This window comes from Lissotriton vulgaris, chromosome 8 (assembly GCF_964263255.1).
Source record: "Lissotriton vulgaris chromosome 8, aLisVul1.2, whole genome shotgun sequence".
NCBI lineage: Eukaryota > Metazoa > Chordata > Amphibia > Caudata > Salamandridae > Lissotriton > Lissotriton vulgaris.
In genome coordinates this window covers 398,145,924-398,218,012 of record NC_141696.1, presented here as the reverse complement: position 1 = coordinate 398,218,012, position 72,089 = coordinate 398,145,924, and positions in this window count along the sequence as shown.

Below are 72,089 nucleotides of genomic sequence, written 5' to 3'. Positions count from 1 at the left end.
AGGGCGCTTTTCACACTAAAATATAGAGTAAAATGATGATATATTCAAAATGCTATGAATGCTTCTTAGATTGATATTATGCAAAGGTTTGCACTGCTTCAGTCCCAAAATACAATTCATTTTTGTAGTGATGAGCATTGTCAGACATAGACTATGAATTCCGAGCATGAGTATTAAAATGTTGCCTTTCTTACAGTTGCTGTGCTGTATCAAAAGAAAATTGTACAGCAGAAACTGTCATCCGGCAGACAGTCACCAAGGACCGTACCCCATCACCTGCACAAAAGTGGCATTGGTACTTTTTCAGTTTCCTCATCAAATATTTAACAACATAAAATCCTTTTCGACAAGTAAGCACTGTAAGAAAAGTAGAGATATTGCTGTACCAATAGGATTATTCTCAAAATCCCAGCCCCCAGATATACCTTCATAAAAAATAGTTGTCCAGAGATTTTTATATTTGATTTGTGTTTTTCGATCATTAGAAAAGTAATTTAGCTTGGGTAGACATTGTTGATCGGGGCCGAATTTTTCTGTATGACATTTTTAAAAGTGGCAAATGTTTTGCAGTGATGATGTAATATTTTAGCACATTTGCCCCTAGTGTAGCTGAACTGTACATGTATGACTTTGGATGTAAATATATCCTGTCGGCTCTCAACCCTTTTGCATCCTATGTAACCTTTTGGCAGAGGTACATCGATGATGTACTTGTCATCTGGACAGGTACAGTGAACACCCTACTGGAATTTTTTGAGTGGATCAATACATGTGACCCCAACCTGCGGTTTACCCACTCCTACAACAAAGATGAGATTATTTTTCTCGATGTTGTCATCAGCAGGGTTGGGAACCACCTGATGACCAAAACTCATCACAAGCCTACAGCTAAAAATAATTTATTGCATTTCACAAGCTTCCATCCCCGCCCATTACGGGAGAACCTTCCCTTTGGCCAGTACTTGCTCATAGGACTCAATTGCAGCAAGTTGACAGACTACAAAACACATGCATAGGACCTAAACAACAAACTGCAGAAACGAGGATATCCCATCCGAATCCTTAGAAAAAGTTGCAAAAGAGTCAGGAACCAGCAGAGAGACGCCCTACTGGAAACTAACCCCAAAACAGGGTCGGAAAATGTACCAGTCACATGTGTAACTACGTATAATATAGCATCCAGTGCAGGCCCGGACTGGCCATAGCGGGCACTGGGCAATCCCCCGGTGTGCCGCAAGGATGGGGGCCGGTTTTGAGCCCCTGGGGGCCGGTTTTGTCACAGGGCCGTTGTTGCAGCATAGCTGCAAAATCAGCCCAGCAACAAAATCGGCAGAAAACCGGCCCTAGCAAAGCGCTCGGTGGCACCTCCAACCCCCCCGAGCGGGGAGGGGGGCCGGCCGAGCACTTTGCCAGGGCCGGTTTTGGTTCCCAGTCCGGCTCTGATCCAGTGCTGTGAGTCGATCCATCAGAAAACATTGGAAGATATTGGAAAGCAACAAACATGAATGAGAAAAACCTTTGTGCTCTTACAAACGTGCCAGGAGTTTAAAGGACTCCCTAGTTCACACACACCCTCAATACCACATGAGAGAGGAGGACCAAACTATTCTCAATGCCTGGGTGCTCCCCCCAGTTATAGGTCACTTATCCTGTGGTGGTTGTAGTGAGTGCCATCTGACTACCGCTACCAAATTTCTGGCATTAGAACCTGGTAAACAATAGCTACATCGTACCCACACGAACTGTAATTCGACCAGCGTAATATACCTGATAAACTGCCCGTGCCGACTCAGGTATGTGGGCATGACCTCACGGAAGATAAAACAGCGAATTTGCGAACACCGCAGCAACATCAGGTGTCGGAAAAACACAACCAAACTGACTGATCATTTTTGAAACTGAACTACACCCGCTCATGATCTCAGGTGGGCAATCATTGAGCAAACACAACATAGCCCTGGGGCACAACATGCACTCTTTGAGAAGGAGCAACAATGGATATATCATTTGTCCACACATCAAACCGGGTTGAATGATAAGATACTTTGGGGCTCAGTGATGTGACACTAAATTATATAAAAAACACTGACTTTCATTTCATAGTGCATTGAATAGACCTTTAGGCATGTGTTTATACTATGACCCACCCCAACCATTTGGCATTTTGGGCAGTGAACTATGTCTCATTAGATGTCCAAACCGACATTCATTCTGTTTTGTTAAAAAACAGGACTCTCACCAGCATTTTGTTTACTGGCCCGACTTAGAGTATACACTTAGCGGACTGTTTATTTGTTTGTAAGCCACACACTAAGTCACAGGGACAGGTATTGAACTTACTAATATGCACTTTATGCTACCCCTTCGGTGCCTGTTTGACTGCGGGGTCTTAATAACTTTACCCATTTTAATTTTCAAATTTTGGGATTCCCTTTAAAAATCTACCACATTAGTTTTAGAAAACTACGTACTAGCTGCCCCGGATACTATCCAAACGCCGGGTCTCTTAAAATGTGGTTAAGTACCATTCACAACCTATGTGCCTTTTGCATTACAGTGCTTTCTTTTTCCGTTCCACAAACATTACTAAAGTTAACTCGGATTAACACATACTAGTGTTTTTGGGTAGCTTGCACGTTATGTCTTACGCTCTTTGCGTAGTAACCACGTGACTCCAGAACGGCTTTTTAAGCGCTATCTGCGTCTACACGGCAACATTCGAGCCGCGGACAACCGTAATGCAGGTCAAAGAGAGTGATTGCTCCGTAAAACAAGTAAGTGTTTGTATGCCTGGGAGTGTTAAACTGAGCCGTCACATCAAATGACGGTGTCCCACCAGAAAAACTGTCATTTTAATTGAATTTTTCTTGTTTAAGATGCTACATGGCAAACAAAACTCCGCCGCGGAACCCATGATGTGAAGCCATTTCAGTCTTCATGTAAGCCTATGTTTTTACGAATTCTTCCATGCTGCAGTACACACTTCTTTCCAAAAGTGTGTAAAGTTAAGGCAACGTTACTTAACTAAATCTTTTTAATCACGGGGCCAGCACAAATGAGCACAGACTACGTGAGTGGAGCGCAAGTTGTGCCTCTGCTCTCGCTAACTTTTAGCCCACACGTGTAGAACCTGAATACACTTACCGAATACACAGTGTCGGCTTGTAATGAACCTCTGGCATGACCAGGAAACAGAGGTTGTCCACTAGTGTGTGAAAAATAAGAGCACTGGTGGGGGCATTGGTTGATCCATGACACAGGATCACTGAAGGAAATTTACCTCAATAACAATAAGAGAATATGTATAACGATGGATGCTTTCATACTTTGTCTCTTGTCTGTTTTGTTCTTTCGGAATAGGGCCCTTGGAAATCCCAGGAGCTCTCCTTTGGTAAAACCGTGAGTTTTACTGCACACACACACACTCCTCAGGTTAGGGTACGCCTAAGCATGCGTATACCGCCAGGGAGGTCTTGGTCCTGATGAAAGCTTAGCTAAATTAGCATTTACAAGCAGAAACATGTCGACCACATATTCGCTTTAAACCTAGGATATAGTTGGCTCTAAATGCCAGCACTTGTCAGCCTCACTTGATTTTAATGATTGTAGGTTGCCCTGTTATTAAAATTATTTCTGGGTAAAGATTGTCATCTTTTAAAATTTGCACCACACTTTGCACTGACACACTGTCCAAGAAAATCCCACTCCGCTGTAGTTCAGGCGTTGTAGTACACCAGGGAGGCACTTGTCTCCCTGTTGGGAACCCAATGATGAAGCATGTCACCAACTAGGTTGGTGAGTGAGGGTTCTTTTAGAAAACAAAGGTTTTTTTCCCCGCACACTTGCCCCACACTTGGTTATTGTGTTAATTCTTTTACATTATTCGTCACTCTTTTGCTGATTGCGAGTATTTATCAGGGGAAGAAGAGTGATTTCCTCTCCCTTTCTCTCTAGTTGTTTGTTACATACTGTTAGACCTGTCTGGCTTTTTGACGTAGTCCCTCCTATTTATTATTTATTTTGTCCCCTTTTTGCCCCTCATACCCTTGATCATTTTTGTCCACTGACTTTTTCTAGGTGTTGACCCAGGGGATAGGTGTTCTTTTCCCCCCTCATAATTTTTCACCTCAGGCCCAGAGGCCTGTTCTGACAGGAAAAGTTGGAACCACACAAAATGGTGGCCACCAACTGCCCTAACTGTCACACTCAGAACTTGGCCATAGCCTAGCATAGGGCATTCTAGAACCTTCTGGTCCATTCTGGACCACTGAAGGGCAGCCTATATAAGGCGGAATGCTGGACAGCCATTTTGTCTGTCAGTGAGGAGCAGCTAGAGTGAAGGTTGAGGTCTGGCAGGGGCAGGATCCTGAAGGGTGGTTTCCTCTACAAGAGTAGCCCTCTGTCTGGGTTTCTTTCCCCCCCATTTCCTGTTGTCCTAACCAAGTTAGCCCATCCTGCTGATCCTGGGCAGATAGGTGAAGGGGTTAATTCTAGTAGTCTTGGAAACTGAGGAGAGCCTTACCCTGGGAGCTGAATTAAGAGTTCCCCTGTGCCCCTAGTCTGTCCAGTAAAGAGGGAAAGGGGATTAGTGCTGAGGAAGTGCACTGTGGCTTTTTCCTGAAGGAGCCCCCCGTTTTTACCCCCCTCTTCGTTATAGTGAAGAAAGGAAATAACTCCCCTGAACAACTTCAAGATTTCCTTACCATTGACTGGCTCTGTGGCGTGTGTCAAGCCTCCCCGCCTGTGGGGTGGAAGGTGCGAGGTGAAGAACTTGTTCCCTTCCTTGAACTGGGAGCGGGGCCTCTGGAACACCGTTTGCGCTCTATGCCAGCAACCCCCCGGGATCCACTGAGCCTGAGAAGCCTGGCGAGGCTTCCCTTCAAGAGCGGGACCCCGGGGGTGCCTACCGCGCTTAATCGCGTTGTCTGTAGCAACCCAGCTGAAAGGAGAGTGAGGGCGCCTACGCGCATGCCCCGTCGGAAGCTGATGTCCCCGGAAGGAGGGGCAAAGAGGTGAGCAGGCCCAAGAGTAGTGTTCGTCCCTGGAGCGGGAGCAGTGGGAGGCGGCAACAGCAGGAGCGCTAACACGCATGCCCGCCGGAGGAGTGTCTTCAGAGCTCAGCGCTGAGGAGAGGCGCCGGAGGTTCCTTCATCTGGCCAAGTGATCGGCTCGTTTTCCTCCTGCTCGAACGCCGCGCTGAGGAGCAGCCCGAGCTGAGAGGGAGAGATACAAGGCCCGGTAGAGGTCTGGGGGCATTGTGATAACTGCCTTTGTTGTTCCTGCGCTAGTGCAGCGCGGAGGAGTCGGCCCGAGTTGGGGAGCCCTGAGGGGTCTTCAGAGGCGTGAGAGCCTCTTCAGCCTTACTTCCTTAGCCCCCCCGCTCTTGTTGCTTCTTCACCTCTGGCGCAGGACTATTTCATGAACAACACCAACAAGTAAGGAGGTAGTTACGTGGGGGAGTGACTTCCACAAGATTAACCAGTCCATGAGGAATCTTTGACAGGGTTCTATGGGAAGCTGATTTAAGTGGTTCTTAACCGATTGCTTTTAAACAGGAGTAGAAGAAGAACTGTAATGTTATCCATGTAAAGGAAAGTATTATTCTGATCTGATTTAAGTGTTGATCTTGCCAAACTTTAAAGTAATGCTGTGATGAGAGATTATATAAAGTAAGCAGTGTGTAGTAAATGCCTAACCGAGCTAAAAAAGTGTAAGAGTTACCTGCTAGTTTTGGTTAGGCGATTTGTCTATATTATAAATGCTGGTTGTTAATATGATTTAGAACTTAAAAGTATTCTTGCCAAATTCCAAACCAACTGAAGTGTAAATTAATAGTGAACTCTGAAAGTAAAAATACAACGACATTATTTTTATAAACCAGTACATATTTTTCCACATTTTGGTGTAGCGTTATCTTTTTGTGTGCTATTGCGTGGTTTTACTGTTGGGTGGTCTGCAACCTTTACACTGTGCCTCTGAAATGAATGTCTTGCCCTAGGCCAGGCTACCCCAGGTTCTAACAGATTGGTGCCTAGCGGTGGGATACTGACTTGGTTGCAGCTACTCAATAGTAATTCAACGTAATACACTAAACCTACACCAGGAGTTTTCTCCTTGCGGCCCTCCTAATTTGTCTTTTTGATTTTTCCAAATTTGTTCCTGGTGGTGGGTGGAGGTGGCTTTAGGTTGCCCTTGCAACTCTGCAATTTCTGGTGTGTTATCTAGGTTTGCCTGACTCAAAATGGAGTTCGCTGTGGAAAACCTAGAGGTCTATTCTGTGTCACAGTTGAAAATGTTCTGCCAGCAAATGGGGGTATTTTTCAAACATGGTGCCAGGAAGGGGGAGCTCCAGACCAGTCTTAGGGCTTGGGTGGAGGCACACCAAGAAAAGAAGGAGGAGGAAGAGGGGGTAGATCAGGACACGGTGGGGGAGATAGATGAGTTATTCCACACTGAAGGGGAAAACTTAATCCCAGGACCAGTGTCCTACTCCAGAAGGGGTAGTAGCACCTCTGGGGGAAGCTTAACTGAAGCCGAGCTCACGGATAGGAGGGAGAAAAGACAGTTGAGATGGGAGTTGGCTAAGTTGGAGCAGGAGAAAGAGGAGAGGAGGATGGCCCACGAGTTCAGACTGAAGGAACTGGAGCTCCAAAGCCTGCAACGGGGGGTCCTCTCCTGAATGGAATGGTGGCAGCGAACCAAAGGAGACAGCCAGGGAGACCAAACCCTATTTACCAAAAGACCTGATAGCGAGCTTCAGTCAGGGGGACGATATAGCTAAGTGGCTGGCTGCTTATGAGGTTTCTCTGAGGGTTCATGGGGTGCAGGAGAAGCACTGGGGGGGTAGTTTGTACAAGTACATGCCTCCTGCTGGTCGGGACACCTTGCTGGCCCTGGATCCAGAGGAACAAACTAACTACCCCACCATGAAGCTGGCGTTGTTAAGGAAGTTCGGGCTTACCCCAGAAAGGTACCGACAGAAGTTCAGGGGGAGCCACAAATTAAGCACCCAGAACTGGGTGGACTTCCTTGACTACGCCAGAAAGGCCTTAGAGGGTTGGGTCAAGGGCAGTGAGGTGAAAGATTATGAGGGGCTGTACGATCTATTTTTGAGAGAACACCTCCTCGAGAAATGTTTTCCCGAGCTGCGCCAACACCTGGTGGACAGCAAGCTGACCAATCCCCGGAAGCTTGCAGAGGAGGCGGACATCTGGGCAAGTACCCGGGTGTCCTCCAAGGGGACTGGAGGGGATTCTCAAAAAGCCGGACAGGGCGCCCCCCAGAAGAAGGAGGGGGGGAGAAAAAGAAAGAGTTCTCTAAAGGTCCCCAAAATAACTTCCAAGGGAAGGGAGCAGGTTTCACCCCTAGGGCAAACCCGCCCAGAAACCCTAATCCTGGCCAAAGCCAGCAGCCAAGGGTTCTCCACTGTTTTGAATGTGGGGGTGTTGGACATTATAAGGGGGATGTCAGATGCCCAAAGAGACCACCCCCTCCCACCGGAGGAAAGTCACCGGGAGTAGCTAGTGTAGCGCTCGGGGAGGAGTTGCCCTTACATAAGGGGGGTGAGTGGGCGGGTGTCACCTTAGTGTCCCTGGGAGAGCGGGAGATGGTTCCAAAGATCCAGGTGCCCCCAAATACTACAAAGTATGGGCAATGGGTTACCATCAATGGCCAGAGAGGGGAGGCTCTGAGAGATACAGGAGCCAGTATGACTATGGTGAGAAGTCAGCTGGTGTCTCCAGAGCAGGTTGTTCCTAATGTACTCCACCCCGCCGCGATGGCTGACGGCAGAATGGGCCACTATCCAGTGGCTGAGGTTCCCTTTGAGTGGGAGGGGGTTGCAGGTTCACTTCGAGTTGACGTAAGCCCTGCCGTGCCAGTCGATTGTCTGTTGGGGAATGACATGGAACACAACACTTGGAGAGAGGTGGAATACCGGACGCATTCTGCGATGCTGGGTACTCCTGACTGGGCCTGTGCAAGCACACGGTCTGCGACTGCCCGGAGAGGGAGTTCGCCTGGGTTGGAGCCTGGAACAATGGCCCAACCCACTGCTAAGAAGGGACAGACCCGGAGACAGAGAAAGCCTGCTCCGGCTTCCACACCCCATGTGACAGATCGGCCACCTGCGGTGGTGGACCAGGAGTCCGTGGAGGGGGAAGTAGACTCTCTGGAGGATTTACCCATCCCTGCGGAGTGGCATGTGGAGGGAGGTCCTACCAGAGAGGAATTCTGTAAGGGGCAGAGGGAGTGCCCCACCCTTGAGGGACTGAGGCGACAGGCTGAAGCCCAAGCAGCAGGTGATGTTACGGGACACTACCACATTTACTGGGAGGATGGACTCCTCTACAGTGAACCCAAGGTACCCTTGCCTGGTTCATCAAGGGCCTTGGTAGTCCCGCAACAGTACCGAGCCTTTCTTTTGGAATTGGCTCATGCCATACCCCTGGCAGGACACTTAGGCCAGGACAAGACCTTTGCACGGCTTGTCCTCCACTTTTACTGGCCTCAGATGAAAGTGGCGTCCAACACTTACTGTCGGACATGTGTAACCTGCCAGGCCAGTGGGAAAACAGGGGTGAAGCTAAAGGCTCCCCTGGAACCACTTCCAGTCGTTAGCACACCCTTTGAAAGGGTAGGCATCGACATTGTAGGGCCTTTGGATCCACCAACAACAGCTGGTCACAGGTTTATCCTGGTTTTGGTGGATCATGCCACACGGTACCCAGAGGCAATACCTCTGAGGACAGTCACTGCACCTGTAGTGGCAAGAGCCCTAATGGGAATCTTTACACAAGTGGGATTTCCCAAGGAAGTTGTGTCTGACAGGGGGACCAACTTCATGTCAGCTTACATGCGGGCAATGTGGAAGGAGTGTGGAGTGACCTACCGGTTCACCACTCCCTATCACCCCCAGTCGAATGAACTGGTTGAGAGGTTTAATAAGACCTTGAAGGGCATGATCAGAAGTCTGCCCGAAAGCCTGCGGAGGAAATGGGACGTCTTCCTACCCTGTTTGCTCTTTTCTTACAGGGAAGTGCCACAGAAGGGAGTGGGCTTCAGCCCCTTTGAGCTTCTGTATGGGCACCCTGTACGCTGTCCTCTCAGCCTGGTGAAGGAAGGTTGAGAGAAATCTCCCAGGAAACCCCCCCCAGGATGTGGTGAGCTACATGCTGGCCTTCAGGAGCCAAATGGCGAAGTTGTGGAAGCAAGCTTCTGACAACTTGGAGGCCAGCCAGGCAGTCATGAAGGAGTGGTATGACCACAATGCTCACCAGGTGGAATTGGAGCCTGGCCAGAAAGTGTGGGTGATGGAGCCTGGAGAGCTTAGCGCCCTCCAGGATCGCTGGACAGGCCCCTTTGAGGTGTTGGAGAAGAAGGGTAAGGCCACATACCTGGTGGACCTTAAGACCCCTCGACAGCCCCTACGGGTGCTGCATGCCAACCGTCTCAAGCCCCACTATGAGAGGCCCGAAGTCATGTTGATGATGGTGACTGACGGGGAGGAGGAAGCGGAAAGCGAACCTCTCCCAGATCTATTTGCGTCTCAAGAGAAGGATGGGTCAGTGGAGGGAGTGATTCTCTCTTCTACTCTAACTCCTGAGCAGCGGGAGGACTGCCGCCAGATCCTGGAGCAGTACTCTTCGTTGTTCTCCCTTGTCCCGGGAAGGACTCACCTGTGTACCCATGACGTGGACACAGGGGACAGCCCACCAGTGAAGTCAAAGACCTACCGGCTGTCCGACAAGGTGAAGGCTAGCATCCATGGAGAGGTTGCCAAGATGCTAGAGCTGGGAGTTATTGAACCTTCCAACAGCCCTTGGTCCAGTCCGGTGGTGCTCGTGCCAAAAGCCGCACCACCAGGCACCACACCTGAACTGAGGTTCTGTGTGGATTACCGAGGACGGAACTCAGTAACCAAGACTGATGCTCATCCGATCCCTAGTTATGAAACAGAAAAGGTTTTGGATCCTACATCTGCCCAGCCCGGATCTCAACAACAGAGTAAACAGAACAAGGTGGCTAGACAGGAAGAATTCTTATCATGAATAACAGCAACGCAGTCAATATGTACTACGTAACCGCGGGATTTATGTACCAAAACAAATTTATTTTCTTTTTATCTAGTTTATCAGAATTTCAAAAACACAAGGACAAACCAAAGACTGTCACGACAGTGAATTCATGGGTACAATATCTACAAATATACAAATTTACAACTATACAATACTTACAAAGTGAATGAAGCAAAACAAATAAGAACAATGTGGGAATGACACACCAATAAACAATGAAGTAATTCAGTATTCAAAAATCAATTGCATTTATATACAGTGAAAACATTCGTGCAACAAGCAGGGGTACAACCAGTCCATGGGACTATGAAACCAAGCGACAGGCGGGGGCAGATGGAGTGGGACGCCTGCCTGCCTGACAGAACCCGTGGTTCAATGTTTATATTGGGTTGCACAGCTAGGATTCCAAGTAGTGGACAAATTCTTTTCCTAGATGCACCCTTTTGAGTAACCACAGGGTGGAGGTGTCGACGCGTTTCGAACCAGAGTGTTAAAGGTTCTCTTCAGGACGGGGACTGGGAACAGTGAGTCTGCACGAGGCAAGGAGTATGCCGTGGTGTCGGTAATTCGCAAAGAGATGATTGTTTCTGTGGTTAGCCAAGTGTTAATCTCGTAGAGATGTTGTCCGCCGCGCGGTACACACTTTTAAAGAGGGAACGGCTCACATTTTAGCTGTGTTGTCTTTAGAAAGCTTAGTAAGCGGCTTTGGCGGATTAGGGCGTCTGGTCACAGAGGCCAATCTGGAGCCGGCGGGCGGTTTCACACTTAGCCGGGACTTGTGTTGGAGGATTCAATCGCTCACTTCCAAGGGGACACACAGTCTATCGGTCCGGTAGACTGTGTGTCCCCTTGGAAACCGCCCGCCGGCTCCAGATTGGCCTCTGTGACCAGACGCCCTAATCCGCCAAAGCCGCTTACTAAGCTTTCTAAAGACAACACAGCTAAAATGTGAGCCGTTCCCTCTTTAAAAGTGTGTACCGCGCGGCGGACAACATCTCTACAAGATTAACACTTGGCTAACCACAGAAACAATCATCTCTTTGCGAATTACCGACACCACGGCATACTCCTTGCCTCGTACAGACTCACTGTTCCCAGTCCCCGTCCTGAAGAGAACCTTTAACACTCTGGTTCGAAACGCGTCGACACCTCCACCCTGTGGTTACTCAAAAGGGTGCATCTAGGAAAAGAATTTGTCCACTACTTGGAATCCTAGCTGTGCAACCCAATATAAACATTGAACCACGGGTTCTGTCAGGCAGGCAGGCGTCCCACTCCATCTGCCCCTGCCTGTCGCTTGGTTTCATAGTCCCATGGACTGGTTGTACCCCTGCTTGTTGCACGAATGTTTTCACTGTATATAAATGCAATTGATTTTTGATTACTGAATTACTTCATTGTTTATTGGTGTGTCATTCCCACATTGTTCTTATTTGTTTTGCTTCATTCACTTTGTAAGTATTGTATAGTTGTAAATTTGTATATTTGTAGATATTGTACCCATGAATTCACTGTTGTGACAGTCTTTGGTTTGTCCTTGTGTTTTTGAAATTCTGATAAACTAGATAAAAAGAAAATAAATTTGTTTTGGTACATAAATCCCGCGGTTACGTAGTACATATTGACTGCGTTGCTGTTATTCATGATAAGAATTCTTCCTGTCTAGCCATCCGATCCCTAGGGCGGATGAATTGATTGACCGGCTAGGAGCTGCCCAATATCTGAGTACCTTTGACCTCACTTCAGGGTACTGGCAGATCTCCTTGACAGATGGAGCAAGGGAAAGGTCAGCCTTCTCCACGCCTGAGGGACACTTCCAGTTCTGTGTGATGCCCTTTGGGCTCAAGAACGCCCCTGCCACAATTCAGCGGCTGGTGAACCAGGTCCTCTCTGGATTGGAGAGTTTCTCTGCTGCTTACTTGGATGACATTGCTGTCTTCAGTAGCAGTTGGGAGGACCATTTGCAGCATTTGCAAGCAGTTCTCCAGGCCCTGAAACAAGCTGGATTGACAATCAAGGCCAGCAAATGTCAGATTGGGCAGGGGTCAGTTGTGTACCTTGGACACTTGGTGGGTAGAGGGACTGTGCAGCCCCTGCAGGCGAAGATTGAGGCCATCATGGCCTGGGAACCCCCCAAGACACAGACTGAGGTCCGAGCTTTCCTGGGCCTCACAGGCTACTACCGTTGCTTTGTGAAGGGGTATGGCACTATTGTAGCGCCCCTCACAGAGCTCACCTCCAAGAAACAACCTCGACGGGTAGTTTGGACGGGAGCTTGTCAGCAAGCTTTCGAGAAATTGAAGCAGGCGATGTGTGCGGCACCGGTCCTGAAGGCCCCAGACTTCTCCAAGGAGTTCATTGTCCAAACAGATGCATCAGAACATGGCATTGGGGCAGTGTTATCGCAACTAAATGAAGAGGGCCTGGATCAGCCTGTAGTCTTCTTATCCAGGAGACTGCTTCCCCGGGAACAGAAGTGGAGTGCCATTGAGAGGGAAGCTTTTGCGGTGGTGTGGGCTCTGAAGAAGCTGCGGCCATACCTCTTTGGCTCGCACTTCCTGGTTCAGACTGACCACCGACCCCTTCGTTGGCTGATGCAAATGAAGGGGGAAAATCCCAAGCTGTTGAGGTGGTCCATCTCCCTACAGGGAATGGACTTCCGGGTGGAACATCGGCCTGGAGTGGACCACGCCAATGCAGACGGTCTCTCCAGGTATTTCCGCCTTAGTGATGAGGACTCCCAAGGGGTTGAGTAGTTCTCCCCACTTTCAGCTGGGGGGGACGCGTGTTAGACCTGTCTGGCTTTTTGACGTAGTCCCTCCTATTTATTATTTATTTTGTCCCCTTTTTGCCCCTCATACCCTTGATAATTTTTGTCCACTGACTTTTTCAAGGTGTTGACCCAGGGGATAGGTGTTCTTTTCCCCCCTCATCATTTTTCACCTCAGGCCCAGAGGCCTGTTCTGACAGGAAAAGTTGGAACCACACAAAATGGTGGCCACCAACTGCCCCAACTGTCACACTCAGAACTTGGCCATAGCCTAGCATAGGGCATTCTAGAACCTTCTGGTCCATTCTGGACCACTGAAGGGCAGCCTATATAAGGCGGAATGCTGGACAGCCATTTTGTCTGTCAGTGAGGAGCAGCTAGAGTGAAGGTTGAGGTCTGGCAGGGGCAGGATCCTGAAGGGTGGTTTCCTCTACAAGAGTAGCCCTCTGTCTGGGTTTCTTTCCCTCCCATTTCCTGTTGTCCTAACCAAGTTAGCCCATCCTGCTGATCCTGGGCAGATAGGTGAAGGGGTTAATTCTAGTAGTCTTGGAAACTGAGGAGAGCCTTACCCTGGGAGCTGAATTAAGAGTTCCCCTGTGCCCCTAGTCTGTCCAGTAAAGAGGGAAAGGGGATTAGTGCTGAGGAAGTGCACTGTGGCTTTTTCCTGAAGGAGCCCCCCGTTTTTACCCCCCTCTTCGTTATAGTGAAGAAAGGAAATAACTCCCCTGAACAACTTCAAGATTTCCTTACCATTGACTGGCTCTGTGGCGTGTGTCAAGCCTCCCCGCCTGTGGGGTGGAAGGTGCGAGGTGAAGAACTTGTTCCCTTCCTTGAACTGGGAGCGGGGCCTCTGGAACACCGTTTGCGCTCTGTGCCAGCAACCCCCCGGGATCCACTGAGCCTGAGAAGCCTGGCGAGGCTTCCCTTCGAGAGCGGGACCCCGGGGGCGCCTACCGCGCTTAATCGCGTTGTCTGTAGCAACCCAGCTGAAAGGAGAGTGAGGGCGCCTACGCGCATGCCCCGTCGGAAGCTGATGTCCCCGGAAGGAGGGGCAAAGAGGTGAGCAGGCCCAAGAGTAGTGTTCGTCCCTGGAGCGGGAGCAGTGGGAGGCGGCAACAGCAGGAGCGCTACCGCGCATGCCCGCCGGAGGAATGTCTTCAGAGCTCAGCGCTGAGGAGAGGCGCCGGAGGTTCCTTCATCTGGCCGAGTGATCGGCTCGTTTTCCTCCTGCTCGAGCGCCGCGCTGAGGAGCCGGCCCGAGCTGAGAGGGAGAGATACAAGGCCCGGTAGAGGTCTGGAGGCATTGTGATAACTGCCTTTGTTGTTCCTGCGCTAGTGCAGCGCGGAGGAGTCGGCCCGAGTTGGGGAGCCCTGAGGGGTCTTCAGAGGCGTGAGAGCCTCTTCAGCCTTACTTCCTTAGCCCCCCCGCTCTTGTTGCTTCTTCACCTCTGGCGCAGGACTATTTCATGAACAACACCAACAAGTAAGGAGGTAGTTACGTGAGGGAGTGACTTCCACAAGATTAACCAGTCCATGAGGAATCTTTGACAGGGTTCTATGGGAAGCTGATTTAAGTGGTTCTTAACCGATTGCTTTTAAACAGGAGTAGAAGAAGAACTGTAATGTTATCCATGTAAAGGAAAGTATTATTCTGATCTGATTTAAGTGTTGATCATGCCAAACTTTAAAGTAATGCTGTGATGAGAGATGATATAAAGTAAGCAGCGTGTAGTAAATGCCTAACTGAGCTAAAAAAGTGTAAGAGTTACCTGCTAGTTTTGGTTAGGCGATTTGTCTATATTATAAATGCTGGTTGTTAATATGATTTAGAACTTAAAAGTATTCTTGCCAAATTCCAAACCAACTGAAGTGTAAATTAATAGTGAACTCTGAAAGTAAAAATACAACGACATTATTTTTATAAACCAGTACATATTTTTCCACATTTTGGTGTAGCGTTATCTTTTTGTGTGCTATTGCGTGGTTTTACTGTTGGGTGGTCTGCAACCTTTACACTGTGCCTCTGAAATGAATGTCTTGCCCTAGGCCAGGCTACCCCAGGTTCTAACACATACTTACGTAATATTTCAGGAACCATGAGACCTATATACTTCATTTTGGTGTCAAAACAGGTTTTTGTGGTCAAGTAGTCTTAATGAGGCAAGAAATAACTCCTCAGAGCAATACTACCACCATTTTCCAAAACTGCAACTATAATAGAGGAAGAAGACACATCTATAGAAATGAAACAAATAATAATTGGTTTTTAATCCTTTTATTTATACACCAAACCATTTTTATGATCTGAATACCAAAAAAAAACAAATACAGTTTTTCCTGTTTTAGACACATTTTCATAGTTCACTTTATTTATTTATTTTGGCAATCGGATGGTACATTTGCAGACAGTTGAACATTTGAGAAGAGCAAAACGACAGGGACATCTTTTTGTAGCACAGGTTTTGAAAGTGCATGTACGTATAAGTTCTGTAGGTAGAGGCTTTAGAAATTTCGTAGGTTTTAGCACTCCATTAATATCTTCCCAACGAAGTTCACATTGATCTTTCTCTACATATGCATGATCCAAAAAATTTACCTATCTTCTGATCATGTAGAATGTTCTTTTAATGTGTCCATGCACAGAATATGACACTGGTGGAAGGCCACTTAGCAGGACTGATCGCTGGAACTCACTGTACTGATAATCGAAAAAATGTGTGACAGCCAGAAGTCACATATTTCACACACACACAAGGTATTTTTCTACGTCTTTAAAGTCACATTCTTCTTCTGTTTCAGCAAACAATTTTAGAAACTACACAGGTTCAGCAGTTAAAGCTCTAAGCTTTGTTCCAAAGTTGCTGATAGTGTGTTAGAAATGGGGGTCTCTGGTTGGCAGGTTTGTACCCCATCCAAGTAGGAAAGCTTCTTTCTAGTCAGGTTAAGGAGAAATAAACTTCTAAAAGAACCCCTGCCCACCCCCTTGGTTGCTTGGCATGAGCAGGCATGAGCAGTCAGGCTTACATCAGAGGCAATGTGTAAAGCAATTGCACACAAATACAGTAAACACACTACAAAAGAACACAACAGCAGTTTTAGAAAAATAGCCAATATTTATCTGTGTAAAATAAAGACAAAACAATTAAAATTCAACATACCATAATCAAAATACAAATATTGAAAAAATAGACTTAAAATACAGTTCCTTAAAGTAGATAGCTCTGTCGGGGGCGTGAACAAATAAATTCAACAGTTCAGGCCGACCGTGAGATAGCTGGCCAGCTACAGTGTCAGAAAGACCAAGCAAACAGTATCTTGGAACTGCAGGACATCATGGACCTTGCGATGAGCTCCAAAGAGGCTTGCAGTGTCCTCTGTTTGGGGTGCAGGCAGGAGCTCGGTGACAGTGCTCCTGAAGCATCGGTAAGACCAGGATGTAGTGCAAAGTGGAGGGGTGCTCATTGCGGTCCTTGCAGGTCACGGGGCAGGCAGCCGCAAGTTGGTTGCTGAAGCGTTGTCATGGGCAAACCCAAGGCTGCGTTGTGAGATGGAGCAATGCGGTGTGCAGGGCCAACAGGTCGTGGTGCAAACAGCTGCATCAGTTGACGATCTGGAGTTGATGACGCCAGCATTGCTGCGCCATGGCTGCACTGTGGGATGGGGCAGTGCACTGAGTAACATTCGAGTGGTGCATCCAGTTAACAGTGCAGGAAGTGGCATCGATATCGGTATAAAGCATCGTCGTCCGGGATAACAGGGGGGGTTGTGTGAAGCGAAAGGTGGTGCTCTTAGTTCATGGTGCAAGCAGAGGCTTGGTGGTGGCTTTCGGTGGCGTCATTGATGAGACCAAGGTTGCGGTGAAAAGCAGGTTTATGCTCTCTCCAGTGCCTTTACTGAGCTGGTAGCAGCATCATTGACGGTTTCGGAGTCCTTTTTCTTCTGTTGCAGCACAAAACACACCGTTCTCAGTCAGTGCTGTGGGCAGATGAACCTGAAGTCTTTCATGTTCCTGAGATGCCTTAAACAGGGGGAAAGCTCTACCTTAAGCCCTTGGAGAAAGTCAGGAAATAAGTTGCAGAAAGCTCCGTCCAGTCCTTTCACTGCCCAAGACAGAAGCAGCGACTGCAGGCCAACAAAACAAAGTAACACACAGCAAATGTGCAGTACTTGTCATGGTAGCTCTTACAGCTCTTTTTCTTGGCAGGTCCCTAGTCCAAAAGAGTTCTAAAGTTCTAGGGTTGGCCTAAACCCAGACAGGGAATCCACAATCAGGCAGAGATAGAGACAGCATTGTGCAGAGCAGCCAAAGCCTATTCAGGTGGCAGTGACAACTCCTTCCACCACTCTATTCCAGGAAGGCCCATCACCATATGCAGGACACACCTCAAATTTCTTTTGTGTGAGTATCTGGAGTGAATGCACAAACAGCCCGTCAGTCTAAACCCAGACGGGGAATCCGCAAGCAGGCAGAGGCACACATGATGGTTAAGCAAGAAAATTCCCACTTACTGAAAGTATAGTTTCCCTGTGCAACTACGGATACCAGATATAGACTTAAAAAAAAGTCTAGGATCATTGACTTGTCCACCATAATTTGTGGGGAAAGATATAAGTATTGGATGCTTCTATGTTTTGTTTTTTTTGGTCTTTTTGTGTAAAAATGTGTATTGTGATGTATTATGTATAGTACGTTTTATCATTTATGCAGATTTGAAATATTTTGTCAAATGTTTACATATGGAATGTACAAATGATTGGACAATTCTCTTTTTCATACTGAATTGATTTAATGAAAAATATAAAAGTGAAAAGTAAGAGGTATAAATAAAATACCGGTACAAACCTAAAGAAATGTGTTTGGCCATTAATCAGAAACTGTAAATGCTTCTAAATATTTTGAGGTACAGGCTAATCCTTTCTTTCTTCGTATAGCAATACAGCCCTGCCTAGTCTTCGTCCTTTGGGCCTAACTCCTCTATCTTTCACACTTTCTAAAAGAGGCATTTTGAAACATGCAATTTAAAAACCACCTTTACTAAAATATGCATTATTGAATTCTGAGCTCAGGGAAACTTAAAATCAAATTCTTTCCCAATAGAAATGTACACTTGTAAAATATTACAAGGGAGCTCCAATGCTCAACTATGGGAAAGACTGCCTATCAATAGTGAAACATGAAATTGACTATATTTCACTTTGAGAACATGCAAAACACACCAGGAATATTTCCTACCTTTTGCATGCACTGCATCCTGCCCATTGTGGTACTTTGGGCCTACATGTAGTAAGAGGGAAGGTTAAGGCCTGGCAAGTAGGTGCACTTGCCAGTCCGACATGACAGTTAAAACTGCGTGCTGACACTGCAGTGGCAGTTCTGAAACACCTATGAAAGGCTACTTGTGTGGGTGGCACAATCAGTGCTGCAGACTCACTAGTAGTAATTGATTTAAAGGCGCTGGGCACCCACAGTGCACTGTACTAGGGGCTTACTAGTAAATCAAATATGTCAATCATGGAAAAACAATCCTAACACTTTTTACAGTAGTAGCACTTGCACTTTAGCACTGAACAGCAGTGAGATAGTGCACCAAGACACTAAACCAGCAAAAATGAAATCCAGCATTCCTTAAAAAAACAAGAGGTACGAAAGCAAAAAGACAGGGAATACTGCCAAGAGATGCTAGGTCTAATATAGTGTGTCTCATAAAGGGGAGAAATCTTATTGAGGCAGTAAGGGGCGGGATCAATCAAACTAAACTATACACAAAAGACCCCTTACACCATAGATTCATCAACAAATTCCTGAGGCTGCATGTTTATCCTATTGAGGAATTAAGGGCCAGAATCCCTCAAACTAAACTATACACAGAAGACTGCTTACACCATAGATTCATCAACAAATTCCTTAGGCCGCATGGTTGTTTTGAGCCTTCCAATACAACATATATTAGAAATCCTTTTCCATTTGATATTTATACATATCCTCTCACTTCTATATGATAGTAGTTAACATAGCATATAAATGCCCAAATTCAAAAGAAAGCAAAAGACACACAGATGATGGACGAAATGCAGAAGAAATCAAATATTCATCCCCAGTCAAGAGTTCTGGGTTCAATCCATCGTTCTTTTGCTCAGTATGTCACCCCAGTTTAGACCCAGCCATATGCAAATCAGTTTTGATCCTGTTCCTCATTGGAACAGTCCAGTCCGAACTGCCAAGCCAGGTACTCCCTGGACAGGAAACACGCATCCTGGGACCGGTTTCGGGGCATCACCCCTCATCAGCCATGGTTACCTTGAATCCAGTGGAAGAGTGAGACCGGGGCCCACGTCTTGGCATACCCAGCGCACTTAGGGCTAGAAAGCAAAAGATACACAGATGATGGGCGGAATGCTGAGCAAATCAAACATTCACCCCCAGTCAAGAGATCTGCGTTCAATCCATCGTTATTTCGCTCACCATGCTACCCCAGTTTAGAACCAGCCATATGCAAACCAGTCTTGAACCTGTTCCTCATGGGAACAGTCCAGCCAGAACAGCCAAGCCAAGTCCTCCCTGGACTGGAAACAAGCATCCTGTAAATCTCACATAAATTACATAACTGTTCTATAGATATATAAACACTTTTATTTACATTTTTTAACAAAAAACAAGAACAAAACATACATCAGTGTTCACAATATTCAGTATTTTTTTCCTAATGTTTGAAGGAAAAAAATACTAATTCAAAGTGTCCCATATGCAATGGAATGTATTATCACACCAAATATATTAAATTTGAAATATCCAAAGAATCTGATGGCATATAGCGTCTACATAAGGCACTGATCTAATTGAGAGTGTTGTATGGAGATTTTAAATAGTGTGTGCCCCAATCCCATAGGGCCACCTTGGTATATGAAGCATCCTATATTGGAGGATAGCAATATAGACCCCACATGAAAGGAATTAATAGTATAATATTAAATTCCACTGCATTTGGGACACTTTTAATTAGTAGTTTTTTTCCTTCAAACATAAAGAAAACTAACACTGTATATATGTAAACTCTGACATTAACACCTTAGCTGCGTGTAAACATCTCTCCCCAGTGCTGCGCTGTCCATTGGAACCAGTGCTGAATGGACGTCCAATGGTCGTGCGCAGCACTGGGGAGGTAGCGCTGCTGACGACCGTTGGCCGTCAGCAGCACTTAAGGGGTTAAGTAAAAAATCTAAACCTTTCAGGACATTTCTAAAAATGATTCCTGCTGATTTTACTGCAGCAGGTGATCTTATTTTGGCAGCAAGCACTCCAGGAGTAAAATCAGCTGAAAACACTATAAGTGCCTCATTATTTTTGTTAGTTGACAAAAACAAATTTTGTCATTGTGCATGCTCCCCAGAAAAATCTTATTCTCACTATCATGGATCAATACAGGTTCATCAATGTTGACCATTATTTCTCTGATCTCACTTGGAAAATGTATACTTGCAGAATATAACAAGCTCATTTATTTTTAAATCTTGCACAACGCCCTATTTAAAAAAACGTCCAAACTGTTAAATTGACTTTTTTTTAGCAAAATCCCAAATGGAAGTAATAAAAACAGTATCCCATAGCAATCAATTATTAAGTGGCCATCTGCCCAGAGACCTCTGATTAAGACTTGAGTCTCTATATGTAATTACTGAAGCATGATATGAAACTCAGATGGCTTGAAGGTAAGCATTCTGCAAATTTTGAGTAAGCTGCATACTCACACTGGATTGTGAGTTATGAATTGGTGAACAAAAAGTATATTCTTTCAAATCAGGATAAACCACCCTCCAAATATTCAGCTAAGGCTTTTGTTATATTGCAGAAGAAAACTATTTTGCATTCTTATTTGGAGCACATACAATGCATGACGTTGTGTCAATAAAAGGATCAATTATCTGAATACAGTAATCTCTACATATTAAATATTCTCTATCATATACCAAAGATATTTAGCTATATGTTTCCAGAATAAATTATCTTCATTAGTAGGTCCATATGCATCAAAGTACGTAGAGAGTCCATATGTATTATTATTATTAATTTTACTATGACACATCTGCTTTCCTGAATTTCTTTCATGAGATCTAACCTTCATATTCATCTTTTTATTACACAGAATTGTGAGAAAGCGCCATCTTGCTTGCACTGGTATGCTCCCACTTTTTTCTGAACTGCTGATGTACTTTGACTGAGTGTGCCCTGGGTTCCTGCTAACCAGGTACCCAGGGTCTGTGTTCCTTCCCTAAAAGCGGTGTTGAAACGAAAATCCAATTGGCATCTCTGGCCACCTGTCAGCTCCTAGTAAATGGTACCCTAGGTACCCAGGGCATGGTGACAAGAGAAGACACCTGAGGACTGCAGCACTTATAGTGCCACCCTCAGGGGCCCTGTACCCTGACACCCACACACTGCATTTGCAGGCTGAGTGTCTAAGTACAGACCTAAACAAAGAGTCGACATGGCACACATCCCCGTGTGCCATGCCCACAGAACCCAATGCCCTGGCATTCTTCAGTCACCCCTCTAGCTGGGTGCCCTATGCCAGAGGTGTGGGCACAGGTCCATGAGCCCTGTGCCCCTACAGTACCCAGGGCCATTCCTGGGCACTGTAAGTGCAGTGATGCCTTTAAGAGTATATGGTGCTGGGAGGTTGTCATTACGAACTCCACAGCACCATAATCGCCACACTGAAGACTGATAAGTTTGGTACCAAACTTCTCAGCACATTAAACCCTTACTGATGCCAGTGTGGGATTTAATGCAAAATGCACCAGAGGGCATCTTAGAGATGCCCCCTGAGAACCAAACCGACAATCCGTGTCTGGGCTGAGTGGCTGCATAGGCTTCCTCACAGCAGACATTTTTCTGGACCCCTGGGAGGAGAGCAACAATGCACATCTTGGGCGAGGTGCTAGGTCTCCTCCCCCAGGATGGGCAGGGGGAAGCTTCAAAGGCATGCCGCCTCTGTGAGCTTCTGCAGACCATTTGCTGTACCCAGCAACTGGCCCCCACCTGTTCTGATCCCCACTCTGGGATGCAGACTGGCAGGAAAAACTATGTCAGGAAAGGGGGTGTGCTATCCTGTGCCAACCACAACTCTCAGGTGGGGGAGACGAGATGAAGCACGACCCCGTGTTCCGGCCATCTTGAAGATGGAGAGCCCTGCCTAATCCCAGCTAGGCTCATGCCCCCCACCCACAGGAGAGGAGCAGGCTAGGGGGTGTACCCACCCCAGGACAGGGACCTATAGGTCCCTGCCCTTGCCCTACCTGTAATGCCCCTAAATTCAGTATTTAGGGGCTCCCTGAACCTTCCTTCCTCTGATCCGGATACCAAAAGAAGAAAGAAGATCACAAAGAAGACCCGCCGTGCAGCTGCTAACCACAGGACGACAACAACTGACTTGGCCCCAGCCCTACCCGGCCAGTCGATCCTGGAACCTGCTCCTGCATAAATCCCGGCGACTCCTGGAACAGCAACCTTGGGACACCCAGAGGACCTGCCTGCCTTGACCCTCTTAAAGACTGGGACTCCCATCATCAGAGGCTCTGCTGCAACAACCCCCCTGGTGCCAGCCAGGAAGCTCCGGACCAGTCCACTCTGCGCCTGCCGAGCCTGGCCAGTGCCCGAGTGATCCAAGACCACAAGGACATCCTCTCAATTAACGTTTAAGCCCTGAAGAAGTCTCATTGTCTGAGACGAAACACGTTGGCTGGCTAAGAAGGAAATCCATTTGTGTTCTTGGATTTTTCCTGTGTTGAAATACTACAATAAAGAACTTGAATAAGACAATCTTGCAAGAATCCGGACCTTTTTTTACAAGATCGTGCACTTTCATATGTACTGTGGACATTTTAAACTACAAAGAAAATACCTTTTGGATGGGTGCTGATTTCTTATCATTCATTGCAATTTTTGGGCTTTGCCCTTGAAGGAACAAACAGGGTTGTGTTCCTTGGAATCACAAGCACCATCACTATTATTTACAAGCAACAGGTGTAAGCAGGTGCATTCTTTCTGCCTCAACCCTTGCTTTTTATGTAAACTGCTAAAAATTTAGTTACAGCAAAAACAATTAGAGGAGAAAGATCTTTTTTAAGTATTCGGAATGCATGCAGACAATGCACGAACCCCAATTTTTTACACAGTGGAATAATCCACTTCTTTCTGGCTTTTCGATAGACAGGGCAGAAGAGCATAACATGCAACTCATTTTCAAGTTCCGAGGTGCATCCAGGGCAGTTTTTCAGAGACGATGGACACCACTTGCTCGTAAAGTCTTTGATTGGCAGAGAACCATGTCTCCATTGAAAATGCAACTTCCTGGAAGCAACAGGACTAACATCATCAAAGACAGGCTCAAATTTATAAGAGTCTTTGATCATTAAAAACGTGGCGGACAAAGTACCAGTTTGAGTGTTCCCTAGACAGGCAGAAAAATTGGTTTCGTGAAACAGATTGGTCAGGTGCTGTAACGGCCGGAATCTCGTACCAGATGGGATCAGCTCCTCAGAGCACCTCCAACCCAGCCGGAACGTACTCACCTCCCTCCTTAGAACGTATTTACAATAGGTATATATATATATATATATATCTCGTACCTAAGGATGGGGAATTAGAAATATACATGTATAGATTTTCTACAATATCCCACTCATACCAGTTAGTCTCAGGTCGACTTAGGCCCAGACTAGTCTACCCTAGGGCAGTTCTGATTAGTTACCATTACACACTGACCACAATCAGTGCTCGCTCGGCAAGTCGCAATCCTGCGTGCCTACACACTAGTCTGCAGCCCTAGTGCTCTCTTCCTCACAGCCCGGTCCACAATCCGGCGGACCTATGCACTAGTGTCCTACCTAGTGTTCTCTTACTCACAGCCCGGTCCACAATCCAGCGGACCTACACACCAGTGTCCCACCTGGTGTTCTCATTAACGCCGCTTACCAACGACGATCACTTTCCTATGAGTACCTTTGGAAGGAATCTCTCATTGGCTACTCGGGATATGATACTACGATATTAGGGATTACCACAACTTACCAAATTAAAGCATGTACCATCTATTCTTCACATCGAGGGGTCCCTCTCTCCCTCATTGCTCAGTTACCTCTTACCTGACTGGGAATTACATCCGTTCATGAAAACAATGCCTGACTAGAAGAACAGGTTACCCTGATTGAACAAGAATACGAGGCACATGTTAGTTCACTAAGAACTGGGGTATTTTATTACAATGATCATAAAAACACAATATCACACTATAACATATATCCTGCAAAGAAAAGTGAAAGGTTAGAATGTGCACACTATAGAATATGGGCAGAAGTCACCTTATGGACGTGAAGTCGGGGCTCAGCAGTCATCTAGGTTCCCTTCTAGTCTGTGCCTTGGCTCGTCTTAAAGTCACCCTTCAGCAGTCACGGGTACACGTCTGCACCGCTATGCTCTGGCTTCTCTGCTTTCCTCCAAGTCACTGGAACCTTCCTTTTATTAGCTGCTGTCTCTCTCTCTCTGGCCGTTCTGCACTACTTCTCTGGCCGTTCTGCACTACTCAGACAAAACAGAAGTCCTCATCCTAGGCACCTCCCCCTCCGCCTGGGATGACTCTTGGTGGCCAGAGGCCCTTGGAAAAGCACCTATCCCGACGGACCACGCACGCAACCTGGGCGTCATCCTGGATTCCTCACTCTCGATGAACAGACAAGTCAACGCCGTTTCTTCATCTTGCTTCAACATTCTTCGCATGCTCAAAAAAACATTTCGCTGGATCCCCACCGAAACTAGAAAAACAGTCACTCACGCTCTGGTCACGAGCTGACTGGACTACGGAAACACCCTCTATGCCGGTACCACCGCAAAAATCCAGAAAAAACTCCAACGCATCCAGAACGCTTCAGCCAGGCTCATATTAGACATACCGCGTAAAGAACACATCTCTGGCCACCTGAAAAACCTCCACTGGCTCCCCGTCAATAAGAGGATTACTTTCCGGCTCCTAACCCACGCACACAAAGCACTCTACGAAATCGGACCCGAATGCCTCAACACACGACTGTCCTTCTACACCCCCTCCCGCCAGCTACGATCCTCCAACCAAGCCCTTGCCACTGTACCTCGCATCAACAAAACCACCATGGGAGGTAGATCCTTCTCCTACCCGGCAGCTAAAACCTGGAACTCACTTCCCACTCATCTTCGCCTTACTCAGAACCACCTAGCATTCAGAAAGCAACTTAAAATGTGGATATTTGACAAGTAATTCCCCACCCTTCCTCAAGCGCCTTGAGACCCTCTGGGTATGTAGCGCGCTATACAAATTTATTGACTTGACTTGACTTGACTCTCCTCTTCAATCTTTCTAAGAGAGTATCAGCTTCTTGATCTTTCTCGGACTTCAAAATAGCGACTGTCTGCCTGGAAATAATTAATGGCATTGATGCTAACGACTAGCTGCCGCCTACAGACTGACTAACTCACTGCCTCATGCTTTCGCTAATATGGAAGCTTGTCCTTTCATGGAAAGTTACGGCCAGTAACCTGCCGCCCACCAAATTCTTGTACCTCCCCGTACCAAGGACACGTTCCCAGCCAGCCAGCCTGATGTTGTGTCTTCGGAGTGGAGAAAAATACAGTCTTTCGATAAGGGCCAGCCTGAGCCGGTTCTCTCCAAGCGAACAACACTTAGAAACTAAAACATTACACTTGACCTAGAAGCATCTCAAGCTGCCGGGGCAGAAAGCAAGATGGAGTCTCTCCCGTTTGGGGCCTACAAGGCCCAAAATAAGCATAACTCCATAGAAGGTATACTAACACTCTTGCAAAAGGACGGATTATCACTAATATTAATGAATCTATCCCCTAACATAAGTTTATAAGCCCTGATCTAAGGAAAAGGGTACGAAAGTGCATTACTGTGCCTTATGAATAGGCCCTGTCTATAGTTCTAATCCTTGCACTAGAATGATAATAGACTAGAGTCACATCCAATCATCCTCCCTCAAAGGAGGGCCGAAAAAGTCGGTCAGAACAGGTGCTTGCGTGAAACATTTTTGCAAGCGTGCTCCGGATCGGTCCACATGGGCGCAAGGCCTAGTCTATCCAATTCTTCTCTGATATACTTAATCCATGGAAGTTTCCGAGCATTCGAAAATCTTAAAACATTCAAAAGCTCTTGCCTATACATTTTTAACTCAGGGGTAGTCCAAAGTCTCCTCCAGAAAGTTGGAGGTTTGAGGCCTAATTCTTCATTTATGGGTCTAATGCCCAGATCCAATCTGAGCAGGCAACAAAGGTGTGCGTTGGGGCAATGCTACCAACAGTCTTAAAAATGTGTTCTCCACAGCGGCAATCGCGGGTGCACACTTGTGACCCAACAATTCGGCACCATGGATTACAGCCCCCGTGCCTGCAATTTATCGATTTCCAGTGGAGGACCAATTGGTTTGATGGTAGATTTATTTAAAATATTAGTAATGGCCCCCACTTTTTGGGACAGCTTAAGTTGTAATTTTATTTGATGTTGCCCCCATGTCATATTTTCATTTAATGTGAGAACCAGATACTCGAACGTCTGGACTCTTTCAAGGCGGACTCCACCTATCACAGGGCGTGGACGAGTTGTTGTCGGGGGGTTGAAAACCATGTATTTTGTTTTCATGGTATTAATTTCACAACCCTCGGTCCTGGCAAAAAAGCACAAAACGATCAAGTACTCTCTGGATGCCCATAGGGGTCTTAGAGAGCAATAAGGTATCATCCGCGAACATAATCGCGGAGATACCAAACCCAGCAAGTCTTGGGGTGTCACTATTGGGGACCGCGTTCAGGTGGGAGATTACCCCGTTGACAAAAAGACAAAACAGGGTGGGTGCCAAAACGCACCCCTGTCTTACCCCCCTGCCAACGGGGAATCTAGATGACAGAGAACCATTTTTCCCACACCTGACCTGTGCAAAATTCTCAGTGTTCAGACGGATTATTATAGTCAAAAGAGCTGAGGGAATGCCCAACTCCGAAAGCACACTCCACAGTTTCCGACGTGGAACTAAGTCGAAAGCCGCGTGAAGGTCCACAAAAACGGCATAGAGTGAACCGCCCTCAATTCTGACAGTTTTCCAATAAAGGAGGGTTAAGCGAAAGATCTGCTCCATAGTAGATACTTTCCTTCTAAACCCCGCTTGATATGGGCTTAAGATGTCAAAATCCTCCATCCAATCTAGGAGGCGATCTAAGATCAGCCTCGAGAATAGCTTTTGCGAAATATCTATGAGGCTGATCGACCTGTAGTTGACTGGGAGCAGAGGAGAGCCCTTCATAAAGATAGGGACTATCTCTGCCCCCAGGCAAGTACTAGTGACCGCCATGCCTCCCAGATGGCATTACAAATTACCGTTAGGTAAGGGGCCCAGATCCTGAGTTCATGCTTGAAAAGATCGCCAGGTACCTTTTCCAGCCCAGGGGCTTTGCCAAGCGGGAGTTTAGAAATAGCAGCCCTCACTTCTGCCTCTGTAAATTCTAGATCAGTCATTTCCAGATCAGAACTAGGAACTAATCGATCTTGTGCCAGGTCCTCAGTAGGATTTTCCCCCTGATACAGAGAATGAAAATGTTCTTCCCACACATCCGTTAAGATGTTGGGGGCTACAACCGCTACGGGGTCTGTCGATCCCGTATTGACAATCAGCCAGAACTTCCGGGAATCGCTTGTTGCCAAAGCCGATGTTAAGTTTGCCCAGTTCTCATTACCCCACTCAACCTTGGTATGATGGATTAGGTGACGATATACTGCCCTTCTTTGCTTTATGAGTACCCTGTTATTATTTTGTTTCACCGCCTCCAGGAGTTCTGTGTTTTCCGTTCTACAGGCCTTATTGTACCAGGTCGGTTTAGTCCTTGCTCTTTTCCCAGTAGACTCTGGGGGATTAAAAATATGAGCTAGGCTATTAACCAGATTCCTGTTCAATTCTGCTAGCTTGGCATGTACTTCGTGCGGGGGGTATTGCAGCTTTAGGGCACAAACGGCTTCCAATACCGGAATTAACCGAGCATACAGCTCTGCGACCAGCTCCGGATGGGTAACCATTTTATCCCATCTAACCCTACGCCTGTTATTTGAAAGGAGAGCCCTGCTGCCTGGTCCGTACTCCTCGCTAGTACAATCCATGGGGATACCTTGGGATACAAAGTCTAAGATCAACGGATTGCGATCACTTTCGCCCCTAGGTACCACCCTAAAATGGATTACAAAAGTAACGCAATCGTACTTTACCTGCAAACTGAATTTTCTCCCATTGGATAACATTGTCAGATTTCTGTTGAAAAGTTTTTAAGTGTGAACTTTTAAAGTAGCTTTTTATTCCTGAAAAATCACTGAAATACCTAAAACGTTGTTGCTGAACTGTTTCCAGCTTAGACCCCTGGACTGAATCTAGCAGCCAGTCCTGGAGTTACCAAAGTAATCCACAAAGTAATCAACTGTGTTTATACAAGAAAATCCATTGTGCTCAAATGCTAAATTGTTTGTAGATTTGGTTGCCTACTGCAACCCCTGTACCTATTGTGTTTACCAAGTGTATTGCCTTTCTGCAAAGTACTCACCTGAGACCTCTCATATTGAGAACAGTATATCTAGATGCCTGTTGGTTCTAGAAATAAAATAACTATATCTTTGATATAAAAACCATTGGCCTGGAGTTCAGTCTTTGAGTGTGTGAAACCCTTTGCTGACTGAGTGTGTACAACAAATGCTTTACACTATCCACTAGTACTACCTTACTGCTCGACCAAGCTACCACTTTAGAGAGTAAGGGCGGATATATGTTGTTATAACGCATACTTTTACAACGCCTACCTTCACAACGCATTTTTTACACTGCAACATCCATTACAACACATTCCATTACAACACATGCCATTACAACGAATTCTTTGAAACTACCTTTACAACGCATTCCACTACAACGCATACTACATTTACAACGCATACTATTACATTGCATGTATGGTAAGTATTGGATAGTGTAGGGATAAAAATGACTATTCTAACTCCAGGGGGTGCAACAGTAGGGTAAGTGTTGGATAGCGTAGGGGTATAAATTACTATTCTAACTCCAGGGGGTTCAACAGTAGGGTAAGTGTTGGATAGTGTAGGTATGCGTTGTAATGGTATGCGTTGTAATGACTGCGTTGTAATGACATGTGTTGTAGTGGTATGCGTTGTAGTGACATGGGTTGCAATGGTTGCGTTGTAATGGCATGCGTTGTAATGGATGTTGCGTTGTAAAAGTTTCGTTGTAAAGGTAGTGTGTTGTAAAAGTTGCGTTGTAAGTGTTGTTTCCCGTAAGGTCGCACCTGGCTTTAACCTCTGTTATACCTCTGGGGGTTGGTGGACTCTATACATTCTGAACCTTATTCTGGTCCAGTATATATAGAGCCACTTTCTCACAAGAATGATCACAGCATTCTTTATCTTCAGAGCAGTTGAAACATACTCTTTCACTAGCAAACATTTTTTTAAGTGCAAGTGCTTATTCTTCAGAAATATACATCTCCTGTAATAATGATATGTCAGTTTCCAAATGAGATAAATGAGTGAGAACCCCTTTGCCCCTTACAATTCAATGAAACAAAACAAAATCCTTAACCTGGATTTGAATGTTATTGAAAATGTGTCCACACAAAAACTGTACTGTAATTTATCTAATTAACAAAGAAACAACAGTGAAACAACTAGCATAAGAGAAAAAACACAAGGAGAATACATGTACAGCAGGAAATAATATTAGAGGAAAAGAAAGGCAAAGCCTTAGAATGGAAATTATAAAGATAAGACAGTAGAAAGAGAACACAAAAGATAAAAAGACTACACGTCATAAGAATAATGACTGAAAACCATACATAAAAAGGCAGAAATATTTCTGGGTATGAGGACACAGCATAAATGAAGAGAACACATTTTCACTCTGGGAAACCAGGACATCACTATTGAAAACGGGACCTATTGCATTGCAAATGCTTCTTTTAGAGGAGTGCAAGGCAGAATTAGAGGGGTTTGGGGGCACCAGTATTTCAAATGCATAAAGGCTATGTTGTTAAGATTATCGATCAAGTGGGGTGCATTCCAACAATCAACCAAGATAAATGAGGGGGTATAGGTTACTGGTGACATTCACAAAAGAGCACAGAGCACCAATCACTCAAGATTCCTGGGATGGATTTATGAATGAATGTGTTTTGAATTATGTGAAGTACCTAAATATATTTTCCGGATTAGAAGTGTTGTGTAACCTGAGGGATAGCTCTGCTGTGAGACTAAGGCAGGAGAGGGGAGCTAGGCCAGGCATGCCTGCTCCACTATACGAAATGAGTACGAGTAACCTGAGAGATAGCTCTGCTGTGGGAGCCTGCAAGACTGGAGGAAAGAGGCTGTGTAACCTGAGGGATAGCTCTGCTGTGAGACTAAGACTGGAGGTAGAGGCTGTATAACCCTAGGGAAAGCTCTGCTGTGAGACTAAGACTGGAGGAAGAAGCTCTGTAACCTGAGGGATAGCTCTGCTGTGGGAGCCTGCAAGACTGGAGGAAGAGGCTGTGTAACATGAGGGATAGCTCTGCTGTGAGACTAAGACTGGAGGAAGAGGCTGTGAAACCGGAGGGATAGCTCTGCTGTGAGACTGTGAGACTGGAGGAAGAGGCTGTGTAACCTGAGAGAAAGCTCTGCTGTGAGCCTGTAAGACTGGAGGAAGAGGCTGTGTAACCTGAGAGATAGCGCTGCTGTGAGACTGTAAGGCAGGAGAGAGGACAGGAGCATGCCTGCTCCACTGGAGGAAGAGGCTGTGTAACCTGAGGGATAGCTCTGCTGTGAGCCTGTAAGACTGGAGTAAGAGGCTGTGTAACCTGAGGGATAGCACTGCTGTGGGAGCCTGTAAGACTGGAGGAAGAGGCTGTGTAACCTGGGAGATAGCTCTGCTGGGAGCCTGTAAGACTGGAGGAAGAGGCTGTGTAACCTAAGAGATAGCTCTGCTGGGAGCCTGTAAGACTGGAGTAAGAGGCTGTGTAGCCAGAGGGATAGCTCGGCTGTGGGAGCCTGTAAGACTGGAGGAAGAGGCTGTGTAACCTGAGATAGCTCTTCTGGGGGCCTGTAAGACTGGAGGAAGATGCTGAGTAAGCCAGGGGATAGCTCTGCTGTGGGAGCCTGTAAGAAGAGGCTGTGTAACCTGGAAGATAGATCTGCTGTGCATGCCTGCTCAACTGCAGGAAGAGGCTGTGTAACCTGAGGGATAGCTCTGCTATGAGACTAAGCCTGGAGGAAGAGACTATGTAATGTGAGGGATGGCTCTGCTGTGAGACTAAGACTGGAGGAAGAGGCTGTGTAACATGAGGGATGGCTCTGTTATGAGACTAAGACTGGAGGATAAGGCTGAGTACCATGAGGGATGGCTCTGCTGTGAGACTAGGACTGGAGGAATAGGCTGTGTAACGTGAGGGATAGCTCTGTTGTGAGACTAGGACTGGGGGAAGAGGCTGTGTAACTCGAGGGAAAGCTCTGCTGTGGCAGCCTCTAAGACTGGAGGAAGAGGCTGCTTACCTTTAAAGATCGCTCTGCTGTGAGCTTGTAAGACTGGAGGAAGAGGCTGTGTAATTGAAGATATATCACTGCTGTGGGAGCCTGTAAGACTGGAGGAAGAGGCTGCGTAACCTGAGAGATCGCTCTGCTGTGAGCCTGTAAGACTAGAGGAAGAGGCTGTGTAACCCAAGATATAACACTGCTGTGGGAGCCTGTAAAACTGGAGGAAGAGGCTGGGTAACCTGAGAGATTGCTCTGCTGTGAGCCTGTAAGACTGGAGGAAGAGGCTGTATAACCCGAGAGATAGCTCTGCTGTGTGCTGCGTAACCTGAGAGATCAATCTGCTGTGAGCCTGTAAGACTGGAGGAAGAGGCTGTGTAACCCGAGGGGTAGCACTGCTGTGGGAGCCTGCAAGACTGGAGGAAGAGGCTGCGTAACTTGAGAGATCGCTCTGCTGTGAGCCTGTAAGACTGGAGGAAGAGGCTGTGTAACCCGAAAGATAGCTATGCTGTGTGCTGTGTAACCTGGGAGATCGCTCTTCTGTGAGCCTGTAAGACTGGAGTAAGAGGCTGTGTAACCCGAGGGATAGCACTGCTGTGGGAGCCTGTGAGACCGGAGGAAGAGGCTGTGTAACCTGAGAGATAGCTCTGCCAGGAGCCTGTAAGACTGGAGGAAGAGGCTGTGTAACCTGAGAGATAGCTCTGCTGGGAGACTGTATGACTAGAGTAGGAGGCTGTGTAACCCAAGGGATAGCTCTGCAGTTAGAGCCTGTAAGCCTGGAGGAAGAGGCTGTGTAACCTGAGAGATAGCTCTGCTGGGAGCCTGTAAGACCGGAGGAAGAGGTTGTGTAACCCGAGGGGTAGCCCTGCTGTGGGAGCCTGTAAGGCTGGATGAAGAGACTGAGTAACCTGAGAGATAGCTCTGCTGCCGGAGCCTGTAAGACTGGAGGAAGAGGCTGTGTGACCTGAGAGATAGCACTGCTGTGCTAGCGTGTAAGACTGGAGGAAGAGGCTTTGTAACCCAAAGGTTTGCAGTGCTGTGGGAGCCTGAAAGACTGGAGAAAGAGGTTGCGTAACTTGAGAGATCGCTCTGCTGTAAGCCTGTAGGACTGGAGGAAGAGGCTGTGTAACCCAAGAGACATCTCTGCTGTGGGAACCTTTAAGACTGGAGAAAGAGGCTGTGTAACCCAAGGGATAGCTCTGCTGTGGTAGCCTGTAAGACTGGAGGAAGAAGCTGTGCAACTCGACGGATAGCTCTGCTGGGGGAGCCTGTAAGACTAGAGGAAGAGGCTGTGTAACCTGAGGGATAGCTCTGCTGTGGGAGCCTGCAAGAAGAGGCTGTGTAACCTGAGCAATAGCTCTCCTGTGCATGCTTGCTCCACTGGAGGAAGAGGCTGTGTAACCTGAGGGATAGCTCCGCTGTGAGACTAAGACTGGAGGAAGAGGCTGTGTAACCTGAGGGATAACTCTGCTATGAGACTAAGACTGGAGGAAGAGGCTGTGTAAAGTGAGGGTTAGCTCTGCTGTGAGACTAGGACTGGAGGAAGAGTCTGTGTAACCTGAGAGATAGCTCTGCTGTGAACCTGTAAGACTGGCGGAAGGGGCTGAGTAACCTGAGAGATAGCACTGCTGTGGGAGCCAGTAAGACTGGAGGAAGAGGCTGTGTAACTCAAGAGGTAGCACTGCTGTGGTAGCCCGCAAGACTGGAGGAAGAGGCTGCGTAACCTGAGAGATAGCTCGTCTGTGAGCCTGTAAGACTGGAGGAAGGGGCTGAGTAACCTGAGAGATCTCTCTGCTGTGGGAGCCTGTGAGACAGGAGGTATAGGCTGAGTAGCTGTGTAACCTGAGAGATAGCTCTGCTGTGCGAGCCTGTAAGACTGGAGGAAGAGTCTGTGTAACCTGAGAGATAGCTCTGCTGTGAGCCTGTAAGACTGGAGGAAGGAGCTGAGTAACCTGAGAGATTGCTCTGCTGTGGGAGCCTGTGAGACTGGAGGTATAGGCTGAGTAGCTGTGTAACCTGAGAGATAGCTCTGCTGTGCGAGCCTGTAAGACAGGAGGAAGAGGCTGTGTAACCCGAGACATAGCTCTGCTGTGGAAGCCTGTAAGAATGGAGGACGAGGCTGTGTAACCTGAGAGATTGCATTGCTGTAAGCCTGCAAGACTGGAGGAAGAGGCTGCGTAACCTGAGGGATAGCTCTACTGTGGGAGCATGTAAAACTGGAGGAAGGAGCTGTGTAATCTGAGAGGTAGCACTGCTGTAGGAGCCTGTCAGAATGGAGGGAGAGGCTGTGTAACCTGAGAGATCGCTATGCTGCGAGTCTGTAAGACTGGAGGAAGAGGCTGTGTAACCGGAGAGATAGCACTTCTGTGGTAGCCCGTAAGACTGGAGGAAGAGGCTGTGTAACCCGAGGAATAGCTCTGCTCTGGAAGCCTGTAAGACTGGAGGAAGAGGCAGCGTAACCTGAGAGATCACTCTGCTGTGGGAGCCTGTAAGACTGGAGGAAGAGGCTGCATAACTTGAGAGATCGTTCTGCTGAAAGCATGTAAGACTGGAGGATGAGGCTGTGTAACACGAGGGGTAGAACTGCTGTGTAACCTGAGAGATATCTATGCTGTGAGCCTGTAAGACTAAAGGAAGAGGCTTTGTAACCCAAGGGATAGCTCTGCTGTAGGAGCCTGTAAGACTGGAGGAAGAGGCTGTGTAACCCGAGGGATAGCTCTGCTGTGAGCCTGTAAGACTGGAGGAAGAGGCTGTGTAACCCAAGAAATAGCTCTGCTGTGCGAGCCTGTAAGACTGGAAAAAGAGGCTTGTAACCTGGGAGATAGTTCTGCTGTAGAAGCCTGTAAGAACAGAGGAGGAGACTGTGTAACCCGGGAGATAGCACTGCTGTGGGAGCCTGTAAGACTGAAGGAAGAAGCTGCGTAACCTGAGAGCTCGCTCTGCTGTGGGAGCCTATAAGACTGGAGAAAGAGGCTGTGTAACCTGAAAGATTGCTCTGATGTTAGCCTGTAAGACTGGAGGAAGAGGCTGTGTAACCCAAGGGATAGCTCTGCTGTGGGAGCCTGTAAGACTGGAGGAAGAGGCTGTGTAACCCGAGGGATAGCTCTGCTGTGAGCCGGTAAGACTGGAGGAACAGGCTGTGTAACACAAGAGATACCTCTGCTGTGAGCCTGTCAGACTGGAGGAAGAGGCTGTGTAACACTGCTGTGGGAGCCTGTAAGACTAGAGGAAGAGGTTGAGTAACCCGAGGGATAGCTCTACTGTGGGAGCCTGTAAGGCTGGATGAAGAGACTGAGTAACCTGAGAGGTAGCTCTGCTGTCGGAGCCTGTAAGATTGGAGGAAGAGGCTGTATGACCTGAGAGATAGCTCTTCGGTCTGAGGCTGTAAGACTGGAGGAAGATGCTGTGTAACCTGAGGGATAGCTCTGCTGTGGAAGCCTGTAAGAATGGAGGAAGAGGCTGTGTAACCTGACAGATAGCTCTGCTGTAAGCCTGTAAGACTGGAGGAAGAGGCTGCGTAACCTGAGATCGCTCTGCTGTAAGCCTGTAAGACTGGAGGAAGAGGCTGTGTAGCCTGAGGGATAGCTCTACGCTGTGAGCCTGTAAGACTGGAGGAAGAGGCTGTGTAACCCAAGGGAGAGCTCTGCAGTGGTAGCCTGTAAGACTGGAGGATGCAGCTGTGTAACCCGAGGGATAGCTCTACTGTGAGCCTGTAAGACTGGAGGAAGAGGCTGTGTAACCCGAGAGATAGCTCTACTGTGGGAGCCTGTAAGACTGGAGGAAGAGGTTGTGTAACCCGAGAGATAGCACTGCTGTGGGAGCCTGTAATACTGGATGAAGTGGTTGCCTAATTTGAGAGATAGCTCTGCTGTGGGAGCCTGTAAGACTCGTGGAAGAGGCTGTGTAATCTGAGAAATAGCACTGCTCTGGGAGCCTGTAAGACTGGAGGAAGAGGCTGCATAACCTGAGAGATCGCCCTGCTGTAAGCCTGTAAGACTGGAGGAAGAGGCTGTGTAACCCGAGGGATAGTTCTACTGTTGGAGCATGTAAGACTGGATGAAGAGGCTGTGTAACCTGAGAGATATTTCTGCTTTGAGCCTGTAAGACTGGAGGAAAAGGCTGTGTAACCCAAGGGATAGCTCTACTGTGGGAGCCTGTAAGACAGGATGTAGAGGCTGTGTAACCTGAGGGATAGCTTTGCTGTAAGCCTGCAAGACTGGAGGAAGAGGCTGCATAACCTGAGCGATAGCTCTACTGTGGGAGCATGTAAGACTGGAGGAAGGGGTTGTGTAACCTGAGAGATAGCACTGCTGTGGGAGCCTGTCAGAATGGAGGAAGAGGCTGTGTAACCTGAGAGATCGCTATGCTGCGAGTCTGTAAGATTGGAGGAAGAGGATGTGTAACCCGAGAGGTAGCACTGCTGTGGGAGCCTGTAAGACTGGAGGAAGAGGCTGTGTAACCCAAGAGATAGCACTGCAGTGGGAGCCTGTAAGACAGGAGGAAGAGGCTGCGTAATCTTAGAGATCACCCTGCTGTGAGACTGTAGGACTGGAGGAAGAGGCTGGGTAACCCGAGATATAGCACTGCTGTGGGAGCCTATAAGACTGGAGGAAGAGTCTGCGTAACCTGAGAGATCGTTCTGCTGCGAGCATGTAAGACTGGAGGAAGAGGCTGTGTAACCCAAGAGGTAGCACTACTGTGGGAGCCTGTAAGACTGGAGGAAGAAGCAGCGTAACCTGAGAGATCGCTCTGCTGTGGGAGCCTGTAAGACTGGAGGAAGAGGCTGCATAACCTGAGAGATCGTTCTGCTGAAAGCATGTAAGACTGGAGGATGAAGCTGTGTAACACGAGGGGTAGAACTGCTGTGTAACCTGAGAGATATCTATGCTATGAGCCTGTTAGACTAAAGGAAGAGGCTTTGTAATCCAAGGGATAGCTCTGCTGTAGGAGCCTGTAAGACGGGAGGAAGAGGCTGTGTAACCCGAGGGATAGCTCTGCTGTGAGCCTGTAAGACTGGAGGAAGAGGCTGTGTAACCCGAGAAAAAGCTCTGCTGTGCGAGCCTGTAAGACTGGAGAAAGAGGCTGTGTAACCTGAGAGATAGCTCTGCTGTGGAAGCCTGTAGGAACGGAGGAGGAGACTGTGTAACCTGAGAGATAGCACTGCTGTGGGAGCCTGTAAGACTGAAGAAAGAAGCTGTGTAACCTGAGAGCTCGCTCTGCTGTGAGAGCCTAAAAACTGGAGAAAGAGGCTGTGTAACCTGAAAGATAGCTCTGATGTTAGCCTGTACGACTGGAGGAAGAGGTTGTGTAACCCGAGGGATAGCTCTGCTGTGGGAGCCTGTAAGACTGGAGGAAGAGGCTGTGTAACCCGAGGGAGAGCTCTGCTGTGAGCCGGTATGACTGCAGGAACAGGTTGTGTAACACAAGAGATACCTCTGCTGTGAGCCTGTCAGACTGGAGGAAGAGGCTGTGTAACACTGCTCTGGGAGCCTGTAAGACTAGAGGAAGAGGCTGAGTAACCCGAGGGATAGCTCTATTGTGGGAGCCTGTAAGGCTGGATGAAGAGACTGAGCAACCTGAGAGGTAGCTCTGCTGTCTGAGCCTGTAAGATTGGAGGAAGAGGCTGTGTGACCCGAGAGATAGCTCTGCTGTCCGAGGCTGTAAGACTGGAGGAAGATGCTGTGTAACCTGAGGGATAGCTCTGCTGTGGAAGCCTGTAAGAATGGAGGAAGAGGCTGTGTAACCTGACAGATAGCTCTGCTATAAGCCTGTAAGACTGGAGGAAGAGGCTGCATAACCAGAGAGATCGTTCTGCTGAAAGCATGTAAGACTGGAGGATGAGGCTGTGTAACACGAGGGGTAGAACTGCTGTGTAACCTGAGAGATATCTATGCTGTGAGCCTGTAAGACTAAAGGAAGAGGCTTTGTAACCCAAGGGATAGCTCTGCTGTAGGAGCCTGTAAGACTGGAAGAAGAGGCTGTGTAACCCGAGGGATAGCTCTGCTGTGAGCCTGTAAGACTGGAGGAAGAGGCTGTGTAACCCGAGAAATAACTCTGCTGTGCGAGCCTGTAAGACTGGAGGAAGAGGCTGCGTAACCTGAGAGATCGCTCTGCTGTAAGCCTGTAAGACTGGAGGAAGAGGCTGTGTAACCTGGGGGATATCTCTAAGCTGTGAGCCTGTAAGACTGGAGGAAGAGGCTGTGTAACCCAAGGGATAGTTCTACTGTTGGAGCCTGTAAGACTGAATGAAGAGGCTGTGTAACCTGAGAGATATGTCTGATGTGATCCTGTAAGACTGGAGGAAGAGGCTGTGTAACCCAAGGGATAGCTCTACTGTGGGAGCCTATAAGACTGGATGAAGAGGCTGTGTAAACTGAGAGATATCTCTGCTGTGAGCCTGTAAGACTGGAGGAAGAGTCTGTGTAACCCGAGGGATAGCTCTGCTGTGAGCCTGTAAGACTGGAGGAAGAGGCTCTGTAACCAGAGAGATACCACTGCTGTGTGCCTGTAAGACTGGAGGAAGAGGCTGTGTAACCCAAGGGGTAGAACTGCTGTGGGAGCCTGTAAGACTGGAGGAAGAGGCTGTGTAACCTGAGAGATTACTCTGCTGTCGGAGCTTGTAAGACTGGAGGAAGAGGCTGTGTAACCTGAGAGATAGCTCTGCTGTGCGAGGCTGTAAGAATGGAGGAAGTGGCTGTGTAACCTGAGTGATAGCTCTGTTGTGGAAGCTTGTAAGAATGGAGGAAGAGGCTGTGCAACCTGACAGATAGCTCTGCTGTAAGCCTGTAAGACTGGAGGAAGAGGCTGTGTAACCTGAGAGATATCTCTGCTGTGGGAGCCTGTAAGATTGGAGGAAGAGGCTGTGTAACCCGAGAGATAGATCTGCTCTGAGCCTGTAAGACTGGCGGAAGAGGCTGTGTAGCCCATGAGATACCCCTGCTGTGAGCTTCTAAGACTGGAGGAAGAGGCTTTCTAACCTGAGGGATAGCTCTGCTGTCAGCCTGTTGTACTGGAGGAAGAGGCTGTGTAACCCCAGAGATAGCTCTGCTGTGGGAGCCGGTAAGACTTGAGGAAGAGGCTGTGTAACCTGAGAGATAGCTCTGTCGTGGGAGCCTGCAAGACTGGAGGAAGAGGCTGTGTAACCTGAGAGATAGCTCTGCTGTGGGAGCCTGTAAGAAGAGGCTGTGTATAGAAAGCAATGCCTGGATGAAACTAACGGGGCAATATGGCGTCGGTGTGAGGGACCGCTGTGCTGTGCCTCCCGACCGGTGTTTGCAGTATCTAAGACGCGGGTAAAAACAATGATGGCAAACCGCAGTGCTTCTTCATTTGAAAACAATGCCTGGAATCCCTGAAGAATAAGAATAAGATTTTATATTGCAGCAATGGTGCTTGGTACAATCATGCTTGAGCCTACTGCCTCGGGGAAGGAAGTGATAAGAGAGCAGCTATCGCTTTTCACTTCGCTAATTGGAATCACCATGCTACGGCTGCTTGGGAGATTAAGGTCTAAGAATTTCGGACTACAAGCTACGGGTCAAAGCGGCCTTAATGAGGAGGCTGATGAAACGTACCTGGTGTTGAAGTCGGAGGGAGAGCGTGCCGTTATGGCTCCGAAGAATGCAGCGGCGCTGGCAGCCGCCGCCGCTAAGACAAGAGTGGAGAAGCAGGCTCAGCGGAATCGAGAACTCGCTGTAAAGCGAGTGCAGGGCGTTGTTACTGGTGGCGATGCAATGGTCCCACGGTGCCTGATTCAGAGGTTGTTCTGACCCCCAGGACACCTAAGCATGGTGGAGCTGTGGCAGGAAGAGTGAGTGCCGGCCCCTCGGTTGTTGAATTGCTCCGCAGAGCCCCAGCTCCTGTGAAACTTCTTCCGGGTAGTGGTTGGAAGAGGCAGTCGGTTGGACCTGGGGAAGAGAAGACTCCGGCTGGAATACCTGATGCAGAGTGGTCTGTGAACATCAGTGGCCATGGCAATGCTGAGACTGCCTCAGGCGTAGCAGTACCCCCTGCTTTGGAGGGTGGAGCGGCTAATGGCAGTTGCTGGCAGTCTTACACCAGAGGGGGCTGATGGCCATTCAGATTCAACTGTTGAGGAAATTCGTAATGAAGGTACGACCCCTTTAATTTTTGCTGTACAGACTATCCCAGAGGCTTCTGTTCCTGCTCCTGCACCCTTAGACACAATTAACAGCTTCACAATCACCCCATGTAATCAGGCAAATACTTTAACCTTGGCAGATAATGTGATTGGGGGGGGGAGGGGCGCATGGCCCTGCAGGGGCTCAGCGTCATTAGAATCCCCCAAATAAGACATGCTGAGAATAATAATATGCCTGACTTGGACGGGGTAGAGGCGGTGGGAGGTGTAGGGGAGACGGTCAAAGACCCGAGTGATTTTTTCTCATTTTCGGATGAAGCCGAATTTTCAGATCAAACCGAGGCTGTGTAACCTGACAGATAGCTCTGCTGTAAGCCTGTAAGACTGGAGGAAGGGGCTGTGTAACCTGAGAGATATCTCTGCTGTGGGAGCCTGTAAGATTGGAGGAAGAGGCTGTGTAACCCGAGAGATAGCTCTGCTCTGAGCCTGTAAGACTGGAGGAAGAGGCTGTGTAACCCGAGAGATACCCCTGCTGTGAGCTTCTAAGACTGGAGGAAGAGGCTTTCTAACCTGGAGGATAGCTCTGCTGTGAGCCTGTTATACTGGAGGAAGAGGCTGTGTAACCCCAGAGACAGCTCTGCTGTGGGAGCCTGTAAGACTTGAGGAAGAGGCTGTGTAACCTGAGAGATAGCTCTGTTGTGGGAGCCTGCAAGACTGGAGGAAGAGGCTGTGTAACCTGACAGATAGCTCTGCTGTGGGAGCCTGTAAGAAGAGGCTGTGTATAGAAAGCAATGCCTGGATGAAACTAACGGGGCAATATGGCATCGGTGTGAGGGACCGCTGTGCTGTGCCTCCCGACCGGTGTTTGCAGTATCTAAGACGCGGGTAAAAACAATGATGGCAAACCGCAGTGCTTCTTCATTTGAAAACAATGCCTGGAATCCCTGAAGAATAAGAATAAGATTTTATATTGCAGCGATGGTGCTTGGTACAATCATGCTTGAACCTACTGCCTCGGGGAAGGAAGCGATAAGAGAGCAGCTATCGCTTTTCACTTCGCTAATTGGAATCACCATGCTACGGCTGCTTGGGAGATTAAGGTCTAAGAATTTCGGACAACAAGCTACGGGTCAAAGCGGCCTTAATGAGGAGGCTGACGAAACGTACCTGGTGTTGAAGTCGGAGGGAGAGCGTGCCGTTATGGCTCCGAAGAACGCAGCGGCGCTGGCAGCCGCCGCCGCTAAGACAAGAGTGGAGAAGCAGGCTCAGCAGAATCGAGAACTCGCTGTAAAGCGAGCGCAGGGCAGCGTTACTGGTGGCGATGCGATGGTCCCGCGGTGCCTGATTCAGAGGTTGTTCTGACCCCCAGGACGCCTAAGCATGGTGGAGCTGTGGCAGGAAGAGTGAGTGCCGGCCCCTCGGTTGTTGAATTGCTCCGCAGAGCCCCAGCTCCTGTGAAACTTCTTCCGGGTAGTGGTGGGAAGAGGCAGTCGGTTGGACCTGGGGAAGAGAAGACTCCGGCTGGAATACCTGATGCAGAGCGGTCTGTGAACGTCTGTGGCAATGGCAATGCTGAGACTGCCTCAGGTGTAGCAGTACCCCCTGCTTTGGAGGGGGGAGCGGCTAATGGCACAGTTGCTGGCAGTCTTACACCAGAGGGGGCTGATGGCCATTCAGATTCAACTGTTGAGGAAATTCGTAATGAAGGTACGACCCCTTTAATTTTTGCTGTACAGACTATCCCAGAGGCTTCTGTTCCTGCTCCTGCACCTTTAGACACAATTAACAGCTTCACAATCACCCCATGTAATCAGGAAAATACTTTAACCTTGGCAGATAATGTGATTGGGGGGGGGCATGGCCCTGCAGGGGCTCAGCGTCATTAGAATCCCCCAAATAAGACATGCTGGGAATAATAATATGCCTGACTTGGACGGGGTAGAGGCGGTGGGAGGTGTAGGGGAAACGGTCAAAGACCCGAGTGATTTTTTCTCATTTTCGGATGAAGCTGAATTGTCAGTTGAAACCGAGGCTGAGACTGATTTCACCACAGAGAGTGTGGAAAATGCGAAATATAACGATGCCATTGTTAGCCGTAAAACGGTCCTAAGGAGGAAAAAGAGCCATCATGGGCTAGCATGGGACTATTCTCCGTCAACCCAACTGCTTAATCCTTCTGGCTCAGCGAGTGCTCCACTAATCCCAACCTCTTTAAGTCTACTCACCCTTCTCATCCCTCTTACGTAGCGCATTCAGATCATTCAGACCCACCTGTTTCCACGTTAGATTCTGTTAGGGATTTTTGTGCTTCAGGCCATTGCTGCACATAGTGAGGAGACTTCCCAGAATGGACGCAAGTCACAGCGAGCTCTTCGCAAGGTGCAGGGGATGGTACGGAAATTACCAAGAACTATTGGTACTTTTAATGAGCGAATGACAGAGGTGGAATCTCGTATTGTCTCTAATGAGGCCGAGGCAGCGGTGACCCAAGAGCGAGTTGATTCCCACGTGGCAGAGTTGGCTGATGTAAGGTAGAAGCTAGAAGATTGTGAAAACCGCTTACGCAGAAACAACTTGCGTGTTTTAGGCATTCCAGAGGCAACAGAGGGAGATGACGTCCATGCACACGTAATACAACTTTTTCGAGACACCCTGCCCGAACTATCCAATTGGAATTGGGACATGGAAATTCAGCGGGCACACCGAGTTCCTCTGACTTTGAAGTCAACAGCAAAATCGGGGGGGGGGTACCCCCGAGTCATTTTGGTGTATTTCGTAAACTTCCTTCTTAGGCAGGCAATTTCCGATAAGGCCAGACCTGAAGCACGACGCACTAGAGACTCAGCCTCCTATTTTGTCCGTCCTGACTTTTGTCATGTAACTGTTGAAAGGAGATGGCGACTTCGCCAAATGATTGAACCATTTCAAGAGAAGAAGGCTCAGGCGTATCTTAACAACCCTGCTAGGTTAAAAATAATTTTTGAAGGCCAAACTACATTTTTCTCCTCTGAAATTAAGGCAAAAGAGTACCTCGATAGTCTGAAATAGTTGAAAACTAAGGGAGAGCTCAGAAATATTTTTATTATTGTATTGTATTATATTGTATTGTCCCTATATATACATTTTTACTCCTCTTTCTTTTTTTTACTTCTTGATTAGATAATGATGGGGGATAGTGAGCACTGTGGGGAGGGGGAAATGGGTAAAAAATCTGATATAAAACTGCATTATTTAGATACTTGCACATTTCTACGATGAAAATAAGTAACACAGTTTTTACCCGTAAGACAAATACTGTGATTCAACTGAACACTGGTTAGGAAGCACTTTTCCATCACTACAAACTCTGATGGAGTCTAACTGCTCTTTTCTGGGTGCGAAGGGGGGGGTTGTGTTGTGGGGGGATAGATTGGGGGGTGGGTGGAAGGTGGAGAAGAAATAAAAAAAAAGAGCAATCTCAAATGTACGAGATACGCAATAAGACATGCAATAAAAAGTGCATGTGAAAGCATAATTAACTGCAGAACCAAGATTTTGATGTCAGATGCTAAAAGTAAAAAAAGCAAGTTTAATGTTGCTGATAGTCTGTTCTTGAAAAAATTATGGGGAAGCTAAGATTATGCTCCTGGAATGTTGCTGGGTTGAATGACAGAGGGAAAAGGGCTCGCTTTTGCGAAATAATTCGGCAGAATTCGTATGATGTGCTCTGCCTTCAGGAGACCCATCTTCCGGTGGGCGAGAACGATATGTTAAGAATTCCCAGCTATAATGTGCTTGCATTAACAACACAAACCCCTAAAATACGAGGAGTGGCTATTTTAGCGAAAACTTTTCTTGGGCAAGCTAAGCGCAGATAAGTTGATCCTTTAGGTAGATGGGTCATAGTTGAATTGGAGATGGGCATTACTATTTGTTCACTGTATGGCTCAAATCAAGATGACCCTCAGATATTTCAAGATTTGGAACTGGAGCTGGCTTCCTGGGCTAAGACACTGATTATCTGTGGGGACTTTAATATATCTTTGGGCTCGAAGTGGGATAGTCAAATACAGCAGAAATATACTGGTCGCAAGCCTAAAGTTTTTGGGCAATAAAACAACTCATGGATAGCTACGACCTAATAGATATATGGGATGATAAACACAAAAACGATCCGGGATATACATATTTTTCGTATCCCCACAATAAATATGTGCGGATTGATTATGCTATGACAACTAAGGAATACTCCATACATGTGGAGATAACTAAATCTCCAAAAACAATCTCGGATCATAATTCGCTTGCTCTCACACTTAATATTGCCAATTTTAATAGGCCTCACTCCCAGTGGTCATTCGATAGGAAATTACTGGCCAATAGAGAATATATACAGCATAAAACTGTCTGGGCGCAGGAATTTTTTGATTATAACCAATATAGTGCTCCTAGAATGATGGTCTGGGACTGTTTTAAAGCTGCACTGAGGGGAGAGACTAATGGCTTTGTAGCCAAGCGCAGGAAAGTTCAGGATAAACTTAATCATCAACATATTTACGAGCTAGCAAAATTAGAAGAACAACACGCCACTCAGATAATGCGAGGGGAAGATGGGGGAAACAGCCTGCGCAAAATACTAGTTCTTAAAACTAAGCTTAATAGCGGTCTCACTCAAAGAGCAGCGGAAATCTTCCAGACAAATCAAACTAAAATCTATGAAAACGGGGAAAGGGTAGGAAAACAGCTGGCACTGCGTACTGGCCAGAAACAGTCTTATAATATGATAGACTCTATTGATTCCGAAGGTCAAAAACATACGACACCCGCTGGTATTACAGAAGCTTTCCGGCGATATTATCAAAAGCTGTATCAAAATGAGGATCAAGTTGAGGCAAGTGATATTAAAGAATTTCTAACTGAATGGTTAACTGAGATAGGGTCAGGTCGGATTATCGATGAAGCTACTAGGGAAGACCTAGAAAGGGAAATTTCGATCACTGAACTTCAATTGGCATTGTAGGAGTTGGCCTATGGGAGAGCTGCCGGCCCAGACAAAATTCCATTAGATCTCTATAAAATCCTTGAAAAACAAATAACCCAGTATTTATTAGATCTATTTCTGGGGGTACAATGGAGCGGCACTCGACCAGAGTCGTGTCAACAAACAAATATAGCTATTTTCCCTAAAAAAGGAAACCCCCCGAATCTCCATCTTCATATCGCCCAATATCGTTGATCAACTCCGATTCAAAGCTCTATGCCAAGATTCTCGCTAATCAGCTTAGCAGGGTCGTCGAACACCTGGTCTCCACGTGGCAGCATGGCTTTATCCCTGGAAAGGGTACTACAGACCACACTCGCAGGGTCATCTCTCTTTTCGACAACATGGGTGTGATGGGGGGCCGGATGTCGATTATCCTGCTTGATGCCAAGATGGCTTTTGACCGAGTCTCTTGGAGATTTTTATGGGAAGTCCTTGAATTAAACAACTTTGGACCAGGGTTTGCCAAATCAATTAAGGCACTATATGTAAACCCTAGAGCTAGACTCATTGTAAGGGGTATAGAATCAGAGTTGATCAACATCCAAAGGGGCACAAGACAGGGCTGTCCGTGCTCGCCAATTTTATTTGCCCTATATATCAACCCATTGATCCTAAAATTACTTGCATCTAATATAATGGAACCTGTTACGGTAGGGATTTATCAAACTAAAATACTAGCGTATGCCGATGATGTGGTGGTATTAACACCAAACCCTGCTGAGGCAATTCAGGAGATTGAGCAAATTACCCAGACCTTTGGCCTCTATTCAGGGTATTCCCTGAATAAGGATAAGACAATGGTTTTATGCACAGATAACATCTCGTATGAAAGCCCTAACAAGGTGGACAATGCCACGTACCTTGGAGTTTGTATATCTCCCAAGGTGGAGATTATTAATCAACTCAACTATGAACCTCTTATTAAAACTATTAAAAAATACCTCATAAGGGTAAATAATCTCCACCTATCAATTATCGGTAGGGAGAATTTAAAAAAAATTAACATCTTTCCGAAGATACTATATCTATTTTGTGCGATCCCGTTGATGGTTGATGATAATATTATTTAAACCATTGACTCTTTTATGTCCAAATATGTATGGAACTACGGCAAAGTAAGAAGGGCTCTGTCATACTTGTCACTACCACATCATAGGGGAGGGTTAGCTATTCCTCATATGATGTTATATCTCTTGGCAGCTCTTCTCCAGCAAATGGCACCATTATTTAATTCTAAACCATCAATAGGAACTGTACAAGATCAAGACAAACCATCAATATATGAATTGGCACTTGGCGATAAAGCCAGAGGTCTGTTGTTAAGGCAATTGGAGCCGTCCTATTTTAAGAAAGTTAAATTTAAGATCATTTATAGTGCCTGGAGCATTTGGAAACGCTCCTCCAAACATCTAGCAATACCAAAATACACTAAATATACCCCCCTTTGGCAGAGCTCGATCTTACCACTCCAACTTAATGATAGACCTGCCAGAAATTGGGAGAGTATGGGGATTGTTACAGTGGGGGACTTTCTTGGTCATGAACCTAGTACTGGATTTCAAAATATACAATCAAAATTTTCGGTGCCCAGCAGTGACTTTCTTAAATATATACAAGTGTACACCGTTCTTAACCAACTTTTCCCAAGAATTGTACTGAAAGTATTCCCTTCTTTGAGCTTATAGGGAAACGGTCTACTAGCATAGGTACTATTTATGAGCTATTGATTCAGAAACAACGAGATGATCTGGAACATGTCGAGAGAGATTGGGCAATTAATCTAGGTAATCCGAACGTGAATATTGACATGTCTCTGTTGTTATCATCTAAATTATTTTTAGCGTCTAATTTAAGGCCCAGCTCTATAAAACCATATATAACTTATATTATACACCAGCAAAGTTATATACATGGGGCAAAAAATTATATAATGAATGTCCAAGAGGTGGACTGGCCCCTGCAAACTTAATACATATGTTTGCAGAATGTTGTAAATTAGACTTATTTAAAAAAAAATGATTTCTAATTATTGGGAAGAAATCTTTGGTCATAAAGTGAAAGCATCATCAACACTTTACTTAGTAGGCTATGATAATACCCTGGGGCATAGTAAGGAGGAGGAAACATCTCTATTCTTGGGTATGGCGGTATTTCGAATTATATTGGCGGCCTGGTGGAAAGAAGCTGACCCTCCCACTTTCCAAATGTGGCTAACCCATTTTCTAGGAATTTATAATCAAGAAATAGCTATCTATGAAGCTAGAGGTAAAAAATCCAGAATACGCGGAGGCCAAATTTGGTCTCCAATTACTGCCTGGCTTCATGATATAAGGAATGGTTAGTGAAGATTAAGTTCTTCTGTTTCTTTCTCTCTTCTTATAAATTTTTAGCCACACGTGTGAAAAACTTAATGCCAATTGCAATATTACTATGAACTGTGTATGTTCTTTTTTTTAATCTTTTTACAAATAATGATTATTGTAATCTGATGTCTTTGTTTTATAAGTTTTTATGCATTTTTTTACTATGGACTATGTATTTTTGTACTATCTGAATTTCGCTCTAATAAAAAAAAGAAGAGGCTGTGTAACCTGAGAGATAGCTCTGCTATGGGAGCCTGTAAGACTGGAGAAAGAGGCTGTGTAACCTGAGAGATAGCTCTGCTGTGAGCCTGTAAGACTGGAGGAAGAGGCTGTGTAACCCGAGGTATAGCTCTGCTGTCAGCCTGTAAGACTGGAAGCAGAGGCTCTGTAACCTGAGAGATAGCTCTGCTGTGAGACTGTAGGATGGAGGACTAGGCTGTGTAACCTGAGAGATAGCTTTGCTGTAAGACTGAAGGAAGAGGCTGTGTAACCTGAGAGATAGCGCTGCTGTGTGAGCCTGTAAGACTGGAGGAAGAGGCTGAGTAAACTGAGAGATAGCTCTGCTGTGGGAGCCTGTAAGAATGGAGGAAGAGGCTGTGTTACGTGTGAGATAGCTGTGCTGTGAGCCTGTAAAACTGGAGGAAGAGGCTGTGTAACTCGAGGGATAGCTCTGCTGTGGGAACCTGTAAGACTGGAGGAAGAGGCTATGAAACCTGAGGGTAAGCTCTGCTGTGGGAGCCTGTAAGACTGGAGGAAGCTGCTGTGTAACCCAAGAGATAGCTCTGCTGTGTGCTGCGTAACCTGAGAGATTGCTCTGCTGTGAGCCTGTAAGACTGGAGGAAGAGGCTGGTTAACCCGAGAGATAGCACTGCTGTGGGAGCCTGTAAGACTGGAGAAAGAGGCTGCGAAACCTGAGAGATCGTTCTGCTGTGAGCCTGTAAGACTGGAGGAAGAGGCTGTGTACCCCAAGAGATAGCTCTGCTGTGGGAGCCTGTAAGACTCTGGAGGAAGAGGCTGTGTAACCTGAGAGATAGCTGTGCTGTGGGAGCCTGTAAGACTGGAGGAAGTGGCTGTGTAACCTGAGAGATCGCTCTGCTGTGGGAGCCTATAAGACTGGAGGAAGAGCATGTGTATCCCGAGGGATAGCTCTGCTCTGGGAGCCTGTAAGACTGGAGGAAGAGGCTGTGTAATCCGAGAGATAGCTCTGCTTTGAACCTGTTAGACTGGAGGAAGAGGCTGCGTAACCCGAGGGGTAGCTCTGCTGTGGGAGCCTGTAAGACTGGAGGAAGAGGCTGTGTAACCTGAGAGATAGCTCTGCTTTGAGCCTGTAAGGTTGGCGGAAGAGGCTGTGTAACCTTAGAGAAAGCTCTGCTGTAAGCCTGTAGGACTGGAGGAAGAGGCTGTGTAACCTGAGAGACAGCTCTGCTGTGGGAGCCTGTAAGACTGGAGGAAGAGGCTGTGTAACCTGAGAGATAGCTCTGCTTTTAGCCTGTAAAACTGGAGGAAGAGGCTGTGTAACCCGAGGGATAGCTGCTCCTTCCTGGTGATAATGGAGGGGTGGAAGTACCTGGGAATGCGCCTACACCTGATAATACCGTCCGTGTGTCTGAATACGGACAGGCAGCTGAGCATGAGGCAGAGGACAGCACAGACCAGAGGGAAAGAACATATTATCTCAGAGGATGGAAGACGGCATACACCAGAGAGGGCAAACAGGGCACGAAAGAAAGCATGAACCAGAGAACAGTAGAGAGCACAGATGCGAAATCAACGTTCACAAGAGGGCGACTTAGAGCTATAGACAGTGAAGGGAATAAACTACAAGAAAAGTAAGTGATAACAAATGAAGAGGCTGAAGGTGGGAGGGCGGGGGAGATACTCTCCCCTGCTACAGTGTCTGTGGCAGAAGCTGGGAGGGAGAGCCCTGCCCTGGGGAGAGATGCACTCCCCATGCCCCCTGCGCCTCCGGTCTCCGTGCCTGCAAGACTTCTTATCTGCTTGTTAAATAAACAAGCAGATAAGATTTCTTCACACCAGCCAGCCAGAAAGCAGGCTACCTTGTCCGGAGGGGCAGTAAGAAAAGTGGATAGGGTGGCACCCAAAATCCCTCTTTTCCAATGGGAAGCCAGCGTTTACCATGAACGCTGATGCTACCCAATGGAAAAGGGGGCGGGGCTTACAGTAACCTTTTTAGAACAATATCTCTCGTAGAGGCGTGGCGGCCACGCCTCTACGAGACCTAAAAATGAGTATATGAAGTCCGGAAAATATAAGGGACAGAAGTTTGTTAAAAGACAAGAAGAAGACAATATTGTGAAACAAAGCAATGAATTACAGTTCTTGACAATATAAATAACATCCCAGGCATTACGATCTAGATGTTTACATCTCTTCTCCCTTGCATTCTTAAAAAAAGTTTATTAATTTAGATGGATTATCATTAAGTGGCTGCATGGCTTTTACAAGTTACTTTGAAATGCCAAGGATGAACAAGCTCATGTCTAACATTCAATGCACAAATGGCTTGTCTCATGTCCAAGTACTGTTTTCTTCTGACTGCTGTCTCTCTGGTCAAGTTCTGAGGAAATTTTATCTTAGGGCATTACCATGCCACTTCATCATCAATATTGTTGATTTCAGGATAAGAGCTTCTAAAAACACATTACCATCATTTACTAATTTCATCCTAAAAAATTCATCAGGAGCTGTTTCTTAATAAAATCTGAACCCCAAGGACGAACATATTGGTATAATCCACTTTTTCCTTAAAAATACAGAACACTTACAAAAAAAACAGAACATGTGACAACATTAAACATACTGGTAAACATTGGACTGAGATGACATTAGAGTTAATTTTGATGTAAGGTCATTAAGGGAAAAAGTTCCCAGTCGAAATGTAATGTAATTTTCGGGACCAGGATGGCATAATGTTTTCCATGTAACCCTTGAAAAGCAGGGATAATTTCTAATGTAAAAAGCAATCCATCAATTCATTTGGCCTAACTTGGCAATACGGCTTTCCCTGGCGAATGACCAGAATTTACTTTTAAGTTCACTAACAGATCTTGTATCAATATTCTATGGTAAGTTCTACATGCTATTTAAGTCTAGTTTGCACAGCAAGGGTTTTAACAAAGAGCAAACGTGGTAATTACATGATTATAATAAGTTTGTGTGAACAATTCAAGTCGTACTCCAGTTTGTCAGGTGCGCTGCAGGCACAGCATTCTGACAGAGTGGTTCGTTAACTCCTTGCATGCTTGTGATGGCCAGGAGCCGTCACGCGTCGCAGTGGGCGTGTGTGGAGGACGGCCCCGGCCGTCCGAATCCCACCCACTAATAAATACTCCCTCACAGCTCGAACATTTCACACACACGGAAGCGGTTAATGGATACAGTGGTTAGACTTTATGACTGTACACTGCACCACCAATGAGTGCTCGTCATTTGGGAAGTCTACTTAGTGGCTCTACTTACCTGTTTTGTCAGTGTTCTCCTCATTTCATTCTTCATGTCTTCTACACAGGGCTGGACAATAATTTGTTTACGGAGGTATATCAAGGGATCTGAACTATCAGGCATTCTGCTGCTTTACTGTTTGCTTTATGGTCCTCAGTCCCTCGGTTTTGTTTTGCTCTAGACACCTATGGTCTGATTCAGGGGGAAAAATGACGAGGGTAAATGTATCTGTGCAGAATATAACAAACTCATTTATTTTTAAATCTCTCACAACAACCTATTTAAAAAAATGCCATTCAGTTAAACTGACTTTGTTTTAGCAAAATCCCAAACGGAAGTAATGAAAACAGTATCCCTTAGCAATCATTTAGTAAGTGGCCATCTACCCAGAGACCTCTGATTAAGACTTGAGTCTATATATAAAATTACTGGAGCATGATCTGCAATTCAGATGGCTCGATTTCAGCATTCCGCAAATTTTGAGTAAGCTGCATACTCACACTGGATTGTGAGTTGCAAACCGGTGAATAAAAATTATATTATTTCAAATCAGGATTAACCACCCTCCAAATATCCAGCAAAGGTTTTTGTTATATTGTGGATGAAAACTGTTTTGCATTTTATTTGGAGCACATATAATGCATGACGTTGTGTCAATAAAAGGATCAATTATCTGAATAAAATAATCTCTACGTATTAAATATTCTCTATCATATACCAAAGCTTTTTAGCTATATGTTTCCAGAATGAATTATCTTCTTTAGTGGGTCAATATGCATTAAAGTACATAGAGTCCATACGTATTAATATTAATTAATTTTACTATGACCCATCTGCTGTCCTCATTTCTTTCATGAGTTCTAACCTTGATATACATCTTTTTATTATAGAGAATGATCATACCATTTTTTATCTTCAGAGCAGTTGAAACATACTCTTTCACTGCCCAACATTTTCCTAAAGTACAAGTGCTTATTCTTCAGAAATATGCATCTCCTGTAATAATGAAATGTCAGTTTCCAAATGAGCTAAATGAGTGAGAACTCCATTTCCCCTTAAAATGTAATGAAACAAAACAAAATCCTTAACCTGGATTTGAATGTTATTGAAAATGTGTCCACACAAAAACTGTACTGTAATTTGTCTATTTAACAAAGAAACAACAGTGAAACAACAAGCAAAAGATAAAAAACCCAAGAAGAAGACATGTACAGCATGAGATAATATTAGAGGAAAAGAAAGGCAGAGACTTAGAATGGAAATTATAAAGATAAGACAGGAGAAAGAGAACACAAAAGAGGAAAATACTACACATCATAAGAATAATGACTGAAAACCATACATAAAAGGGCAGAAATATTTCTGGGTATGAGGACACGGCATAAATGAAGACAAAACATTTTCACTCTGGGAAACCAGGAGCTCACTGTTGAAAAAAATTAGTATATAAAGTCCGGAAAATATAAGGGACAGAAGTTTGTCAAAAGACAAGAAGAAGACAATATTGTGATTACTAAACTCAAGAATTTAACATATAACATTTTAAAGCAATGCGTTACAGTTCTTGACAAGATATATAGCAACCCAGGCATTACGATCTAGATGTTTACACCTCTTCTCCCTTGCATTCTTAAAAAAAGTTCATTAATTTAGATGGATTATCACTAAGTGGCTGCATGGCATTTTACAAGTTACTTTGAAATGGCAAGGATGAACAAGCTCATGTCTAACATTCAATGCACAAATTGCTTGTCTCATGTCAAAGTACTGTTTTCTTCTGATTGCTTTCTCTCTGGACACGTGTTGGGGAAATATTATCTTAAGGCATTACCATGCCACTTCTTCATCAATATTGTTGATTTCGGGATAAGATCTCCTAAAAATACATTACCATCATTTACTAATTTCATCATAAAAAATTTATCATGAGCTATACAATGCAGATATTTCTTAACAAAAGAAAAACGAAACAACCATAATCTTAAAATCTGTACAAATGCAAACAATCCATCAGCGCTTGTAAAACACATCACTTCCTTTCAGTCCATGCATGGAATAACTACTTTGATAGTGCACAAATAATTAGTAATCAGGTTATTTGTTTCAGATTCTAGTGTATGAAGAGTTTCATAATAAAATCTGAACCCCAAGGACCAACAGATTGGTAAACTCCACTTTTTCCTTAAATAAACAGAACACTTTAAAAAAACAGAAAATGTGACAACAATAAACAAACTGATATACATTGGACTGAGATGACATTGGAGTTCATTTTGATGTAAGGACATTAAGGGGAAAAATTCCCAGTCGAAATGTAATGTAATTTCCAGGCACAGGATGGCATAATGTTATCCATGTAACCCTTGAAAGCAGGGATAGTTTATGATGTAAAAAGCAATCCATAAATTCATTTGGCCTAACTTGGGCAATTCAGCTTTCCCTGATGAATGACCAGAATTTACTTTTAAGCTAACTGACAGATTTTATATCAATGTTCTATGGTAAGTCCCACATGCTATTTGAGTCTAGTTTGCACAGCAAGGGTTTTAACAAAGAGCAAACATGGTAATTACATGATTATAATAAGTTCCTGTGAACAATTCATGTCGCACTCCAGTTTTTCAGGTGTGCTGTAGGCACAGCATTCCGACAGAGCGGTTCTTTAATGGATGTAGTGGGTAGCCTTTATGACTGTGCACTGCACCACGAATGAGTGCTCGTCATTCGGTAAGTCTGCTTTGTGGTTGTACTTGCCTTTTTTGTTAGTGTTCTACACAGGGCTGGACAATAATTTATTTATGGAGGTATATCAAAGGGCCAGGACTATCAGGCATTCAGCTGTTTTACTGCTTGCTTTATGGTCCTCAGTCCCTCAGTATGTTATTGCTCTGAACAGCTGTGGTCTGAATATGGGGAAAAAATTAATAGGTAAAATGTATGCGTGTAGAATATAACAAGCTCATTTATTTTTAAATCTGTCACAACAGCCTATTAAAAAAAATCCATACTGTTGAACTGAGTTTTTTTTAGCAAAATCCACAAAGAAAGTAATAAAAACAGTATCCCTAAGCAATCAATTATTAAGTGGCCATCTACCCAGAGACCTCTGATTAAGACTTGACTCTATCTATGTAATTACTGGAGCATGATCTGAAATTCAGATGGCTCGATTTCAGCGTTCCGCAAATTTTGAGTAAGCTGCATAAGCATACTGGATTGTGATGAGTTGCAAACCGGGGAATAAAAAGTATATTATTTCAAATCAGGATTAACCACCCTCCAATTATCCAGCAAAGGTTTTTGTTATATTGCTGAAGAAAACTGTTTAGCATTTTATTTGGAGCACATATAATGCATGACGTTGTGTCAATAAAAGAATCAATTATCTGAATAAAATAATCTCTACGTATTAAATATTCTCTCTCATATACCAAAGCGTTTTAGCTATATGTTTCCAGAATGAATTATCTTCTTTAGTGGGTCAATATGCATTAAAGTACATAGAGTACATACATATTAATATTAATTAATTTTACTATGACCCATCTGCTTTCCTCATTTCTTTCATGAGTTCTAACCTTGATATACATCTTTTTATTATAGAGAATGATCATACAATTTTTTATCTTCAGAGCAGTTGAAACATACACTTTCACCGGCCAACATTTTTTTAAGTACAAATGCTTATTCTTCAGAAATATGCATCTCCTGTAATATTGAAATGTCAGTTTCTAAATGAGCTAAATGAGTGAGAACTCCGTTGCCTCTTAAAATTTAATGAAACAAACAAAGTCCTTAACCTGGATTTGAATGTTATTGAAAATGTGTCCACACAAAAACTGTACTGTAATTTGTCTATTTACCAAAGAAACAACAGTGAAACAACAAGCAAAAGATAAAAAACCCAAGAAGAAGACATGTACAGCATGAGATAATATTAGAGGAAAAGAAAGGCAGAGCCTTAGAATGGAATCATAAAGATAAGACAGGAGAAAGAGAGCACAAAAGAGGAAAATAAAGTAATCTCTACGTATTAAATATTCCCTATCATATACCAAAGCTTTTTAGCTATATGTTTCCAGAATGAATCATCTACTTTAGTGGGACAATATGCATTAAAGTAAATAGAGTCCATATGTATTAATATTAATTAATTTTACTATGACCCATTTGATTTCCTCATTTCTTTCATGAGTTCTAACCTTGATATACATCTTTTTACTATAGAGAATGATCATACCATTTTTTTTAAATCTTCAGAGCAGTTGAAACATACTCTTTCAATAGCCACAGTTAATTTAGGTGCACGGTTTCATCCCGACCATCTCACTCTAGACAAAGCAGCACTTTCACACCGGTAAGGGTTCTGCCAGTATGCTGCAGACCACTCAGCTGACAGTTTAAGTGCACTGTTTCATCCCCGAGTGTAAAGGCACCTCACCTCAGCACCATCTCACAGTGGGCAAAACAGCACTTTCACACCAGTAGGGGTAAATTCTTTGCTTCACACTTCCTCTATAGCACACCCTAACCACCCTACAAACCTCACAGCGCTCCTACCCCCTCTTTCCCACTGTTATCTCCCTTTTTTCCCCTTACTCGCTTCAAAGGAATCACAAAATGGCGGCCAACACTTTCTAGTTGCAACCGCTCGCACCCCATCAGCAGCAAGCTCGTAACGCCTCAGCCAATTAGATGGCAGAATTCCCAAATATCGGTATCTGTAAATTTCGATATTTCGCAAAAAGTGTTGAACGCATGTACACCAAATAAACAAAAGTGTGCTTTCTAGACCAAGACCCTTATCCCTGCCAAATTTGGAGTAAATCTGTTCACCCGTTCGACCTGTAGCCTTGTCTAAAGTTTCTTATGGAAATTAACATGGAAAAAACACGTTTTGGGCCCTCTCTTTTTTCTCAACCCCCCTTGCCGAATCACCCCCAAACTTTCAAAATAGGAGCTGATATCAACAAAGTTTTTAAAAGTTCCTGAAGATTCATCAAATGACGCCAAAGTTATTGGGAATAGAATGTTCCAATTTTCCTATGGTAACTAGGTCCTAACTATAACTACCTACTGGCAACTGCCAGTAGGTGATATATATATATATGCTCTTTGGAGTTCCTTTGCTGCGGAAGAACAAAAATACAGATTCCTGTTAACTGGTGCTTATCGGTTTATTGATGCTTACTTTGCTATGATGCTTTTCACCCTGAACAGGCCTTGATCACCTGACGCACCTACGAGATTGATTCCCACATTTAAAGAGACAAGTGCATAAACACTTGATACGTAAATAGCGAAGACACCCTTTTTTTTTTAGATAATCATGTATGATCTTGAAACGAGCAATACAAAATGCATTAATGTTTATATTAACATAAGTTACATACCATTGCTATGCAGAATACATTCAATACTTAAATTATGGTAATTCATTCTATAAAATTTTAAAAAAATAAGTAAAAATAAATTAATACTATATGCATCATGCATCGGGATTCCTAGCTGCCAATAAAACATAACTGTATCATTGTAACCTTGTATCTTGCCTATTGCCATAACTGCTACTTTTACCAAGCAGAGTTATAATTTATATGTCATTGGCTTTCTGCTGTAGCCCCTGTTGGCCTAGTGCCTTGCTCTAGATAATGTTGAGAGTTTGTTTAAATTGATATTGTGTAATTCAAAATAAAGTGCCACCTAGGGGAATCTATAGTGATAAAACAAAAAATGTTGAGTTAAAATACGGGAAGCGGCAGTGTAGATTGAAAGATGTTGTTAACTGTTTTGATTCTGCTTTGGAGGATCTGTGGGCCACTAATCTTTCTCGTGGCCTATGTTGTAACTTGTCACATTTGAAGACATGCAAAATTAAGCTACCCAAATTCTGAGAAATAAGACAATATTATATATAAATCATATCCCACATGTTGACTTTATAAACTAGTATAAAGATCCTCACTAAAGTTGAGACCCTGAGGAGTTTTAGTGTCAAGCTCAATAATGTATTGCGTTTATAGTTTTCTCAGGTCAGCCTCACGATTACCCACATGTGTTGGGTTTGGAATTGAGTGCAGCATATAGTATCTTAGATGTTCTAAGTTGTTATTTGGTATTTCTTTAAAATGACGTGCAACTGGGTAAGATGGATCGGAAATAATGATTGCACTATAGTGTTGGAGTATTTGCTTCCTACATAACGCAATCCAAAGGAACACTCCAATATGTATACTGCGTATTCCATCTTGCAAGTTAAAAGTTTTTTAATATTGACAGTCCTATCCTGAAAGGGTGTTGAATACGTTGTTTTATTTATACCAAATTACACACGCGACACATAGTGCATTTCACAAACCCTTTCCTTTTGGTTAGCCAGTTCGTTGGTATCTTGGTTTCTGAACTAATGATATATAGAGCATCACTCATGGAGGTGGCTTTTCTGAAGGTAATGGCAGGATTTTTAAGTAGTGAAGCCCCTGTGACAGGGTCATTTAGTACAAGAGGACAGTTCTTTTGATTGTTACATAATTTGCCTTCCTGTTTGTTGTATGAGAGAATTAGCCTGATCTCTGGCTCTCTTTGTGTCATTTGACTTACTGCTGTATTACTCTGCTTTCTTCCTGTAGTTCCAATCAGCAAATCTGATCTACATAAAGTATGTGTTCTTCTAATTGCTGTGAATCCTCTCGCCAGTAACCTTTGCTTACTGTCCCCTTGGGCTGCCCTTAAGTCTGTCTCATTGCTACTGATTCTCTTGATTATTAGCATTCCTCCATAGGGGATACTGTGTATCAAGTGTTTTGGATGGAAACTAGTAGCGTCTAGTACAGTGTTCCCAGCTGTCTGCTTACGGTGGAACCTGGTTTCAATGTTATTGTTAGCAATGAACATCTCAACGTAAAGAAACAAGACTGATCCTGCACTCAAAGATGCCATGAATTGCAAATTGATATAATTAGCATTGATTTCAGACACAAATTTAAGTGCACTTTCTTTGGTACCCCGCCGATATACAAACAAATCTGTATCTTAGTCATACAATTACATGCCTGTCCAGAGTTTCCTTAATATTTGCCCTAAGGACCAGTTCCTCCCACCAACCCATGTGAAGACATGCATAGCTGGGGGAGAAACTGGCCACCATCGCAACACCCCGAATTTGTTAGAACACCTGATTTTGGAACGTGAAAAATTTGTTTTCAAGGTAAAATAGAGTCATATTAATCCTCATATTATTATGTTGATATAATCAAAATGGTCTGGTGCCAAGGTAATGTCCCGGTGCTCTTATACCAGCTTTATGGTAGATACTTGTAGAGAGCGTCGTGACACTCCAAATTCATTAGGAGATAGTCCTCTTCCCATATTAATTTGTGAATGTGTCTGAGGAAGTCACTCGTATCCTGAATATAAGATGGTAATGTTCACACGTGTTCATGCAGGAGGTTATCAATATAGTGGGATGTATTTTTCAGAAGTCCATTTCTTGCCAAAATAATTGGTCTCCCAGGTAGCTTAGTGGAATGTTTATGAATTTTTGGGATGAAGTAGATTACAGGCATGGCTGGATATTCGTTTTCCAGGTATTTGTGTTCATACGTACTTAGGAGTCTTGCGAATTTCCAAGCTAATAGCATAGAATAGAGCTCAATCCATGTGGCACAGGCTTTATGGATGCTGCTTCTCTTGTAGCAATCCAAGTGTTCAATTGCTTGCTTGTTTCTTCCATGTAATCCGCTTTGGGACAGATTACTATGTTGCCCCCTTCATCCTAATTATGAATGAGGTTCTGACCATTGCCTTGTAATTTGTCCATTAACTGCCAGTACATGCAATCTTGCAAGTTGTACTGCTTTTTTGCTCTTGAAACTTGATGATTTAATTTTTTCACTTGAGATGTTACATGTTCATTAAAAATATCAATTGAGTCCCATGGCATGTTTGGTTAAAATGTTGATTTTAGTTTAAAACCTGAGCACACTGCCCCAAATATATTGAGCTGATGTTGAACTCTAACCGATTGGGTGGACGCTTCAGTGGTATTTGGTGTATTGTTATTGTGTAGCTGCTGTAAATCGCATAGCTATTGTATATCTGCGGTCATCAAGCTACTTCAACTTGGTGAGGAAACATCGTATGGTGTCTGCTTATTGTTGTTACTTGTATAGCAATCGAGATGGCATGTATTAAGCTTCTATTTACGAATGAAGTTGTAAACATCTATTTTTGTTTGTGAATAACTAAAGTTGCTCTCTGGACAGAAAGATAAACCTAAAGATAACAGTTGCGTTTCCGCTTGATTTAAAGTTGATAATCGTGTTGGAGTCTTGAGCAGTAGGTTCTATTTGCGCTTCCACCTGTTGTTTGGTTGTTTCCTGCTGGTTTTTTTTCGTTGTTTATGTAGTATCGTGGGATACATTCTAGTGTTACAGCATTTTGTATCACACACTGAACACCCACCCACCACAGGAGTCATCAGTCAGATGACCCTGCAAATAAAAGGGGCTAAGCGCACGTGCTCATGGCCAGTTAAGTAACGATCAGACAGGTGTCTTTATCACCTCATTTAGGTTAGTATGAGGGCCTAGGGCCCAAATACAACATTGGCAACGAGGCAGAAGCTGTGCCCCTGCGTGCCACCGCTGAAAGTCTAGGAAAAGGGGGAGAGAGCTGCCTGTCTAGAGGGCACCCCCTGTGAACGGCGCCGGTTGCCGGGAGGCCCGCGGGGCATGTGCCGATCCCCGGGCCTGCTTCAAGACACGAGGTGACCGGGAGCCTACCCCGCACCTCTCGAGCCCACTGTGAGCCGCCCTGTGAGGAAGTGCCCCGGGGGACAAGAGCGAGCCGAGCGGAGCTCACCCACATCGGCCGCAAGGTACTGACCAACCGTGAGGTGCTCCACGCAGAGCCCACCCACGCGAAAGAGGAGGCCAGTCTGCCGTAGATAAGGAACGGCGGATGGGGAATGCGAGGGACGTGACCCTGCATGATCGGAAGCCAGCAGGTGCCGACCCCCCTGTTTCAGCCTCCGCGACGAAGCATGATAGGAGGCCAGCAGGAGCCCACCCCGCAATTATGGCCAAAAGTAACCCCTGACCAGTGTGAGGTGCCAGCACCCCCCATTCCACCGCAGCGCATTGAACTGAGTGGGGTGAGGCCAGGAATGGAGACATAGTGTGAGGTCCGCGCAGCCCACAGTGAAAGCAGAGCAGTGCCAGCAATCCCCCTGTGCAGCCAAGCGAGAGAAAAGGCCTACTGTGAGACTCCAGAAGACCTAAAAGTGAAAGTGACACTCACTGTAGTGAGGCCGGAGTCCTCGTGTGCCGTCTGGCCGCCCCTGTGTGTCCCGAGAAGCAGCCGTGGAGTGACCTGGGCTATCGACCTGCAGCCACCCTGTCCGGGGAACTGAGTGGGAGCCCACCCCTCATATGGACAATCTGAAAGCCTGTGTGGCACGAGGTGAGTCCGCGTGGGTGCAGAGTGAAGTAAGGCCACAGTATCTGACAGCGAAGCCTGCCTGCCTCCCTCAGCAGCGTGTGAGCTGAGAGGCTGCTGTGGGTGGGGAAGACAAGCACAAGACAGCGAGCGACAGGTGGCTGGCCGGAGCGGCCATCGTATAAGAGATCCAGCCCTCCCCCAGCAAAGTGAGAAGACTGCCGTTAGCAGCGCTGGTCACCACGCAGCTCGTGGAGCGTGAGGTGCTGGCTGAGAAGGGCAGAGTGCACCGAGGGACAGTGTGCGCCCACTGCTGCCCAGAAGAAATCAGAAAAGACTCACCGCGGGGGACAAGCACTTCCTGAAGCAAGAGCAATCCCATGCAGCCCGGGAAGTAAATAAGCGATAAAGCGGGGACTGCAACGTGAGGGAAGCTGCATGAAGCCGATCACAGCACTGTAGTGGAGATCGTAGCCCAGGCGGCGCTCTCAAGTGCTAGGACCAAAGCACACGAGAGCTGTTGGACATGAGAGCGTCTGCAGCAGAGACCCCCATTTCAATGTGCACCAGTAGAAGGCAGGTAAACTAGAAATAGTTAAAATAAATCTGAAATAAAGTAATTCAAAAACTTCAATCATTTATTTCCAGATGGAATCCTTTATTTTTTGAATAGTCAGGGAGATGACAGTCAAGTTATATGATATTTCAATGATACCAGTATGTATTCCTTTTACCTATTTTTACCCTTTGCATGCTTTCGACGGCGGGTGTGTGCGTCGGACAGCCCTGCGTGTATTTCGCTTGCACTGCGGGGTAATTCTAGCCGCGTGCAAAGGGTTAAGAAAGTAGATTCGGTTCTCACTAAAGTTTTATAAAATATTAAACAACCTTTTATAGTTATTTCCAAATTGAAGTGTAGCAATCGAAAAGGTGGTGTGAAGTATCCTAATTTCTAATTATATCACCAACCATTTTTCCCTCGACCATTATCATACTGGATGTTTGAACATATTAATCTTGGGACTCCCTGATGGGTACACATTGAAGAATCGTTCCTTTCTTCTTTGATCTTCAATGAATTATATTCATTTACTAACTAGCATATCAGTTTGTCATTATCCATTTTTGCTTCTGCTTGTCAAATACTTAGCCCATAACTTGATCAGAATATTATGAACAAAATTAGCTTTCTAGCTTCCTGTATCTAACATATTCAGAATCATAAAATAAACAACAAATATTTTTGAAGGAAGACTTGGAGATACACGGGTACAGAAAGGGTATATCACTCATCCAATATTGAATATAGTTTTGCTTTCATTTACTGAGTTGCCTTATGTACACAATTTACATAATATGTTTGAAAAGAGGCATACTTGCATGGTAAAAATAACTTCAGTCACTATATCTTCTATGTCCTCGATGCAAATAAAGACTTAAGAACTATGAAACATTTGCACCTAATATCGTCAGGTTCAAAGGCCTTGTAATGTATACATTTTTTAAGTTAAATGCCAACTGCACAATTAAATATAAATATAGGGGACGCGATTGAAATCAGTTGCGTTACGAGTTCCCGCTTAACTGACTATGGCGAATTTGGCCGAGCGTTAGGGATACTTTTTCGATATAACATCCAGATCTATTGTCCCTTCGTAAATCCGACTGTGACTACACATTTGGAATAATCTGGGTCGGACTCACATTTGGAATATTGAAGAAGATATACATTAATACCCTATAAATAGGCTTGCTGCTGAGATTATCAGGTCTATTGTCTAAATTACAATATTTGTCCACCAACAGCTATCATTAAAAATTGTGCGACGAAAAAACCAGTCAGACTCATCTAGTTATTCTAATTGGACTTATTTTGTTTCTTGGAAGGATCCTATACTTATCAGTTCATTGGCTGTTGGTGCTTTCCACAATTGCACACGCCCTGAAGAAGTTCTGGTGGTCAGAACGAAACGCGTTGGCTGATGGCTCTTTTGAGTATAAGAAAATAATAAAAAACTAACTGAGAAAATATTGAGACTTCTAAATTTGGATTCGGACTCTGAGAAATTTGAACTGATTGTTTGTGATTGGAGTGGTGCCCTAAACTGGATGAGAAAAATTTTGGATTCACGTTCTACGTGAGGTGCCCCTGGACAGAGGGTACTGGTTTTCTTAAGTGGCACACTGGACTTACTATTTGAATTATAATTTCTGGTTGATACGAGTTTGGTGCTATATTTTTGCTATATCCACTGTCCACCCTCATGGTTTGACAATTAAATATATAGTTGAATTGTGTTTGGAATTGGATTTTCAAATTACGGGGCTGATTGAATTGTGGAATATAATACCGATAACGTTATTTAAATAGTCATGAGCTCTGTATACTATTTGAACGTTATCATTTATATCTATCAGCTACTGCTGAAATTATCCAATTTAATTAAAATGCGTAACAATTTAAATACTACCTGCTGGTCTTGTAATAAACTCAATGGAGACTTGAAACATATGATCTTTCTTTGTCCTAACATTTTTACATTTTGGAAGTTATTGTGGGACTAACAAGACATTTAAAGTGAATATACCATAAAAATTCACTAAAATTTTTCTGATGACTGGGTTCAGTGTGTATAAGGTAACAACCTAACTGATCTGTTGTTGCCAGTTGCCATTCAACATGCTACAAAAAATATGCAGAATGCTGAAAATCTTTGTTTCTGCTCATGGGGGAATAGTTTATGTTGAAACCATAGGGCCTGATTCACAAAGTGCCTCTGCACTCGTGGCGAAGGCCCCACCGTCGTTGAGGAGTCTCCACACTATGGGGCCCATTAGGATGTCAGGCGGATCGCCACCGCCATGCGGGCATTGGCGATCCGCCCGACATCCTTGCCCGCCCGCCACCTATTTCCCCCCGCTGTATTACTATGGCGGGGGGACCGCGGCGGACTGAAAAACGGTCCGCCGCTTTTCCGTCCCGGTCGCCTTGCGACCGGGGCGGAAAAGGTGTAATATGGTGGCGGTGTCTATCAGACACCGCCAGCCATATTTGTATGGGCTAAAACAGATGCCTTTCCATGTCGGCAATGCCGCCACAGAAAGGCAGGCTGTCTTCACTTCGGGGGCCCCAGGCGGGCCCCCATGGTGAAGGTGAGGTGGGGGGTGCACATGGGGGGTACCTGTGGTACCCCCCTGCATTTGCATACGCAATGCGGCAGGCTCCACGCGGTGCCTGCCGCTTTGTGTATGCAAATGCATACATGCATTTTTAGCATTGTGGCGGGCGGTGCTGAGAGCACCGCCCGCCACAATGTTAAAAATGCAGGATGCGCCCGCCACTGTGGCGGGTGCATCCTAATACCCCCCACTGGACCCCCGCCCTAATGGCGGGCGGTCCCATTATCCAATAGGATGGCGGGCGGACTAAGTCCGCCCATCATCCTAATGACCCCCTTAGGGTAGAATCTCTGCAATGAGAATTGTCACTGCGGAGATTACGCCTGAATGCAGAGACTCCCCTGTGACTAGGGGGCTTCCGCCAGAACGGCAGAGACCCTGGTGAATCAGGCCCAAGATTTGAACGGTTGTATATTGATGCTGTATATTTACCTTTAAAGATAAATTTACTTTGGGAAGCAATTAATATGTACTTTAATACTATTTCTCAGAAATCAAAGAATAGTTATGGGCCCACTATTGAGAAGTCTAAATATCGTTGAACATATATTCAAAATTATCTGACTAAAACTCGACATTTACGAATGTAAATATTGTATTCTTTAATATGCCTAGATTTGTGAAAGAAGTCTTGTGAAAAACCTGAAAGGCAACGCATGTTTCATTATATGTATACAAACCTTTGATAGCAATATAAACCCTCTAAAGCCTCATAGTCTGTACCTAACAAAACAAATGTCGAGACAGCATATATTATGTTTTCTTGGTAACACTGTCAAACTACCTTGTAGGCCCATTCCTACCCCAGGTATGATCCCTGACAAGTTACCTGTCTTGGGAATCACACTGAAATGAACAGGACATAAAGGCAATCAGTGTTGCAGAGCCAGGGTGTTTCTTCGTATTGCCCAGGGCTATCTCCCCCTGGAACTCTCTTTGGTACCCTCCATCACCCCTGCCATAACTCTAATGTCAACTTTGCATGTAATAGGTCACATGGTAAAACATGTGTGGAACAAATTTCCATGTTCTTTGCAACACGTTTAGCAATCCAATCCAATAAGAACATTTCAGTTACAAATGGCATGTAGTAACCTCACTAAATGCAATCACAAGCAAACTCTGCTGTCCACCAGGGTGGTTCACTTTACTCAATGGCTTTTCCCTCAGAATTTATCATTTGACCCTATGATTATTTCCTCCACACAGCAGCTGTTCGATCAAAGTAACATGAAAGCAAGACCTGGCCAAATTAGTGATGAGCTCATGTTACATGCCACACAGAGTCACTGTCTTCCAGCTAGCAGTACCTTGCACTTTGGCCACTGTAGCAAGTGGCCATCCTGCTGCTGTGGAAGTTGAAGAATACATCATGGATGAGATGCCTGTGGTTGGCTGTGAGCCACGAACATCCTGATACGACCTCACAAATTGATCACTGGCCCTGCAGAGCATAGGGGATATTTCTGTGCTATGCTGTTGGGCAATCCCCAACCAATGTAAAACTAATTGAACGGTATACTGTCTGATGCTGCATGTTTACGTCATAGGGTCCATGATCATGTGCCCTGGTGGTGGGTACCTCAGATTGGTGCCAGCCATGCTGGGCCTCCTCGGTGAGGTGCAGCTTGGGTCTAAAACCACACTGGAAGCCATACTGCACTACGCTTGAGATATCTTAAATGAAAAAATACAGTTTTTGTTATGCATAAATAAATATGAAAGGCAATATAGAGGAATAATTAAAAGTAGTTTAAATGTGTTTCTGACCTTAAATTAACATTGCATTATATTTGTTTATCTTTTAAACTACTTAAATAGTTTAATTTAATGTTATTTTCTGTTAGATTTTGTTTCCAGCCCTTATTTCCAAATGTCCATTATGTTCTGTAAGAGGGTGTTGCAGTATCAGGGGCAGGGCCTTACTACTATTTCTTTTTGGCATTAGTAACTTACACTTGTAAATAGGGCTTCACCTCCTTTTTTAAGGATGGGGATGTGACAGTCTACACTTTTGAGTAACTTTATATTCTGACTCTTGAACACCCAAAAGTAGTATAGCAATGGGGAGAGACATATCATCAACATAAACAGTGTGGCAAATCGACCAGCTTGACATAGGGCCCTTGGCCCCGTACAATGGGCACCAGATAGGGTGATCCTCAGATAGGGTGCGCCAGTCATCCCCCCTGCCAACAGTTAAGGTGGTGGCCACAAATTGTGGATACTCTGGATGGGGGGAAGCGGTTGTGAGCCCGAGAAAACCTCTGCACAGAGGAGGAAACAAGAGGGAGAGAGAGGGGGGTGGGGGATGTGGGATGCCTCCCTGTCGGGTCTGAATGGGAGGAGCATCATGAGTCTCAGACATAGGCGGCATGCATTGAGGGGGGAAGCAGGGTGCGCTGTGGTTGGAAGGGTGATTCTGGGGGTCGATATGGGGAAATATCAGGTGCTGCTGAGGAAAAGGCATGGGCAGTGTCCCCGGGTAGGAGATCGGTGCGCAGGACTGTGACTGTGCGGTGGCGACTGCCTGTACTGGGTAGGGAGAATGGGTGTCTGCTTATGTGTCCCATAGTGGGGGAGGGAGCTGGGAGGGGGTGGTGGGTGGGAAGGGGAAGAGAACATAATTGGGGGTTGGGAGGGATGGTGAGATGAGTGGGTTGGGGAGAGTAGGAGGGAAGAGGGGGAAGGGTTGAAGAGGGAAGGTAGGAATGTGTGCAGAAGAAGTTTCTGCAGAGTGAGGAGGTAGGGGGAGGAGGGAGGCTGAATTGATCTGCATCTCCCACAATCAGGACAGGTGAGCTGATGACATCTGAGGAGGAAATTAATGTGGCTCCCCCTGAAGAAAGGGATCCCATGTCTGTGCAAACACCTCCACCTGATCCTGAATGCCATAAATGGGACACTGTTTCAATCATTGCTACCATCCAGTCCGGTGGCAAGGGGGGAGTGGGCGACCTCCATTGCAGAAGGATGCAAAGCTTGGCTGTGGATAGCGCTGTGTGGGGGAGGCGGCGTTGTGGGCGGGTGATGTCTGGGGAGTCCCTGATGTCATTCAGAAGGATGATGGGATGAGGGGAAGGAGTAGAGGCATAGAACCTGCCAAGGTGTCCCTGATAAAGGGCCAGAAGGGTTGAATAGAAGGGCAATCGCAAATAAAGTGGGGGAGGTCGCAAGGTGCATCTAAGCATCTCCAACACCTCAAATAAGTCAGGAGGCCTGCCCTCTGCCCCTTCACAGGGGTCCACTGCCAATCATGAAGTGTCTTAAAAAGGCAGAATTTCAACCGGGCCTCATGGGATTCACTTATCCAGGGCCTCCATAACCTCCACCAAGTACTCTTCTTCAATGATGAACTGTAGGCAGGCCTGACACTTAGCTCAAAGGCTATGCAGGAGGGATTGTAAGAATAGGTGGTTCGTAAATGTGCCATTGAGTCCTGACATCAATTCCTTGTGCCAGCCCCATACGGTCAAATAGTCCACTATTGGTGAAGATTGCAGGACCCAAGGGGGAGGACCAAGACATCGCCTCAGGCAGTGCTGTCACCCAAATTCCTCCCATAACTGAACGAAAGGTTTCAAGTCGCAATCCAGGAACACCTGGTCTAGGGTCCAAATGCCCGCTTCTATCCATCAGGACCACAGAGTGCTTAGCCGTTCATATGGATGCTGTTGTTGCCCCTTACTGTTGCCTTGGTGTGTAGTCGGTGGCCTTTGCGTAAAAGGCGGGGCACACTATGCCATGCTTTGTATGTAACCTGAATCACAGAATGTGAGGAGGCAGTGCGGGGTGCTGTGGTCCTCGTATAGGGGGCCAAGACGATCGCCACAGGCGAGGAACAAGCATTCCGTTGTGACCCACTGCAGGGGGTCCAGCATATCCAGGAGCACATAAGCAAGCTGGGAGAGATGAAGGACTAAAGAGTAGTGTTCTACAGACGGTAGGTCCAGAGCACCATAGGAGTGGTGAGCCATATGTTTGGACGCAGCTAAGCGGGCGGCTGGAACCCCAAACAAAGGTCCGTATTCAGGTATAAATGAGGCATAGAGTGGTAAGAGGAACTATGATGGTTAGCATTCCCAATGTGTAGGTGAAGTGCAGCAGTGTCACCATTCTTACTGCTTGTTCTCTGCTTCACATGGAAAATCCCAGAAGGAACCATTTGTCAAAGTCTGATTTTATCTTTATGATCAGGGGTGTCAGGTTATCCACAGCCATTCCTTCCAGACCAATGTTAACCAGGACCCCCAGGTATTTGAGCCGTGAAGATTTCCATCGGAAAGGGTAGCCATGGACCGCCTTCATGGTGCATAAGGAGAGTGGAAGGGCCTCGCTTTTGTCCAAATTCACCTGGTAACTGGATAGGGTAACAAAGTCGTTGATGACTTCTAGTAATGCCGGCAAGGAGCGATGAAAGATTCCTAAAGGTAAGCAAAATATTGTCGGCATATAGATATATTTTATAGAGGCCACCCACAACGGATATGCCTGTCATGAGCATTGAGTGGCGAATGACAGAGGCCAAGGGCTCCATGGCCAGTTAGAACAAGAGGGGGTGCCTCTCCGGATTTGAAGGTAACCGAGAGAACCCTTCGCAGTTGACCTGGGCCACAGAGCAGTAAGCACATCTTGGAGATAAACTTCTCTCCCAAGTCGAAGCATTTCATAGCGACAAAGATGTGATCAAATGCCTTTTCTGCATCTAGGGAGTAGACTACAACATTTCCGGTAGTTCCTTAGCAGTCCATAGAATGTGATCCAGGGTGCGGAGGTGATTCCTGGAAGAGTGCCCCTGGGACAAAGCCAACCTGGGTATGATGAATAAGGGAGGGTGTGACCTTGCTCAGGCCTGCTGCCAGGATGCTTGTTAAGATTTTAATTACCCCATTTAGGAGGGAGATGGGATGATAGCTGCTGCACAGTAGCAGGTCTCCCCCTGGTTTAGGCTGAACCGTGATCACCGCTCTGTTAGAGAGAGGTCCTAAGGAGGCCTTCCTTTCCGCCTCTTGTAAGGTAGTATGTAGGGTATCGAATTATTCATTGACTCCTCTATGGACCATTTGTAGAATTCGACAGAGAATCCGTCCTTGCCCTGGGCTTTGTGGTAGGGCAACTTGGAAATGGCTGCTGCAATTTCCTACTTACTAATATCCTCCGCTGATAGCTCTCTGCCCTAATTCATTAAGTGTGTACGGTCAACTCCCTAGAGAAACGTGGATACCCGTTCCACGCTGGCGGGTAATTTTGGGGTGTAAAGCTGTTCGTAAAATGATGCAAATTCATTGGCGATGTCCTGGGGTCGAGTAAGGATATCACTGTTTGCAGATCGGAAAGCGGGAATGGCCATTGCAGTCTCCTGTTGCCTCAGTTGTGGCACTAGCAGTCAGCTCGCTTTATACCCCAGCTCATAATACTTTCCTTTTAGGTGTTGGAGAGCGTATTTGGCCATGGAGGTGAAGAGGAAATTAAGGACTATACAGGCTTTAGATGTCTGTGGTTGGGTACTGAGGAGTGGGTGGAGTAAAGGCCAGTGAGGGAGGCAATCTGACCCTCCAGCTCAGTCTGATGAAGGAACGCCTTCAACTGCCCGCGAATGGTTGCGTTTGTGGCTGCCCATAATAAATTGCGGGAGCCTAGAGTTATCTTTTGTCCGCCAGTTGAGCGGACAGGTGGGCCAGTAACTGGGTCTTGCTCTAAGGTGAGCGGTATCTCTGCACATTCAGCCATCACGGTGGTCGGAGAGACCAACCTTCAAGATGTGGGAGTCCCCGACATGTGCCACTGTGGAGTGAGAGACTAGAAAGAAGTCCAGTCTGGACTGGGTAACGAGAACCGAGGACAGGAAAATGTATTCCCTGTCTGTATGGTGGCAAAGGTGCCAATGACCCATGAGGCGGTTGTCTAAAGCGAGATCTCCTAGCAGGGCTCTGTTCTTGTCATTCCCCCGTCCAAGGGTCCCTTCCTACCTAGCACCATGTCACAGTGTGATTCCAGTCATCTCCAATGATGTATTGAGATGCTCAAAACCCAGGCGGTTCAGGTAATGGAATGAAGAAGCATTTAGCCCCTGTCGGGGCATATACTGAGGCCACGCATAGGGATCTATCTCCCAGTTTCAGTTTGGCAAATGTATATCTATCATCCAGGTCGGACCACGTTTTCACAACTGTTACAGGATTTATGGAGAATATCAGCACTCCGCATTTTTGCAGTTGACCAACCACTGCAATGACCGCTGCTGCAACAGTGCAGTGGATCACTTTGCCCACCTAGTCTTGGCGTAGTTCGTCAGATTCTAGGGTGTCCAGATGTTTCTCCTGTAGGAGGCTAACATTAATTTTCTTCGTTTGGAGATGGGAGAGCTCCTTCTTCCATTTAATGTAATGAGTGAGGCCATAGATGTTCCATGAGAGGACACAAAGGCAATGTGAAGTGTGAGAGATGGGTGCCACCATGTGCGGTCTAGGGGACCGTGGGGGCATCTTGCTGCTTGTAAGGGGGGAGGAAATAAGGCACCAGGTTATGCAAAGGGGTTGGCTAGGGGGTGTTTCAACATGCAGAAAATGTATAGGCAGGAGGGTGATGTGAGCAGGCAAGGGGGGGCTGGGGAAGGTCAAACAAGGGGATGCCTAGGGAGAGGAGGGTGAGGATAGGTATTGGGCCAGACAGAGGGTCGGTATGGGTAAAGCCTGGAACAGAGAAGGTAAAGGAAGGTGAGGGAGGGAGAAAAGGAAGGAGAAGAGGAAAGGATATTAAATGAGCATGTATGAGGGGGAAAATGAGAAAAGAAGGGGGAGCAAGGGGTAAACGGGCAAAGGGGGGCGGGAACGTAGGTAGAACTACTACCGGTAGGCACCGGTCAGTGCTGGGAACGGGTAGACAGGTATCACCAAAGGACACCTCAGAAGGGGATCCGAGAGGGGGAAGAGGGTATCAGAAAGAGAGAGGGGTAGACTGCGCACAAGGACATCGTGCTAGGGATGCTGGACTGTACGCTGTGGGTCTAAGCTTTTGGGCTGTAATGCGTGGAAGGGCGGCTAGGGCTGGCTAGGAGGCGAATCAGTGCACCGGTGCAATCATGACTAAGACTGGTCTCACATTCATGCAAGGGGAAGACAGCAAGCTCTAGTGATCTGCAGAAGGAGGAGAGGTGGTGAGGCACCACTGAATGTGCAGCAAAGTGGGAGGAGAGTGAAAGGGAGGGGCCAGATGAGTGAACAGCCATTAATCCAGGGGGTTCGTCCATGGGTCTGGGGTTCTGGTGTCCCTACCCGGGGGCAGTTGCTGCCCATGCCGGTGCAGTGCAGTTGACGAGGGAGGGTCAAAGTGGTACTGAGGGAGGATAGAGTCAGAACCAACTATGCCTTCAGTGGGCATGAATAGGGCCAGATAAACATAAGAGATGCACTGTCGAGTTCCACATTGTCTAGGGAGCATGTCAGTGACATTGCATGAGGTCGCATTCACTGCCTTATTGTGGAGGGGCATGGAGCCACGAGAGACAATGATGCGTGGAGGAATGGGACGAGTATAGCGTGGGATAGTGCTAGTCGCTAGGCCCCTCATTATGTGCACCTGCTTCCGGCGGCCATATGAAGTGTCATCAGGTGAGGGAGATCCCGCAGTCAGACAGCCAACAGTGTTTGCAGACACAGCAGATAAAATGCATACACACAGCAATCGAACATTGAGAAGATAAAAATTGAAGTACGCAAAGAAATAGACTATGAATGAAGTAAGCTTATACTCAGCCATCCGTCTCCTTTGTCGGGTCTCAGCATTCAGACTGTAATACTTTTGGCATGCCATGGCGGGCTCCACTTATCAGATCTCAAGGCACGCTCGTTGCGGCAGAGGCAGTTTTCAGGGGAGAGTGTCAGTTGCCCTTGTCGTGCTTCTGTATGAGCTCAACTGGTTCCTGGAGAGCTAGGTTCCTGTCTCCCAGGGAGAGGGCTGCCCTGTCAGGGTCCCTGCCTCTGTGTTGGGAGCCTTCCGAGTTTTGCCTGAGCTGCTGGGGGAGGGGCCTGGATGGAGAATGATGGGTGGGGCTTTCTCATGAAGCACAGGCAACAGTGTCCATGTCCTGAGGGCTGAGACCTTCCAGGACTTGTTGGAGATCCTCTGGGTTAAAAAATTCCTTTGATATGCCATCCTTGGTGCTCCACGGAGGTGAGTGGGTTTGAAGAGGCTATATTTAGAGTCCAGTTGCCAGAGGAGGGCCCTAAGGGAGAGGAAGGCCTTAAGGTGTTTGTTGGTTTCCTTGGAAAAGTCTGCTGCTATTCAGATCTCATGCCCCTCAAATGTGTACTGGCCATGGGTGTGGGCTGCAGTTATCAGTTGCCAGGTCTGTTTGTGGCATAGGAAACAGATAATAAGCAGTAGTGGGCATGTGACACGCGCCCCGTCGGGGCAGTTCAATGCAATGGGTCCTCTGCATCTCCAAGTGAGTTTCAGGAGTGTGGCCCCAAGGAATGATTTGACGTCAGGACCTTCCATGTTTTCTGGAAATCCAAAAGAGCAGCCATTGTCTTTGCAGCTCCTGTCTTCCAAGTCTTCCAAGTCTACGACTTTGCTGCATACAAATAAGAGTTCTTGGTCTCGTTCCGGTATGGTGTTGAGGTGGTCATTCAACACAGAAATACGCTGGGCCAGGCCATCCACACTGTTCTGGAAACTGGCTATATATGTACGGATGGACCTGGTCTCTGTGGCCAGGGAACAGATGGTGGCCAACATGCTCTCCAGTCGTCGGCCCACGGTGGAGATTTTTTGCAGGATTCGCTCCATGGTGTCGTCCAGTGCCGGGTCCATGGTGGGTGGTGAATGACCGGACTCAGATGAGGTTTGCTTTCTGGGTACTGTTCGTGGTGTGTCCCTGTTTAATAGCAGGCTTACCCGTAGTCTTGCCAGGAGACATCCCCAGACCACACGTATGGTCCACAAGTCAGGGAGGAGGGTCTTGACTGTCCCCATTACGGTCTCAGCTCCGGTATCCAAAGAGCATGCACGGAAGTGCAACGAGTGCAGGAGCACACAGGATTCAAATGGACCCCAGTCCAGGCTGCAGAGAGGGGTGGGGCCTA